Here is a 72,089-nt window from a genome sequence, read left to right on the forward strand (position 1 = left end):
CTAAAAAAATTTTAATCCTTAGGTCGGGTCCGAGTGATCAACTACAAAAATATCACATTTTTATTCAAGTATAATTACCGTGTAATAGAAGACAATGAAATAACCGTCAGTTCATCTTCTGCTGTTGACGATATTGTTGTTTCGGAGTTTGAAGCAAATCCTTACGTGTTTACACGAGCGAGTAATAAGAGTCTTTATATAGCATCTTTGCCAATTGATGATGCAAGTGTTGCTCATAGATCAACTTGAAAATTAATACTGTTTTACGAAATCAATTTGATGTCAATTATGCAAACAATTTGACGTCAATTTATTTAAAGAATTTGATGCCAATTTATGTAAACAATTTGATGTTAATTTATTAAACTGATTTGATGTCAATTTTTAATGCAAGAACCGTTGCATGTTTAAGTTAGTTGCAGACTGATGTCAATTTATACAAACTGCTTTTATATTTAAATTAACTGTCAATTTTCTGTTACACTGATAAGAAATATGTAAATTCAAAAGTCAATTTGTAAAATTGACTACAAAGTTTGAAAGTTCAAGATTTATAATCATAATTTAAGTGACTTTTAATTGACACCAATTGATAAATATCAATTTTTAGGAAGTAACTTTATCATCTAATAATTGATGTCAATTTGATGTCAATCTTACTGCAAACTTTAGCCTTCTAAACTACGCTGTCATAATCATAATTTGCACTTAATTTATGACTTTTATTGCCATTTTTTCATCAATATGTACTATATTTGCCATCAAAATCACTTATATTCTAAAAAATCATTAAAAAACTTATATTAAGTAACTTCTAATTGACATCAATCGATAGATATCAATTTTTAGGAAGTAACTTTATCATCTAATAATTGATGTCAATTTGATGTCAAGCTTACTGCAAACTTTAGCTTTCTAAACTTGGCTGTTATAATCATAATTTGTATTTGATACATGACTTTTACTGCTATTTTTACATCAATATGTTTGCTATGTTTGCCATCAAAATTACTGACCAAATTGACATCAATCTGATGACTAAAATTTTTTTCTTGTAAAAAATCATTGAAAAACTTCTGATAAGAAATTAATTTTTCCAAATTGACATCAATTTTTCGATATCACTTTCCATCAATCGATAATCAAGATTTTTGAGTAACTTTAATTTAAATATCAGATAAGAGAACTTACTTTTAGAATCTTTTAATCAAAGAAAATTTTCATTAAAAAGCATCAAATAAATTGATTTCTAAAAATCATCAATTATATAATATAAAATTGTTGTGCAAATTGACATCATTTTGACATCAAAAATTAAATTAAAAAACAATTTTTCAAATTTGATTAAAAATTTTATTCAATATAAAAAAGTAATAAATAATTTTGTCAATTAAATACAATAAATAAATGAAACATAAATAATACTGTATAAATATACCATTTGTCTTTAAAATTAATGAATAAATAACCTAATAATAATCACTGATTTTTTTTTTAGAGCTATTTGGCACAAATTACACATATTTTATCACCCAAGAAATTAATTCCCTATCTAATGAAATTTAAATTACACGTTTAAACACAATAAGTATATTTGAGTTACGAGATTAGCTGCGGTATTCCCTGTCTATACATAGCGATGGCGCTAATCGTCTTATCTTTAATAGTCAATGACTTCATGTATATTTTCTCACTGTTTGCGATATCAATTAATAAAAACTCTTAAGCATAAGATATTTAAATCCAAAAATTCATAACAAATTTTTTTTTATCAAAAATAGAGAGACAAAATTTACGATTTTAAAAAAGAGCCTAACTTAATGATCAAAAACATGCTTCCAAGCGTGTAAATAATTTTTGTATTTGAGCATGACTCCCCAATCTCTGACGAGACGTATCGTCTCGTCATTAGGAGCTCTTTCTTCTGGGGACATAATGTCTCTGCTTATTCTCTCGGGAATTTCTAAATCTCCAAAATTAGCAATGCTGCTTTCAATTTCGCACAGCATCATTTGAAGGTAAATTTTGGTTTTCTTCAAGGCTGCTCCGATTCTGACCGTAGGCTCGTCTTGCAGCATCTGGTCAATGGCCACGGAAAATTTCTGCAAGTCAACGTGCAGTTTTGGCAAGTGGCTGATAATCTGCAACAAAAAGATCAATTTTATCTATATTATTAAAAGAGAATAAACAAATTTTTGTGGCCAGTGTATTGATATGATAAAATGGGTTTTAATGGTTAAATTTTGTATTGTTGGAAAAATCTTGACCTGGAGTTATGTTATGAAACCTTTTCAAGGTTTCATATCATTCTCACCGATAGTCAATTTATTATGATAAGTATTTAGGCTGCATTCGAAAATGCTCTATATGATTTCTAGATACATAATTAAGGAGTGACATTGTATCTTGTGAAATATTTACATTTTTAAAGATATAAGCTCATCTTGATGCTATACTCATCGAGAGCTTTCATTTGAGTACCCACATCATTTTTTCATATATTTATATATATTATAAATATATATGTATATATGAAAAATATATCAAAATGCATGTGGGTACTCAAATGAAAGCTCTTGATGAGAATAATATAAGGATGAGCTTATATCTTTAAAAATGTCAATAATTAAGAAATTAGACTGTATTTAGTCAAGTGATGATATTTGTAGAGATATAAGCTCATCTCGATATTATACTCGTCGAGACCTTTCATTTGAGTACCCACATCAATTTTTCATATATTTATATATATTATATATTATATATGTATACATGAAAAATATATCAAAATGCATGTGGGTACTCAAATGAAAGCTCTTGATGAGTGTAACATCGAGATGAGCTTATATCTTTAGAAATGTCAGTAGTTGACAAGATACAAGGTCATTTCTTAATTATTGACATTTTTAAAGAAATAAGCTCATCCCGATGTTACACTCATCAAGACCTTTCATTTGAGTACCTACATCATTTTTTCATATAATTATATGGGTGATTCTCTGTAAGGATGTTTTTTGCTGTTCCAGGCATTTTTTTATTAGAAAAATTGTTATTTTGTTACTAAAAAAAATTTATTACGAATGTAAAAAAACATTTCTATTTGGAGCATTGAAAACTAAAATGAAATAAATTTAGGTTTTTTTGGTATAAATTGGTAAACCACCGAAATAACAGTCCCCTGGGCTGTCCCATTCCCAAAATTAAAACTTTAAGATTCAATTTTAAGTTATTCGTCAATAATATATAATTTGGTCCATAATGTTTATAAACTTAATTAGTTAACTAACAATCTTCTTCAATAAAAAGTACCGAAAATTAATTTGTTTCATTAAATTCATTTAACCAAAATTTGTCCCAGGCATTTTAAGAACAGTCCCCTGCCAGAAGTTCAAAGCCAAAAAAAAATCCAACGTGTTATTTTACCTTTTGTAAGGTTTATAAGGATCTAACTAGCCTTGAGTTAATAACCATAGGGCTGTTAGTGCTTTATCGGCATTTTACTTAGTGTCTAAGCACCGTTTGTGCTGGAAATATGTGTCTGGGCCACTTCAAAACTCAGTTCCCTGGCAACTATTTTTATTTATAATTTATTTATAAAATTGGATCCATAAGTCTTAATATTATTCTAATTAAAGTAAACATTCATTGAGAACATGAAAAGTTGAATGCATTGAAATAGTTTGCTTGATTTTTCTCAATTTGATAAAAAAAAAAACAGTCCCCTGGCAAACAGTCCCCTGTGATGTTATATAGCAAAACATACACAAATATCGAAAAAGCAAAAATTAATTCGGCTGTTTATTCATTATGATTAAGCTGATAGTGTTGTTAATTTTGTTTTGTAGCCCTTGTTAATTTTTTTTTCTAATAAAATCAAAAATAATTTGGTCGGAAAATTTTGTACAGATTTAAGACGTCCTTACAGAGAATTACTCATATATATATATATTATATATATATATATATATATATATATATATATATATATATATATATATATTTATATATATACATATATATATATATATATATTATATATATATATATATATATATATATATATTTATATATATATATATATATATATATATATATATATATATATATATATATATATATCAAAATGCATGTGGGTACTCAAATGAAAGCTCTTGATGAGTGTAATGTCGGGATGAGCTTATTTCTTTAAAAATGTCAATAATTAAGAAATGACTTTGTATCTTGTGAACTATTTATATTTTTATATATATAAGCTCACCCCGAGATTACACTTATCAAGACCTTTCATTTGAGTACCCACATCAATTTTTCATATATTTATATATATTATATATGTATATATGAAAAATATATCAAAAATGCATGTGGGTACTTCAATGAAAGCTCTTAATGAGTGTAACGTCAAGATGGGCTTATATCTTTAAAAACATCAATAGTTAAAAAAGTACAGTGCAATTTAACAAAATTCATTATTTAATAAAGTAAAATTTTATTTATTTATATTTCACAACTCACGGCAGACACATATTGACTGCAAGGTTGCTAGTTTATATTAATCAGCGTTATCGGTAAAAAAAAGTTTTGACAAGCTCATGATTGCACAGTCATACGACCCGGCGAGTATGAGTTATTCAACTTAACCGTCTGGTATACTACGCTCAGAATGAGTCGTCTCCGCGTATCAAGCTAGCTATGGAACGACCACCCGGCTCCTGCTTGCCTGGTACGTTATAATAATTACTGTCTCATTAAATTTTGTTATTTAACATTAATCGATTGTCAATTTGAGTAGCTGATTCAACCGGTTATTATATTTTAATTTTCATCATTTTTAGTGTAATTTTATATTCTCACACCTTTTTTTATCCATTAATATTATTATTATTATTACTTGATCACACTACCCATTCATTAGTGATGTTATTATGATTGTTAGTGTTATTATTATTGTCAGTGGAGGAATATTCATGAATCATCGCTATGTTCATTCACGAAGGGAGTTTGTTTACTTTGTACTCCGCTAATTAAGTGATTATAGTGATCTGTTAATTTGTAAACACTTGTGTTAATGATTTTATGTCTATTTGTGGATTAAAAAAATTCAGGAAGATTTTTTTGTATAAAAATTTAATTAAAAATTCACGAAAAACTTACTTTATTTACGTAAAAAAAATTAATTTGAATTTTATAAGCTAGAATTTTTTTTACAAAAATAATTTTTTTAGATTTTTAATATCTAAAACTTTTTTTCTAATTAATTAATTAATTCTAATTGATCGATTTTTTAATAACATTTTTGAAATACATTTTTTTTCATTTATAAAATTTAATAATTCAAATTTGAATAATTAAATAAATTTTTTCAAAATTATTACAGGGGTATTTTTTAATTTTTTATTTAAAAAAAAATTGTCTAACTTTTTTAGGAATAAATTTTGTAAAAATTTAATTAAAATTTTGATAAATTAATACTATTAAGAGAATAAGCAAAATTTTGTAGCCAGTGTATTTATCTCTAGATACATAATTAAGAAATGACCCTGTATCTTGTGAACGATTGACATTTTTAAAAATATAAGGTCATCCTGATGTTACATTCATCAAGACCTTTCATTTGAGTACCCACATCAATTTTTCATATATTTTATATATTTATATATATTATGTATATGTGTATATGAAAAATATATCAAAAATCCATGTGGGTACTCAAATGAAAGCTCTTGATGAGTTTAACATCAAAATGATCATATATCTTTAAAAATATCAATAATTAAGAAATGACCGTGTATCTTGTGAACTACTGACATTTTTTAAGATATAAGCTCATCCTGATGTTGCACTCATCAAGACCTTTCATTTGAGTACCTACATCAATTTTTTATATATTTATATATATTACATATATGTATATATGAAATATATATATCAAAAATGCATGTGGGTACTCTAATGAAAGCTCTTGATAAGCATATCATCAGGATGAGCTTACATCTTTAAAAAGATCATTAATTAAGAAATGACCTTGTGTCTCATCAACTACTGACATTTTTAAAGATATAAGCTCATTTCGATGTTACCCTCATCGAGACCGTTCATTTGAGTACCCACATCAATTTTTCATATATTTCATATATTTATATATATTATATATATGTATATATAAAAAATGCATGTGGGTACTCAAATAAAAGCTTTTAATGAGTGTAACATCAAACTGCGCTTATATCTTTAAAATATATACTATATATGTATATATAAAAAATCTATCAAAAATGCACGTGGGTACTCAAATGAAAGCTCTTGAATCGTATAACATCAAGATGAGCTTATATCTTTAAAAACTTCACTATTTAAAAAAGTATTATTTAATAATTATTAATTATTAATTACCGTTTGAGAAGATCCATCAGTCAGCCTCTTAACAATCCTAACCTCTTTTTTCCCCGGAACCCAATTAGGAATAAACTGATGTTCCTTCGGTCCAACTTTGACATTTTCATACAAATACTCATAATCATGATGCAGATAATCCGAGAGTGCATTCTGATGTTGATTTTTAATTCTCTCCAAGCTAGCCTCAATCTCTTGTTCACTTACACCGGTTATCACATTATCAGTCACGGGTTCGCCACAGGGCACATACCAAAAGGGTAATTGTAAGTGGTGATAGTGCCTTTTAAAGCGCAGCGGTACTGCACATATCCCCCCAAAGCATATAAAAAAGATAAACACTTTTCCATTTAACATTTTAATGTTTACAATTACAACAGCACAACAACAACAACAACAACAATAACAATTAAATAACCAAACAATTACTACTCAACGGCGATCGTATACTGAGATTGTCGCACCCTTGTGCTTCCTCATTTATATATGCGATAGAGTAAACAATATCATGCGTACGTACACGTTCATCGACGTCTCGTCATGAATGCTACTACAGGGGAGGGAGTTAGACGTGTTTTAGCGTTAATAAAATGGGCCACGTCATACCAAACTATTTTTTTTTTCGAGATATTTAATGTAGATTAGAATTATCTATTTTAATCGTATTTCGTAGCAATCGATATTTATTTCCCATTATAAGATCGCTAAAAATCCGGTTTTATGTTTGAACACTGCTTCTGTCAACGGGATGTACTACGTCACGCTTTATCAATCTTATCAAACCGCACTCGATGATATTATCGACTTGAATGAAATCAGTCATTGCCTAAAATGCATCAAGACTCTTTATAATAATTACAGATTGATTTATTTAAATAATTGTAACGATGACGTGTGTAGCTGTGAATATTGTCTTGAGAATGCCAGGTTGTATAGTAGTACTATTCCGTATTAGCTAATGTTTTGTAATACCGCTTTGATTGTAATCATTAATGATTAGATGCTTGTTATCACTGTCGGAGATTTTTTTTTTAAGATCTTATTGCAATTTTTTCGAAATAGTACCAGAGAGGGGATGTTTATTCAATGATTCAGCTGGAAATACCTTACCATTTACTATCTTTAGATCGATGATCCAAATCTGTGGATATAGAATTTTTATCGATTCGTTACATTAATTTTTTAGGATTTAGGGAAGGGGCGATTTAACTGCAATTTTTATCGGTGACTAACAGATCGAGATTTTGATTTTTATTATTGATAGTCATCATTTAATTTTTCGGATATTGGTAAGTAATTCTTATTTGATTGATTTAATTTTTATAGAAAAATAATAGATAGATTTTTTTTATTTATTTTTTAAATATAGATTTTTTTTTATTAGAATAATAAAAATATAAATATTACAATAATAAAAATTATTATTATAATAAAAAAAATTATTATTACAATAATAATAATAATAATAATAATAATAATAATAATAATAATAATAATAATAATAATAATAATAATATTTATTATTATAATAAAAATTATTATTATTCTAATAAAAATTATTATTAGAATAATAAAAATTATTATTACAATAATAATAATAATAATAATAATTTTTATACAATATATTTTCTGTAGACAATGACAAATTTATATACGAATTTTAAAATCGTTTATGCCTGTAGGAAATACAGGCGAATGATATTATAACTTAATAGATAAATAATTAGTTAAAAAAAAAAAATTCGTGGAATAGATTGGACAGCCAATAAAAAAATTCAGATTAATAATAATAATATTTATAATTATAATTTCAGAAAAAAAAAATTACTCAGAATAAAAATTATTTTCATAAAAAATTTATATATTTATATATTTTTGGGTTTATTATTAATAAAAAATACAGTCAAAAATTTTGCGTCAATGTGTTAAAAAAATTTTTGTTTAAAATTTTTATGTTAAATATTTAACACTTTTTTGGATTAATGTTAAATTTAGACATAAAAGTGTTAAACATTCAACACAAAAATTTTTTGACGCAAAATTTTTTACTACGGAAAATAAAATTGGAGGAAAAATTAGAATTTTTAGATTGTAATTCGAGATTTTTATTTTATTTATTTATTTTATAATTTTAAATTTATGATATTACATCGTAAAAGAAGTCAATTTCAATTTTTAGAATGGAAATTTTTAAATGTAATATTATTAAAATTATTGTAGAGTTAATATACGAGCTTAAATGATTGGTAAGTCATGAAATAATTATTTTTGGAGTTAATTTAGTATTAAATGCGCTAAATATAATTGATTATTGAAAAAAAAAAATTTTTTTTAGCCGTAACAGAAAGAAAAATTAATTTGAATCAAGAGAAAAAAATCTTGAGAAAAAATTTTTTTAATCAAATTAAAATAAAATTCTATGGAAATTAGCTGACATCTGGAAAATTTTTTTAATTTTTTTATTAAAATAAATTATTAGAAAGAAATTTAACAAAAATTTTCAATGCAATTTATAAAAAGTATTTTTTTAATTTTTGTTGATTCAAAAATCAAAAATTGTCAAATGTCTAATTTTAGTATTAAAATTTTTCAAAATTAATTACTTAACCTTAATAAATTTTTTTTTCTGTGTAATAAATAATTTACATACTTAAAAAACTAAGAAAATTTTTTTAATATGAATAAAAAAATATTTTTTGAGTTAAATTTAGTTTTTAAAATAATCTATGACATTAAAGTCAGCTATTACTTGATAATTTATAAATTTTTATTAGCAACTAAATTTGTTCGAAAAAATTATTTTTAAAAAATTGCATTTTTAATTTTTTAAAATTTTTACATGTCAATTTTTTTTTCCTAATTTTTTTTTGCAATAATTCATTTTTCACCAAAATTCTTAAAATTATTAAATATCTGCTAACTTAATTTCATAAAAATCTTGTCCAAAATGAGGTTCAAATTTTGTTTATTTATTTATTTAGCCTTTGTAAATATCAATGTAACTAATTGTCAAATATTAATCTATTTAATAAATGAAATAAGGAACATATTTTGACATAAAAATAAATTAATTACAAGCTAATTTAAAAACTTCCAAGTTTTTTTTTTTAATTTTTAAAAATTCTCTCAAGAATTGATAATTTTTTTTTATTGAAAATTTTCTAATTACCTAAGATAAAAAAAAATATATTAATATTAATCCATAAAAATTTGTAGTCATTGCATCATAACTCATTACGTTAATTACGATAAAATTCTACAATATCAAAAAAAAAAGGCGATAAAAATAAAATATCAATTTTTTTGACGATTACTAATTTGAATATAATTAATTAATCATGACTCTTGATAACCGTAATTCATTTATCTACCAATTAGTCAAATCTAAACTTGCTCATGCCATGTAATCAAACTTTGTATGTTGACTTGTACAACTGATAAGAGTTCAAATTTCTTATCGAATTCCACTATAAAAAGAATGTAATTATCAAGCGTAATTTCACCCTTTGCTTCATTGAAAATAAAAGTCTTTTAAATCCACGACTCACTATAATTTTTTTCATAATATTGAAATTTTAAAAGTGCAAAAAAAAATATATATATATTTGACGAAAATGAGAGTTAACAAATAACGATATTTAATTGCATGTACCAGGCACCTATAAAGCGGCAAGTGGTTTCAATATATGTTTCTTTACTTTGTCAATATCACACCAATTAGGAGTCAGAGACCTGCGCGATATATGACGAGCTAATACTATAGTAAAATTTATCTTAAATTGGTAATTGTAGTATTTTTCCATAAAATTGATATTTTCGGAGAAAATTGAAAAAATTAAATTTTTTCCATTTGTATGTGGGTGATTCTCTGTAAGGGTGTTTTTTAATGTCCCAGGCATTTCTTTATTAGAAAAATTGTTATTTTGTTACTAAAAAAAATTTATTACCAAAGTAAAAAAACATTTCTATTTGGAGCATTGAAAACTAAAATGAAATAAATTTTGGTTTTTTTGGTATAAATTGGTAAACCACCTTAATAACAGTCCCCTGGGCTGTCCCATTCCCAAAATTAAAACTTTAAGATTCAATTTTAAGTTATTCGTCCATAATTTATAATTTGGTCCATAATGTTTATAAACTTAATTAGTTAACTTACAATCTTCTTCAATCAAAAGTACCGAAAATTAATTTGTTTAATTAAATTCATTAAACCAAAGTTTGTCCCAGGCATTTTAAGAACAGTCCCCTGCCAGAAGTTCAAAGCCAAAAAAAAAATCCAGCGTGTTATTTTACCTTTTGTAAGGTTTATAAGGATCTAACTAGCCTTGAGTTAATAACCATAGGGCTGTTAGCGCTTTATCGGCATTTTATTTAGTGTCAAAGCACCGTTTGTGCTGGAAATATGTGCCTGGGCCACTTAAAAACTCAGTTCCCTGGCAACTATTTTTATTTATAATTTATTTATAAAATTCGATCCATAAGTCTTAATATTATTCTAATTAATGTAAACATTGATTGATAACTTGAAAAATTGAATGCATTGAAATAGTTTGCTTGATTTTTCTCAATTTGATAAAAAAAAAACAGTCCCCTGGCAAACAGTCCCCTGTGATGTTATATGGCAAAAGATACACAAATATCGAAAAAGCAAAAATTAATTCGGCTGTTTATTTATTATGATTAAGCTGATAGTTTTGTAGCCTTTGTTAATTTTTTTTCTAATAAAATCAAAAATAATTTGGTCGGACAATTTTGTACAGATTTAAGACGTTGTAACAGGGAAAATCGAACTTCCCGGGGTCATTATCGACCCCGATAATTGACGCACGGTAGGTAAGGGTTTTCCCTTACTTTTCGATTTTTGACAAGAGTTTCGACTTGTCACCGGGCGTGCTAATCAAGATTCCCCACTACTGTTCCCGGAAAATGAAGCGGGGCGTAACAATAGGAAAGTTCGAGAGCCTGAGCTGAGGGTTATAAAAGAGCGAGCACGAAAAACATCGAGGCTTTTTCCCTTCTGGAAGCCAGTGGCCTTTTGCCTTTTGTGAATCAGTGACCTTGTTGAGATTAGATAAGTCAAGAGAGTGCAGTTTTGAACGCCGACGATAGAAAGCAACTACTGAGGAGTTTATTACGGTATTTGGAATTGGACAAGCCCTGACCGGAAGCTAACATAGTGGTTTGAGACGACAAGACGTCAAGCGGCGGAGCCAGCCAAGTTGGTCCGGAGTATCAGTCGTCGTTGGATAAAACAATAATTGAGTCTCTAGGTATTTTCGATTAATTTAGGCCAAAATTGATTATTAATTTAATTAAGAGGCTGAAATAATTTAAATTAATTTCTCGAGCGGTCATTTTTATATTAGCAAGTTTTGTACTTTAGAGATTCATGCGCCAAGGTCATTTAGCTAGTTTTGTTATTGGATATTTATTTTAAAAGAATGAGATTAATAGTTTATTTGTGAATTTACTGTAGATAATTTAATCAGTAATTTATTATAGGCCTGCTGGCTATAATAAATTAATTTAGTTAATAATTTTCGGGATATAAAGAAAAGTAAATTTGAATAAGAAATGAAAATGCGTAATTAAGTCAGTGAAGGTCATTCTAGAATGTATGTAGTTAAGAGTTGTATTGAGACGCTTAGGATTCGAATAGTTGATGTTTAGAATTTTGTCTAGGAAGATTAAATTTAGTAAATCCTGTAATGAGTTCAGTAGAATTTATTAATTGAAAATATTAGTAGAAAATTTAGTAAGTGAACTAGTACAGAAATTTAGTGATTATGTAATGTAGTAAGATTTATTTGCAGTAAACAAGTGTTGACGTAAAATTTAGTAGATTACGATAGTATAGTTAAGTAAGTTAAAAATGAATTTAGTTAAGTAGATGGATTAATGAATTAAAATTGAAGGTCGGAATTTTGTATTAAGAAATTGTTGGGCGTATTTAAGAAAATTTGAGAAATGAAGTTAACGTCCGGTGGATGATTTTATATGGAATTGAATAAGATTATATGGTATTCCGTCAGGTAGACGAGGTTGTTTATGTGAAATTAGTTCAGATAATTGAATAATTAAGAAGTTTTTATTGGGTAAAACATGTTGTTTGTTATTCCGTCAGTTGGACGAGGGTTTAAGAAATTAAGAATCTAGATGCGTAATGGTCTATGATTAAATTTAGAAATTAGGAATCTAGATGCGTAATGGTCTATGATTGAATTAGGAAATTAAGGATAGATGCGTAATGGTCTATGTAGAGTTAAGAAATTAAGAAGATAGATGCGTAATGATCTATAGTTGAAAGAATTTAAGGATATTTAGTTATAAGTTTTGGCAAGTGCCTGCGTAGGTGAGAGGTCCTCACAATTAAGTAATTGATAGGTTAATTTTAAGGGTAATATTATTAAGGAATTTTGTTAAAATAAAATTGTTTATATTGAATAAATAATTAAATTGTTAATAATTGTTTCTCAGTATTAATTTTTCAGCCTTTCTCAACTTCTCACGACCCGATCTTTCCTTCTCATGCTCCCCGGTTTCTGGGACACCGAGTATAAAATCCCAGTGGCGCCCTTTTCAAAGAGGAAAGGGGTGACCAATTGGACAGGGCTAACCACCCCGTTACAACGTCTTTACAGAGAATCACCCATGTGGGGCATTCCATAGTGACTGGTGGGACATTTGACTCTGAAATTTCATCAATTATATATAATTATGTGACTGAAACTTATACTACAGTAAAATTTATCTTATAATATAAAAGGATAACTAATAAACAAGATCCCTTTGTCAAAAACCTCCATTACTTTTTAAGTTTCTCGTAATTATCATTTGACTGAGTGTGACTGGTGGGACTAAGAACAAATCCTTCTCTCTTACCAAAGGTATATTTAAAGTCCAATTTCAGTTCGACCACTAAACTTTTAAAAAATACTTCCCTCTCAATACAAAATTAATCCTACAAACATTGAATATTATGAAGAATTAGACTGATTACCTACGTAGAAACAATTAAAAAAATTTGTTTTTATTGTGACTGGTGGGACAGGCATTTATGACTGGTGGGACAAGTACTAAATGTCTACATCAAGTTGTTTATTAAAAAGACTTTTATATTATTTCAACCATACAAACATTATTGTTTATATATTTAACTATTAATTATTTGGGATAATTAGAAAAAAAACTAATTAAAAAGCACAAATAAAGGATTTAGCATGCTGACAACACGATCTTGATAAACTTAGGTGTTAATTAATAACAAACATAAACAAAATTTGTTCTTAAAACTATAATAGTAAATATGTTAGTTAATAAAAACATAAAATGAATTTGTTCTTAAAACTATTAAAACAACACTTAACCCGGATACAAGTTAGTACGGCTGAAAAATTACTAGTCGAGAAAAATCCATTTTCTTATTGATTAAAAAAATTTTTTTTACAAATTAGTAAAATATAAACTTTTAATAATAAATTAGAAAAATTTTTAAATTTTACTAAGCAAAAATTTTTATAATAAAAAAATAATAAATTTTATTTTAAAAAATATTATTTAGTGATGCCATCTACCAATTTAATCCTCCGTAATAAAAATAAACTCTTGTGTACATAATAAATAAACCTAGAGTACATATTTATTCAAATAACAATGACAATTTTAATAGACATTATTTTATTAATTATATACTAGAGGAATTTATTAAAAAATATTTATATATTTTTTTTATCAAGTGTCAGTATACGCATTAATAATTATTGTTATTTAATAAATAAAATTGAAGAAAAAAAAAATGATATTTGTCACGTCTATTGACTCGCAAATCCCGTAAACAACACGTTCGTATACCAGGAGTCCACAACGAAATGCAGGTTTACGCTCTACTCTGGCTCTACAGTACTATACGTAGTTTATTGAATCGTCCATAGGTGGTAACCCCCTTCTGCGAATCGATTATCTACACGCATTTCAGAGTTGTAGGTGTGGAACGCAAATATCTGCTGGAGAAGATTTTTGAGACACTGCATCATCGGGTTTAAATTAATTTTATTTGAGTGTAAAAGTTTGTTAACTCTAACTATGACGTAGAAATTAGTATTGTAAAGAGAAACGAGTATTTGCAGTTCACGTTGGTCTATAGTAGGAAATTACGTCGGTTTTGAGGAACGATTTAGATGATATTGTTTCTAATTATAGATTTGTTAATCATTGATCGAATCTGTTTGGGGATAGATCACTTTATTTGGAATTATTGTAAGAGAAGATAGTTTTATTTTCTTATTTAAAATTTAGACTCCATTTTTTTCAATTGAAAAAAAATAATTTTAAATAGATAATTTACGAATTTTAATGAATCTTGTTAAATTGCACTGTACTTTTTTAACTATTGACTTTTTTAAAGATATAAGCTCACCTTGATGTTATATTCATCAAGAGCTTTCATTTGAGTACCCACATGCATTTTTGATATATTTTTCATATATACATATATATAATATATATTTTAAAGATATAAGCTCATTTCGATGTTACTCTCATCAAAAGCTTTCATTTGAGTACCTACATGCATTTTTGATATATTTTTCATATATACATAAATATAATATATATAAATATATGAAATATATGAAAAATTGATGTGGGTACTCAAATAAAAGGTCTCGATGAGCGTAACATCGGGATGAGCTTATATCATTAAAAATGGCGACAGTTGACAAAATACAAAGTCATTTCTTAATTATTGAGATTTTTTAAGATATAAACTCATTTCTATATTACACTCATCGAGACCTTTCATTTAAGTACCTACATCAATTTTTTATATATTTTTCATATATACATATTTATGATATATATATATATATATATATATATATGAAAAATTGATGTGGGTACTCAAATGAAAGATTTTGATGAGTGTAACATCGGGATGAGCTTATATCATTAAAAATGTCAAAAGTTTATAAGATACAATGTCATTTCTTAATTATTCATATTTTTAAAAATATAAGCTCATCCCAATGTTACACTGATCAAGAGCTTTCATTTGAGTACCCACTTGCATTTTTGACATATTTGTCATATATACATATATGTATTATATATAAATATATGAAAAATTGATGTGGGTACTCAAATGAAAGGTCTCGATGAGTGTTACATAGGGATGAGCTTATATCTTTAAAAATACCAATTATTCCCTAGTAGAAATGTAATCAAGTATCTGGCCAGTAACTGGCTAGTTCAACTAGACTTAAGCTAGGAACTGGCTAATATAATATCCAGTAACTGTCTAGTTACTAGCCAGTTTTACTAGACATCAAATAAAACATGGTGACATTTGTAGATGTTGAGGTTATTTAAAATTAACTATGGATAAAGTTGTTACAATTCAAAAGAGTAATTATATTAATAATAAAAATAGTAATAATTAATAAATGGAATAATTATAAAATTTATTTATGAATTTAACATTTAACTGGTATATAAAAGTTTCATTTATAAAAGTATTAAGAATTATGAAATATTGTTAATGAATAAAATAAAAAACATTCAAGTAAAATTAACACAAAAAAATTTATTTCATAAGATTATACATGTAAAAAGAGTATAAATTATTAACATACGTTGAAAGGTAACAAAATAGTACATCGTATTATTTAATTTAAGTACATATCAAAAATATACAGCGCAATCTAGGTGTCAAAGATGTAAAAGAATAAAATTGTGCTTACTGAAAATATATATCTATAAAAAAAAGCTCCAGTGAGCAGATCGTACTGCATAAAATTGATACTATTTATAAACTGACGATAATCATATGCCCGATGAGTATATGTAAACATTATCATAATAATTAAAATAGACAATAAATAGTAATATTTAATTTACAATAGCGTAAACTTAAAAATTTTAAATAAAAAATTAATTAATACAATTTTTTTTACAACTTATGAGATTCATTAAATTAATTATTTATAACTAGGCAATAATCGTGGAAATAAAATCATACAAAAGTTATTTTTAGTTATAAAATTTCTTATGATTTATCTTAAAAAATAATTTTATTTTATTTTAATAAAATTACTAATTACAAGTTATCGTAATTATTAAAAAAGTATTACTGTAGTAGTTCTTAATCTTACGTATCCTATAAATATCACAGGTAACAAGTTTTAGCCCACAATTATTTGTCGAGGAGCTGCTGATAAGTATTCTGAGTTAAATTGTTTCCAAAATTATCTAAAATTGGTAATTTTTAATTTTTTAATGGAAACTTATTGAGAAGTTATGAAAAAATTGTAATTTTTTTGTCATAGTTGCTCAAAAAGTTGAATTTTCGGAGCCTAGATGGCGCTAGAACAGCAACTGATAATATTAGATTCTACTTTACCGACATTTTTCCACCCTAGGTTACAAAATTTCATTTTACTGTACTAAATTCTGAAGAATTGTAAAGAAAAAACAATGACAGTTTATTAAACTGAGATTTTTATCTATTTTAAAGATTTGCGCTTTATTTTAAAAATTTGCTTTAATATGGCTCTTTACCGTAAGATGGACGGTGGCGTTGTTTGCTCGGTGGGTCTTATATACGTGACTGAATAAAGTAGTCAGTACTTGTCTCGGATAGCTTAACTGGTAGAGCCCTTGGCGCGTAACCGAGAGATCTGGGTTCGATTCCCAGTCTGGGCTGTCTGATTATTTTTTCAATTACGGAAAAATTCCCACTGAGTAGGTCCCCCCTTTCCCCTATCCGTTCTTTCCCAACTCCATAAAAAAAAAAAAAAAAAAAAAAAAAAATTTGCTTTAATATGGCTAATATGCTTTAAAGATAAAGCGGCTCTGTAATTTTTACAATTATTATGAAACCACACTGGTAGAAGAATTTGTATATATTTAATAAGCTTTATTAACTTATAAATGATTTTTTAATATGGGATTTAATAGATATTTATTAACAATAAATTATTTATTAAATACGATTTATTAAATGTTAATAAATATTTGTTAACAGTTAACAAATATTTATTAACAGTTAATAATTAATTTATTAAGTACAATTTATTAACTGTTAATAAATATTTATTAATGATTAATGAATATTTGTTAACTGTTAACAAATATTTATTTAAAATAAAAAGTAAAAATAGCAATTTTCTTTTGACTCTTTTTATAACTCTATAGCTGGAATACATCATAATAATTAAATTCACTAAATAAATTAACGTTTTTAATATTTAAAAATATAAAAGATAATTATTCCCTGTGATAGAATTTGCTATTTTACAATAAACGTTATTATAATGTGATATAATTAATGCAAATAATTTATAAAGATGATTTTTGTTTATAAGCAATCTTTATATCATATTTTATTGCAAGCCAAACAAATTCACTCAACAAAATATTTGTTAACTATTAATAAATATTTGTTAACTATTAATAAATACTTATTAACTATTAATAAATGTACTTTCCTCCCAAATAAATATTTATGGAATGTTAAAAAATATTTATTAAAATTTAATAAATTAAATAATTGTCTTCAAATAAATTAAATTATTAGAAGTTAATAAATCCTCCTATCAGTGCACACCATCTGTTTAAACTACAAGTTGATCAAAATAAAATTTTAATTTTTTCTAAATATTCGAAAATTTAACTTTAGTATAAATAAATATGGCTGTATTTGAATCTATTAACAAGGTACACAGAAAGAAAAATTTCTTGACAGGAGAACAAAATTTTTGGCCGAAGTTGAAATTTTTCTTTAAATTCAATTTTTGCTGAAAGTCATTTTTTCTTAATTCAAATTATCATAAGTAAGTACTTGATACAATAAATTTTTATATTTGATCAAGATTTTGTGATACTTCAGGGAAGCAGCGCCACCTACTTCAGCTGAGAAAAAAATTTTCTCACCTTGAGAAAATTTTTCTCGAAAATATTTGATACCCAATTTATATTATTTTACCGTACAATTATACATATTGAATAAAAAAAAATGATGAAATATTATTTGATCTTCCCAATTGACATGATAATCAATAAAAATATTAATGAAAATAAACTTCTATCTTTATATTTAATTTTTTGGATCAAGAGAGAAATTTTCTCTCGACAAGAAAATTAACTTCTATCAAGAACTTAATTTTTTGGAACTCGAGGCTGAATTTTCTCAAAACAACAAGATTTTAGTGACTTAAATAAATTTTCTTGGATCAAGATACGTATATCTTAAAGCAAGAGAATTAATTTTGTTGGAATAAGTGAAATTTCTTGTTAAAAAAAATTTTTTTCCGCTCAAGAAAATCATTAGAAAAAAAAATATTTTCTTGGCTCAAGTTAACCTTTTTTTCTGTGAATATAATTTTTTTTTTTTTTTTTTTTTTTTTTTTTTAATTAAATCACCACTAATGCTTACCTAATCAGTTACATTACTTAAATTTTTCTCCGAAATAAAATTTTTTGAGCAACAATGACTAAAAATTAGTACGGAACTCGGTCGCAAGGCAATTATTAAATTTCCACTCGTTGTTTTAAAATAATACTGCTTAAATAATTATCAAGTAATTTTTATAATACTGCTTTCTTATTTAATTATTAATTTTTAAAAGTAATTAATTCTAAATTAACAAATAGGTGTGATAAGTTTAAATTAATCAGCGGTTATTCAAAAAAATTAATAAATGACAATGAAATAAATAAATAATGAATAATTCGCGGTTCTATTAAAAAAAGTTAATGTCTAGTTTTTTTTCGTCTATTTTTAGCCATTCGTTGTCTAACGCCTCGTCTACGAGAATGAATAACTTTGCCATTAACTCCCACGACTATTTCATTATTCCTAACTACACCACTTCTATTGTTACTAGTGTTATTATTATTATTATTATTATTATTATTATTATTAATAGTAGTATTAAAATTATTATTGTCATCATTAATATTAATATTACTTTTAATATTCTGTTTTTTCTTGTTCGGGTCCAGCTTTTTGGGCTTCAATCGTCGCTTCTTCTTCGGGTTCTTCTGCTTCGCTCGGTAGAAAATAGGCTTCGTTGCATTAGGGTCGCAAGTTCCGGGCCCGATAGCCGTTGCGTTGCGGAATGCTCTAGTCCAATCGTTCAAGAATGCTTGGTATAGTCGGAGGACACCCCAATCTTGGATTAACATCAATGTTAGGTCGCCTTCCATAGCCCAATCTGAATTTGATGTTACTATTATTGCTTTGTGAGATTGTGGGAGTTGCAAGCCTAAGTTTAAGATCGCAGTTTCTACTTCACAGAGCATCTGTAATTTAAAAAATAATAATTATTTTGATTAATGTTGATAATTAAGAAATGACATTGTATCTTGTTAACTATTGATATTTTTTAAGATATAAGCTCATTACGATGTTACACTCATCGAGACCTTTCATTTGAGTACCCACATCAATTTTTCATATATTTATATATATTGTATATATTATATATATGTATATATGAAAAATATATCAAAAATGCATGTAGGTACTCAAATGAAAGCTCTTGATGAGTGTAACATCAGGATGACCTTATATCTTTAAGAATGTCAATAATTAAAAAATTACCTAGTATCTTGTAAACTATTAACATTTTTAAAGATATAAGCTCATCCCGCCATTACACTCATTAAAACCTTTCATTTGAATACCCACATTAATTTTTCATATATTTCATATATTTATATTCATATATTTATATTCATATACACGGGAAAAAATTTCTGGCAAAATTTACGATACAACTATTGTAAAGCTGGACTATACTTTTATTACTATTAATTGTCAAATATTTTAGAAGAAAAAATACTATTTATTCATGATAAAATACGATATTACTATTGTAAAAAGTAAGAGATGAAAATTTCCAGTGCTGCCTCTGTATCTTTCCAATAGAACTATAGTAAATTTTACAATAGTTGAATTGGAATGTTTCTCAATTAGTGTGAGTGATGGCCGTGCACAGCGCTAGACTTCGAGTTTATGTAAATGTTAAAGGATATGCGTCTTAGTTTACCTCGGATAGCGTAGAGGGAGAGTCTCTGGCTGCCAACACAGAGTTCTGGGTTCGATTCCTAGATAGCACGAAAATGTCGGATTCTTTTTTCGATTACTGTACAGGTACCAAATTAGTCCAACCTTCTATCTCTCTCCCTCCCTAATATTTCTTTTAAAAAAACCAACTGTGAATTTTTACAATATTTGAATTGTAAAGTTCACAAACACATATTGTATAATTTGCTCTATAGTATTCGACTTTTTACGACTCTTGCTAGTCTTATTTGTTGGATAAAATTTACAATAGTAGATCGTAGAAATTACTAAATGAGAAGTATAGTCCACCGTTACTATTTTATTTAGTAAAAATTACAATAGTAAAATAGTAAAAACTCCTTCAATTTTCTTTCCGTGTATAAATATATTTCATATATTTATATATATTATATGGGTAATTCTCTGTAAGGATGTTTTTTGCTGTTCCAGGCATTTTTTTATTAGAAAAATTGTTATTTTGTTACTAAAAAAAATTTATTACGAAAGTAAAAAAACATTTCTATTTGGAGCATTGAAAACTAAAATGAAATAAATTTTCGTTTTTTTGGTTTTAATTGGTAAACCACCGAAATAACAGTCCCCTGGGCTGTCCCATTTCCAAAATTAAAACTTTAAGATTAAATTTTAAGTTATTCGTCCATAATATATAATTTGGTCCGTAATGTTTATAAACTTAATTAGTTAACTAACAATCTTCTTCAATAAAAAGTACCGAAAATTAATTTGTTTAATTAAATTCATTAAACCAAAGTTTGTCCCAGGCATTTTAAGAACAGTCCCCTGCCAGAAGTTCAAAGCCAAAAAAAAATCCAGCGTGTTATTTTACCTTTTGTAAGGTTTATAAGGATCTAACTAGCCTTGAGTTTATAACCATAGGGCTGTTAGCACTTTATCGGCATTTTATTTAGTGTCAAAGCACCGTTTGTGCTGGAAATATGTGTCTGGGCCACTTCAAAACTCAGTCCCTTGGCAACTATTTTTATTTATAATTTATTTATAAAATTCGATCCATAAGTCTTAATATTATTCTAATTAATGTAAACATTGATTGATAACTTGAAAAGTTGAATGCATTGAAATAGTTTGCTTGATTTTTCTCAATTTGATAAAAAAAAACAGTCCCCTGTGATGTTATATGGCAAAAGATACACAAATATCGAAAAAGCAAAAATTAAATCGGCTGTTTAATTATTATGATTAAGCTGATAGTTTTGTAGCCCTTGTTAATTTTTTTTCTAATAAAATCAAAACTAATTTGGTTGGACTATTTTGTACAGATTTAAGACGCCCTTACAGAGAATCACCCATATATATGTATATATGAAAAATATATCAAAAATGCATTTGGGTACTCAAATGAAAGCTCTTAATGAGTGTAACATCGAAATGAGCTTATATCTTTAAAAACGTCAATATTTAAGAAAGTACAGTGCAATCTAACAAAAGTTATTGTTTATTATCTCTCAAACATTGAATGAATAAAAAATGACAGAGTTTTCATTAAAAAAATTTCGCTTTTGTTAAATAAAAATAATTGTATAGAATAATTTAATGATAGTGTTTTAAATTTAAAGATAAATAATATCCGGTTTCACAATAAATCAAAAGCGCTGAATGAGATTTAAATTTGAGGCTATAAATAATAAAGTACTGCTACGTTTATCAACATAGATAATCCTTTTATGATCCGTCTTTTATAAAATAACTTTACGATATAATTTAAAAATTCTTCTATCTAAATATTTTCAAAAAAATAACTCACTCTATGAACTTCATTCTGCATTCCTGCCATGATATCATTCCGTTTGTTCATTGTATACTCGACGTTGATATTCGAGTTCAGCCGAAATCGTTTTAGTAGATGAAAAGTTATTGCAAATCTTTGAAGCGCATCGTGAAGTTTTGGAAGCGCGTATTCTGCTTTTTTGCTCTTTTCTTTACACCAAACTTCGTTGTAGTACCACTCGAGTTGATTTTTTGGCAACCAACTTTGATGATATTGCCCTCTTAAAACTTTGTACACCTAAAAAAAATTTTTTTTTTTTTTAAATTATTAATTTAAAATTAAAAAAAAAAATTTTTTTTCAAAAAATTATTTTTTTAAAATTGTAAAAAAAATTTTTTTCAAAAAATTATTAATTTAAAATTAAAAAAATTTTTTTTTTCAAAAAATTATTGATTTAACATTAAAAAAAAATTTTTTTTTTTCAAAAAATTATCAATCAAAAATTCAAAAAAAAATTTTTTTTCTAAAAATTATTAATTTAAAATTAAAATTAAAATTTTTTAAAAAAAAATTTTTAATTTAAAATTAAAAAAAAAATTTTTTTTCAAAAAATTATTAGTTTAAAATTCAAAGAAAAATTATTTTAATTTAAAAATTTTTTACAATTTCTTTATTGTAATTTTATTAAGGATTATTATTATTTATTTTTTTTTTTTATTAAGCGACAAAGTGTGTTTATATTATCGTCAGGTGTGGAGCTAAGCTTATATTAAATAAACAGTAACAGATACGCGTGGAAAATAATGTGGCAAAGCAAAAAACCAGAGAATTATACAATTATAAGTGCTTATGAGAGTGATAATTTAAAAATATAAATTATAGACATAACAATCTCCACTGTCATTATATTCTAATTCCGACACACAAATGCTTTATATATATACGACTCTCTCGATGTATGTATTTAAATAAACTTGATCTATAATTTTACTTATAAGATAGAGAATACTTTTGCAACTTTCTATAAAAAGTTTGGAAAATCCAAATGAGCATGCCTTAAGCGCTCATGTCATACATAAATTATTTAGATCATAACATAAATTATTCGTTTTTAATTTGAATTTTCCCGCGAGTAGTATTATTCCCTCTGTAGGTCGAGCTAAAGAAAAATTTTAACAGATGATAAAACAGTTAGTAATTATACCATCATGTATGTATAGTTTCTGCTTGTTTATAGTTATTTCAATTCTGTTTATGAAAAATAATATATATGGCTGCCGAAATCGCAGAAAAAGTCACCGAACTGACAATCGAAAAAAATTAACTGTATCGAAACGGAATTATTTTGACACGCAATTTTCTCAAGGGTTTTGATAAACTTCCTCAGGAATAAAACAAAAAAAAAATTAAATCGTAAAAGTGATTTTTGACAAAGTTGTGGTGTTATCAAGCCCAGTGCTCCCGTGAATACCACGCTCTTATTCATTTAATTCATCAGAAAAACGAGTTTTTTCTGAGAAATCTTATTTAATCGATAAGAAAATTTTTTTAACGTGTTCTGTATTTACTATTATTTATTTCAATATGCTTTTTATCCCTAATTTTTTTCGTTTAAATTATGAAAATCACGTTTTAATCGAAATCACGATTTTTAGGCGAGAGTAGAGCATACCTGCGCGCTTCGCGCTTAAGGGGTTATACGCAGTTGCAAAGCTAAAAAAAAAACATTTTTTTATGAATTTTTTCTAGCCACAATTTTTAATTATCAATTACAAGTGATAATTATTTAAATAGAGCCTACTTTAAAGTAATACTAAGAAAAATTTTGATTTTTGACAAAATGGCGTCTATTTGTAAAAAATTTTTCGTTTTTGTTAAAAAACAATTTTCCAAATTGTTAAAAAAAAAATAGTAATAATTTTTTTGAATCTTATCCCTTCGTCCAATACCTGCATTAATCTATCCTGTAAAAGAATTCACCATATTTTTTGATTTCAGATAATCCAAACCACCGAAATGGAGATCACCGCCAAGCGCCTTTTTTTTAGAGGTCGTTCAGAACGTCTTCTACAGGAGCGGTGCACATTTATATTTTTACATGATTGACGCGCTATTGTATTCTTTAAAGTAGGCTCTATTTAAATAACCATCACTTGTAATTGATAATTAAAAACTGTGGCTAGAAAAAATTCATAAAAAAATGTTGTTTTTTTAGCTTTGCAACTGCGTATAACCCCTTAAGGCATGTAATATAGAAAAATTTTTTTAAATATTCCCGTATAAAAAAAATCGTCCTAAAAATGTCGTCTGTTTAAGATCTTGAACGTAACACAAACAAAGACTCTTTTAAGACGCAAAAAAAAAAATTTCGAGATTTTGAGATAATTTCAAAGAGACAGATCTTCGGAAAACTACTATGGAGCGTCTTAAAATAGTCTGAAAACAATCAATAAAATTTTTTAAGACTATTTTAAGATGAGCTCACAGCAACAGAGCTCAGGAACATTAAAAAGGAGCGTCTTAAAATTATCGGATAATAATTTTTCAATTTCAAATTCAATTTGGCTGCCCAATTTAAAAAAATTTGCAAAATTTTTATACCTGATTTTTTTTTTAGTATTGCTGCATTTTTTATAACTTTTAAACCATAATTTCAAGTATTTTTTCTTAAAAATATTTATATTCAAGTATTTTTTATTCATAAATTAAATTTTTTATCAATTTGGCGGGAAAACTATTTTTTAATAAGAAAACTTTTAAATTGTTAGTTACTGTGTTTTAAAATTGAGCAGTTGAATTTGAAAAGAGCGTACTTACAACTGTTGCGGTTAAAAACTCGCAAAATTATTTAAAAAATGTCTAATAATTAATTTTCATAACAAATTCGAGAACCAAATTTTAAAAATCTGCTCATGGAATTTTTTTTCTCGAGTCTTGGTTTGAGATTTTTTAAATAAATCACATTTTTAAGACGATTTTTTTTTACACGGGTTTATCAGATCTATAAATTTATTATACAAATTTTCCCTTTCCTCATTTTGAACTTAAATTGTTAAAAAGCTGTTGGGAATTTAATAGCATTATAAATCACTAAATTTGGAAATTTTTGTTAGTAAATTGTTTAAAATTAATGATTGCAATTTTTAAAAATTTAAAATCAAATTATTTTAATGTTCAAAAAATAAAAATTAATATTAAAAAAAATTTTATCATTGCAATTTTTGTAAAATTAAAAAAAATACATAAAATTTCCATAGAATTGATTTTTAAAAAGATTCTAAAAATAAATCACTGTTTGGAAATTTTTGTTAGTGAATTGTTCAAAATTAATAATTGAAATTTTTAAAAATTTTAAATCAAATTATTTTAATGTTCAAAAAATAAAAATTAATATTCAAAAAAAATTTAATCATTGCAATTTTGGTAAAATTAAAAAATATACATAAAATTTCGATAAAATTGACTTTTAAAAAAATTTTTATAAAATAAATCCTGAAATAATATCAAAGTTAATTTTTTTTAATAGATAAAAATTCATTAGTCTGAACGAAAAATAAAAAAAAAAAATTCTAAAGTGCCTCGTAAATAAAATAATATATTCCGTATTGTAATTACCTTTGAATAAAGTTCGTGTACAACTTTGAGGTCTTTACGAAAATGATTTTGAGCAACACGCAGTTGTATTCTTACTCTTTTAAGAGCACGATGAACACTATGCCTTTGTGGTGATCGTTTTAAAGATGCAGCCAGTGGTGTACCGCAAGGTTGCTCCCACGTCTCCATAATATTTATATTAGACTCTGAAAGAACGCCGAGATTGTAAGAAGGTGCCGCTGTCACTATTGGCGTCAAACTTGAGCTCAAAAATATCGCTAGACTTGTAAGTGTCGCCGTTTGTGCGAGTGAATCTGTAAATCAACAATTTTTATTAATTTATTATTACTATTATTATTTTTATTATTACTAAGTATATCCGTAAACAGAGAAAGCACGATAATATTGATGATGATGATTTTTCATGATTATTCAAATAGACTCTTCCGACTTTCACACCAAAGCACAACAACAAATAGACAGGTTACATATCTTGGTAAGTTGTGAGTGCACCCACGCAGTAACCACCAACACTTATCACTATATGATACTACTCTACGCTGGTTGGTTTTGTATGAGTATGTATACACAGTATATATACGGTGTTTAATGTGTTCGCCCGCCAACGCAGTAGGAAATAGGTTGCAAATCGAAGAATCACGATTTATTGTACAATTAAATTTCTCACTAACGCGACTTCTTCCTATCATCATTTTTTATCCGTCTTATAGATATTTATAACATTTAATTTATCGTTTTTTTATTTATTTAATACTCTAATTATAAATATATGGGTTTCTGTATTAAAGATGTTTTTCGCTGTCCCAAAGCATTTTTTTATGAGAAAAATTGTTATTTTGTTACTAAAAAAAATTTATTACGAAAGTAAAAAAACATTTCTATTTGGAGCATTGAAAACTAAAATGAAATAAATTTTCGTTTTTTTGGTTTTAATTGGTAAACCACCGAAATAACAGTCCCCTTGGCTGTCCCATTCCCAAAATTAAAACTTTAACATTAAATTTTAAGTTATTCGTCCTTAATATATAATTTGGTCTATAATGTTTATAAACTTAATTAGTTAACTAACAATTTTCTTCAATAAAAAGTACCGAAAATTAATTTGTTTCATTAAATTCATTAAACCAAAGTTTGTCCCAGGCATTTTAAGAACAGTCCCCTGCCAGAAGTTCAAAGCCAAAAAAAAAATCCAGCGTGTTATTTTACCTTTTGTAAGGTTTATAAGGATCTAACTAGCCTTGAGTTAATAACCATAGGGCTGTTAGCGCTTTATCGGCATTTTATTTAGTGTCAAAGCACCGTTTGTGCTGGAAATATGTGTCTGGGCCACTTCAAAACTCAGTCCCCTGGCAACTATTTTTATTTATAATTTATTTATAAAATTCGATCCATAAGTCTTAATATTATTCTAATTAATGTAAACATTGATTGATAACTTGAAAAGTTGAATGCATTGAAATAGTTTGCTTGATTTTTCTCAATTAAAGGCAAAAGATACACAAATATCGAAAAAACAAAAATTAATTTGGCTATTTATTTATTATCATTAAGCTGATAGTTAATTTTTTTTCTAATAAAATCAAAAATAATTTGGTCGGACAATTTTGTACAGTTAGGACATCCTTACAGAGAATCACCCATATAATATATATTTTTAAAATATAAGCTCATCCCGATGTTACACTCATCAAGAGCTTTTATTTGAGTACCCACTTGCATTTTTGATATATTTTTCATATTTACATATATTTACTATATATAATGTATATAAATATATAAAATGTATGAAAAATTGATGAGGGTACTCAAATGGAAGGTTTTGATGAGTGTAACATCAAAATGAGCTTATATCTTTAAAAATGTCAATATTTCAAAAGTTACAAGGTCATTTTTTAAATGTTGACATTTTTAAGGATATAAACTCATCCTGAAGTTACATTCATCGAGAGCTTTCATTTGAGTACCCACATGCATTTTTATATATTTTTCATATATACATATATCTAATGTATATAAATATATAAAATATATGAAAAATTGATGTGGGTACTCAAATGAATAGTCTCGATGAGTGTAATAACTGGGTGAGCTTGTATCTTTAAAAATGTCACTTGTTCACAAAATAGAAGGTCATTTCTTAATTATTGATATTTTTAAAAATATAAGCTCATTTTGATGTTACCCTGTTTAAGAGCTTTCATTTAAGTACCCACATGTATTTTGATATATTTTTCATATATACATATATATATATATATATATATATATATATATATATATATATATATATATATATATATATATATATATATATATAAATATATAAAATATATGAAAAATTGATGTGGGTACTCAAAGAAAAGGTCTTGATGAGTGTAACATCGGGATGAGCTTATATCTTCAAAAATGTCAATATTTAACAAGATACAAGGTAATTTCTTAATTCAACTTTTTAAAATTAAAATTTTTATTATTTATTTTAAAGAAAAATTTTGCAAATGTCTATTATTTTTCACATTAAATTAAATAATCAATTCTAACAATTCCATAAAAAATTTTTTTATACATCGTGCAACATAAATTTAAAATAAAATCATAAAACTTCCTTGAATAATAAATTGAATAACCTTAAAAACAACCTGATTTTTGATAGCCTCCAGGCTTGCCATTTCCCTCCATTCTATCCTACAATGATTTAATAGAATAATAATAGCGAAGTTACATATTATCAACGTGAGAAACATGCAATTTATAGCGGATGATTTATTAAGATCTGAATGCTGCTGTGAGATATAACAAGCGACATAAAAGCATGTCCTTGTGAAGATATACAATGTTTAGCATATATATTGAAGATAGATCTTTAAAATATTCCAGTACTCATCTTGGATAACTTGCAATTGCAATATCTGCTGATAGAAACAAACTTTTGCAATGATAAGTGAATCATACGTTAATATACAAATAAAGAGGGAATAGAGAGTAGTAAACGCCTTTGCTAAATCGGACAGTAGCTAATAGTTACACGGAGCAGTAAACAGTAATCCTAGATACCTTCCACACCAAGTAGAATATTGTCGATGCATTTTTATACTCTCTCTAAGAAATACTAGAAGACATATCTTTTTTATCCGTAGGAAAAATTCAAAGGTAAAACGAGTGACTGCCAGGTTGTCTAGACTCAAGAGATCCATGCTGTGCAACGCTAACCGGTGACTTTAACGAGCAGTCAAGATCTGTGTATGTCGCCAATTGGATATGATTATGAATTATTTTATGTGGATATAATAGAGTAGACAAATTGGAGTTGTAAATTTTAATGTTACACTGATAGGATTTATTAACTATTGACAATTTAATTTATTAAATTTTAATAAATATTTTTTAAGTCAATAAATATTTATTTGAGAGGAAAGTACATTTATTAATAGTTAATAAGTATTTATTAATAGTTAACAAATATTTATTAACAGTTAATAAATATTTTGTTGAGTGAATTTGTTTGGCTTGCAATAAAATATGATATAAAGATTGCTTATAAACAAAAATCATTTTTATAAATTATTTGCATTAATTATATTACATTATAATAACGTTTATTGTAAAATGGCAAATTCTATCACAGTGAATAATTATTTTTTATATTTTTAAATATTAAAAACGTTAATTTATTTAGTGAATTTAATTATTATCATGTATTTCAGCTATAGGGTTATAAAAAGTGTCAAAAGAAAATTGCTATTTGTTGCTTTTTATTTTAAATAAATATTTGTTAACACTTAAAAAATATTCATTAACCATTAATAAATATTTGTTAACACTTAAAAAATATTCATTAACCATTAATAAATATTTATTAACAGTTAATAAATTGTACTTAATAAATTACTTATTAACTGTTAATTAACTGTTAACTGTTAACAAATATTTATTAATATTTAATAAATCGTATTTAATAAATAATTTATTAAATGTTAATAAATATTTATTAAATCCTATGATGTTAAAAAATCATTTATTAACATTTAATAAAGCTTATTAAATATAAACAAATCCTTCTATCAGTGTACATTACTTACTTCAATAAAGCAATTTATTTTTTTGAATTACGCCTGATTTATGACACTTGATGGTAAATAGTTCGGCAGCGGCCGCTAGATGGCGAGTGGCCTTAATTTTTCTTGCTTGCAGAGTTACAGATCAAGTTATTAAGTACCGTTCAAATTTCATTTTTGATGTCCTAATTATTCAATATATTTCTCAATATTTTTTAGGTATTTTTGATAATAAAGTTTAATTAAATTTATTTTATCTGAATTTTTTTATTGGCTGTCCAGTCTATTGCACGAATTTTTTTTTATAACTAATTATTTATCTAATAATTTATAATATCGTTCGCCTGTATTCCCTACAGGCATAAACGACTTTAAAATTCGTATATAAATTTGTCATTAAAGGTAAATTTGACTGAAAAAATAATTCGGACGGCCCAGACCAGGAATCGAACCTGGATCTTTTGGTATCGCGCCAACTGCTCTTCCCTTAAGCTATCGGAGACACTGTCCAGAATTACCATTCAGTCACCTCTTAATGACGAACTACGAACTTTAATTCTATTTACTTGACTCCTGTCAATACATCTTTAACGATATTATAAATTATTAGATAAATAATTAGTTATAAAAAAAAATTCCTGCAATAGACTGGACAGCCAATTAAAAAATTCAGATTTATTGTATTAACCAGTCTACAGAAAATATATTGTATAAATTTATTTTAATTACTTCTAACAATAATAATACGTTTCAATTGTATGAAACTTGGGAATTTACTCTGAAATTACTGGATCAATCTTGAATATTGTTTCTCGATATCAACATTTACTTTGAAAACTTCAGTGGTGAAATTTAGAAAATGATTTTTTTTTTTTTTTTTTTCACAAAAATGATTTTGTATGAAATTTATCATTATTTTGACAATTATTTTAACCTTCAAGCAATTTGCTGAACTTGTTAGTTTGGGTCTTTTATCGAAACAAATATAATAATTTTCGTTTATTTGTAAGACTTAGACACAAATTTATATTATGAAATAAATATTGCTGGTTATTAAAGCCAAAATTGTTTGAAAATCTTATTTAATATTTTTAAGAAAAAATCATAGCAACGTCCTTATTTACCGTCATCAATAATTCAGGATTGTGTTCTTGATATTTCAAGAAATTTTTTTGCCGTTTACTATTTTATTAATTCATATTTCTAATGCCTGCTTGCATCTTGATAATTTTCATTTTAGAAATGTTTCATTGTCCTTTTGAAAATTAACAATTTCCTTTTCACATTTCCAATTTTACTTTTAATTTCAATCTGAATTAAAATTATAATTTCATACAAAATTAATGAAATAAAGATTTCATACTTTGCAAACATATGCAGAAGTCGAAACAAAATTTTTTTCATGTTTCTTCCATCCAGAAATTATGTGAGCGGTGTTGGACAATCTGATTTAATTTTAACTTTGTTTTATTTTTTCTAACTTTTTTTTTCAATCATTATTATCATGGATTCAGACTTACGTCATTTATTATTTTACGCTTCGCCATTTTGGAATTATCTAATAATTAAATTCCAATTTTAAAGTCTATAAATTAAGCTTTAATAATTTAATTATGAGGAAAAAAATAATGCTATTTTATTTCGAAAAAATTTAATGTTCAACTTCAACGTAAGAACTATTAATTTCTAATTTTATGGTTTAGTATATTTTATTATTTTTTATTGCGTATTTAAGACAAGATTAATTTATAATATCTTCTAGTACCTGTTTATTGACTAATAATACAAGCACTTATGACTTATAAAAAATTATGTAAACGATAGTTCTTCGGTGGCCGATAGATGGCGAGTGGTCTTAATATTTTCCGCTTACAGAGTGGCAGATCGAGTTATTAAGTACAATTTAAATATTATTTTTGATATCTTTTTTATTAAATGCATTTCTCAATATTTCTTAGGTATATTTTATACAAAAGTTTAAGTAACTCTAATAATTTAATTGCTTCTAACAGTAATAATAGGTTTTATTTGTATAAAACTTGGGAATTTGTTTTGGAGTAATTACTAAATTTTGGACATTGTTTTTCAATATAAACATTCAATTTTAAAACTTTTGTAGTGAAATTTGAGCAAATTATTTTTTCCAAGTTATCAAATGGTATTGTATGGAATTTTTTTCTTCCGTAGACAATAAGTTTACTTGAAGTAAATTGCTAGACTTGTTGTTATGGTCTTTCATAAAAAAATAAAAATTTCCTTTTTTTTGTGTGATAGGCATGAATCAAAATTATGTTAAAAATATTTATTTTAAAGTCAAAATTATTCAAAAGTCTTATCTATTAATTTTAAGAAAAAACCATTACGATTAATTCTAATTAGAGGTCAATATTTAATGATTTCTGCCACAGGGGTTTTTTTTTGTCATACATTAATTTAATAATTAATATTACGAGATAATGTTTCGTTTATTCATAATTTTTTTCTACAGGGACATGTGCTCGGTAAAAATTAACAATTGTTCAAATTTTTCATCCAACTTCTAATTTCAATTTGAATTATAAAACTAATTCCATTTCAATTTCATCCAAAAATGCTGAAGTCACTATTTTGTTTTTTCTTTTAAAAAAAAAATAGTAGCCGAAAAATATTTCTTTTCTGCTTTTTCAAAAATTTATTTTTACAATTTAAAAATATTTTATTCTTAGGAATAATTCAGTGTTGCTTTGCTTTTTAATCATTTTCAGTCTTTTCGATTTTTTTGTGAATTCACAGGCGTAAATCTTTTCGTTTATTCACATTTTAATCATCTAGTAATTAAATTCAATTTTACGTAATTTATATTACATGATAAATATTTATTCTTAAAGCCAAAATTATTCCGAAAATTTTATTTTGTACTTTCAATAAAAAACCATTAACATCAAAATCTACTGCCTGAAAATATTTTTGGTACGATTTTCGGTGGTGTCAAATTTTTTTGCCGTATAATAATTTATTAATTTATATTAGGTGTTCCTATTTCGATTCTTGATAATTTTATTAAGTCGATTTTTTTCATCATCTTCAAAAATTAACAATTTAGTTTTTATTTCAACTGTTCTTTTCAATCATTGCGATGGCGTTCCAATATTTTCTCGAACTTTAATGCATAAGTATTTTTTTGTTAACCCAATTTTGAGTTATCTAATAATTAAATTCAAAACTTAAAGTCTGTAAACTAAGCTTTAATAATTTAGTGGTGTAGGAAAAATATTGTCATTCTATTTCAAACAAATTTAATTGTTCATAGTTAATAGAATTTCATAGTTTAGTGTATTTTCTACTTTTTATTGCGTACTTAAGATAAGATTAATTTATAATATCTTCTATTACCTGTTAATTGACTAATAATACAAGCACTTATGACTTATAAAAAACGTGAGTAACATGCAAAACTACAAAATAGTAAAAAAAAAAAAAAAAGGATAGTGTAACAAAATGACAATGAAATTGATAATTCAAAGGAATGTTTCGGCAAATTAGATTATTTAAGCGATAGTTCCTCGGCGGCCGATAGATGGCAAGTAGTCTTAATATTTTTCACTTGCAGAGTGGCAAATCGAGTTATTAACTACCATTTAAATATTATTTTTGATATCTTTTTTATTTAATACATCTCTCAATATTTTTTAGGTATATTTTATATAAAAGTTCAATTAAGTTTAATTTAATTGCTTCTAAGAATAATAATATATTTTTATTGTATGAGATTTTGGAATTTATGTTAGGTTAATTTGACGAATTTTGGATAATATTATTCGGTATGAACATTCTGTTTTAAAACTATTGTGATGAAATTTTACCAAATTATTTTGTTCGAGCCGTACTTATCCTTCCAAAATTTTTGATATCTTCGTCGATAAATGGTTACCCGAAGTAACTTTCAAAACTTGTTGTAATTAAAACAAGCATAAAAATTTTCTTTTGTTTATATGACTTAAACACAAATTTGTTTTACGTGAAAAATGATCTATTTTTAAAGCCAAAATTACTACAAAATTTTGTCAGTTCTTTCAAGAAAAAAAACTGATATCAAGAAATTTTTTTATAGCATAATATTTTATTAGTTCATATAACGAGTTAATGCTTTAGTTTTTGATCTTTTTGTTCCTGAAGCTCTGATTTTCTGCTTCGAAAATTAACAATTACCTTTTAACATTTTTCATTTTACTTCTAATTTCAATCTCAATTAGAATTATTCATTTCATTTTTAATTTCATCCAAAATTACTGAAATCAAACACTGTTTTTCTTCTAAAAAAAAAAACAGTAGCCGAAAAATTTTGATTTCTCAATATTATTTTTTTATTTCAGCAATATTGGACAAATAAATTTCCTTTTTTGAAATTATTATCGTTATTATCTTTCTTTCGCTTGCAATCATTATGTCGGTCTATTCGAACTTTAATATAAGAGCAACTTTGTAATTATTACTTTTTAATCATCTAATAATTAAGTTCAAATTTTAAAGTCTATAAACTAAGCTAGAATAATTTCATTCTGTTGGGTATATATTTATTTTCTATTTCGAACAAATTTAATGATTTACTTCAACGTAAGAATTATTAATTTCTAATTTTATGGCTTAGTATATTTTATGATTTTTTATTGCGTACTTAAGACAAGATTAATTTATAATATCTTCTATTACCTGTTTATTGACTAATAATACAAGCACTTATGACTTATAAAAAGCGTGAGTAACATGCAAAACTACAAAATAGTAAAAAAAAAGGATAGTGTAACAAAATGAACGATGAAATTGATAATTCAAAGGAATGTGTGTCGGTAAATTAAATTATGTACAAGCTTGAGAAGTATTGTTTGTACTTCACCACAAAATCAGGATCATAAGTTTATAATAGCATAATAAATTTAAAAAAGTAGCTTGTGGATATAATATGCTGCTATACATTACATCTCGCATATTCAATATGGCATTGAACGAGTTAGCGGTTGCGCTTGTACATATAAATACATTCTACTGATTATACGATGATAGTGTCGTTGCCGATACATTCATAGTATTAAATCTTACGCGTACCCGCTTTATAATGTAATTAAAATAGATATGTACGAGCACTAAGGTGTCCTATTGACGATGAAAAATTCCTTTGATGACGTCAGTATTTAATGACATCATTGATCAATGTATTATTGGTTATTATACAATTTGTTTTCTTAATTGTGCATAAGAAAATTTTTAAGTGTATTTTTTGTACACTGATAAAAAAAAAATATCTTTATTAAAGAAAAATATTCTTCCAAGAAAATTATTTTCAAGAGAACTAGCTGTCTTATTTCAAGAAATTCTTGTCTTGATTTAATGTTTCTTGGAGTGAGAGATCTAATCACTCCGATCGATAAAATTTTTACGACGTTCAAGACTATATTAACTTCGATCGATACAAGTGAATTCTTTATTCAAAAATGATTCTCTCCAATGAAGAATAATTTTATTTCATTTAAAGAATTATTGATTGTTGATTAAAGAACAAATTTTGCATACCTTAAGCGCGAAGCGCGCAGGTATGCTCTACTCTCGCCTAAAAATCGTGATTTCGATTAAAACGTGATTTTCATAATTTAAACGGAAAATAATTATGGATAAAAAGCATATTGAAATAAATAATAGTAACTACAGAATACGTTAAAAAAATTTTCTTATCGATTAAATAAGATTTCTCAGAAAAAACTCGTTTTTCTGATGAATTAAATGAATAAGAGCGTGGTATTCACGAGAGCACTGGGCTTGATAACACCACAACTTTGTCAAAAATCACTTTCACGATTTAATTTTTTTTTTGTTTTATTCCTGAGGAAGTTTGTCAAAACCTTTGTGAAAATTGCGTGTCAAAATAATTCCGTTTCGATACAGTTAATTTTTTTCGATTGTCAGTTCGGTGACTTTTTCTGCGATTTCGGCAGCCATATATACTATTTTTCATAAATAGAATTGAAATAACTATAAACAAGCAGAAACTATACATACATGATATATAATTACTAACTGTTTTATCATCTGTTAAAATTTTTTTTTTAGCTCGACCTACAGAGGGGATAATACTACTCGCGGAAAAATTCAAATTAAAAACGAATAATTTTTGTCATGATTTAAATAATTTATGTATGACATGACCGCTTAAGGCATGCTCATTTGGATTTTCCAAATTTTTTATTTTGATCAATAACAAAAAACGTAAGAATTAAAATTCTATTTTAAAAAAACACTTCTGAATTTTTGGACAACTTTTTTCATTATTTAATTTTTGCACGCCTCACAGCGCGAAGCGCGTGAGGTTGTGCTTTATACTCGACTCGTCAAGGTCAAGCAATTTTGTGATCTTTAAATGTCTCTATCACAACCATATTACACTTATACAATAATATAAGTAGATGTACACGGAGAAAACACTTAAATTAAACCATCTTTTACTTTCTAAAATCATTTCATGTAGCTATTTTGAAAAAAAAAAACGTTTTGAAAAAAATTTTACGTGGACGTCCGGATGTCACTCCATTTTGGATGTACCAATGATTACTCCCGAACAAATTGATTTTTCAAGACCGGACCTTTTTTATTAGTTTACGAATGCGATGAACTGGGTCCGTATTTCATATCAGTAGCCTAGTTTACGTATTTTTTTTTAAATTAAATTTTTATTAAAATTTATTACGATATAACCGTACAAAGACAAACGAATTTTTCTTATTTGTCACGTGAAAACTATGGCGCCACTTGATAAAGCTAGATTTTTTTAGACTGCGTGGGCATATAACAAGAAAAACGGGCACTGATATTTAAAAAAAAAAAAATACTCTGTAAGAAATTACTTAATTATAATTTTCTTTTTTTTTATCAGTTTCACAATTTATTTTTTCTTAAAAAATGAATGAGTGTTATGAGGCGTGCACTTTTGGATTTTCCAAACTTTTTAATTTCACTCTCTTCTACATTCAGTCCTATATTAATTTAAAATTCTTTATGAAAATTTTTAATGCGTAGAATCACCTGGATGATCATTTAATTCAAGTCAGACCTAATAGCGCTCTTGTAATATCGAATACTATGATAGTATACAGTTATTATATGAGTAAGATCATGAATCGAGTAGCCTCGAAATCGTGCCTGACCACCGATAACTTTGATTCACCGTGATTGTTGTTGTACCCACGCCAGATCATTGATCCGTGTTTAAACATTGACGTCATATCATAAGAAGACACGGATTTTGACATTTTAGTAAAGTTCGTTGATCGAAGTTTTGATATTCCAAGTGAAAAGTCGATAAAAATGAGTCAATTCCGAGATCAGTCATAACACGATGCGACGACAGGTAATCTTGAGAATTTAACCGCTGGGAGTTAACTTTTTTATAGACGTTATATCCATTAAAAAGTTGTTCATAATATATAATCTCGAGATAGAGAAAGGGGCAACGTGTTAAAAATCATAAAACGGACAATTGCCTAAAGCCATTAAGGTAGCTTGATGATATTCGTTCACAACATCTCACTCATCTATATACAAAGCTAGTGAAATTATATGCATGACGAATGTCTCTTCTGTAGTTAATAGCCCACTCACCACTTCTTCAACTTATTCAACTTGGCTTATTGACTTAATCGTTTTTTAGTCTTCCACTATGGACTTCCATAACAACAAATTTTATTTGTTTACTGTGACTTATAATTTCAAATGAATTTTTATAGTGTATAATAACTCGTGGAGAGATAAGTATTTTTTTCTGCCAATCGTTATGTGCAAAAAAAATCTTTTACTTACAAATTTTCTGCAAAATTAAGAATTAATTTAAGGAGATCCACGCGAAGTAGTAAAATTTTTAAAACTTCAATCCTATAATTTTAATGAAATATTTTCCTATACCATTTTAAGAGCGATTACTTAAATTATGGGAATTGTACCCATAATTTTTGGGAAATGTTACCATAATTATGGGAATGGTTCCTATGATTATAGGAACAATACCTACAATTATAACTGTAATATCGGCATGATTCCCATAATATATAGGAATGGTTCCCATAATATATAGGAATAGTTTCTATAATATTATAGGAACCTTCCTGTAATATTATAGGAACCATTCCCATAATATTATAGTGATGATGCCTAATAATATTGAGATATTGATCATTACATCTTAAGTTATTTGTGACTTTGATGACCACTTTGAAGCATTTGAAATTATTAGTAATTTCGATAATTTTACTTGCTTCCCAATAACATCATTTTAAATATGTAAAATAAGTAATATTGTTCATATAAATAATAAAAGTTACATACCCAAAAGATGGATTTAATAAATATTCAACGTATGTATTGTAAATAAATAATTTGTTTTCAAAAAAAAATGAAATTGTAAAAATAAACAATGAATTTCCATATCTATTTTGCTCCTCTAATTGTATAGTGAGAAAATATCCCTTTTATTAGAGAAACTTTAGAATTGCTACAATATTTTTCAATATTATCTAACACTATGTTAACTGAGTTGGAATAAACAATTTAAGATTAAGTACACACGTGAATAAAAATTATGAAAAAGAAATTTTTTCACTCTCGTGAAAGATCAATTTTTATTTACAAAAAAAAATTTATTAGCAAAAAAATAAATAATAATTACTTGATATTTTTGAAGTGATTGCTTCATTATTATGAACATAAACATTTTTCTATTATTATGTGCGACATTTCCATAATATTATAAGAACCATTCGTTTAATGGTATAGGAACCATTCCTATAATATTCTAAGAACCATTCCCATGTCATTATTGTATAGGAACGTATCCAATAAACTATGGGTATGGTTCCCATAATGAAACATAGGATTGATACCTACAATGTATAATGATCATATTATCATAGGAACCATTCCCATAATTTTTGGAAAGGTTCCTATAAATTTCTCTCCGTGTAATAATTAATAAAAAAATTAAAAAACAGAAGGTTTCCGGGATATTTAATCAAATAATTAGATTTGAAAATTGTAATTTTTACATGTAAATTGGAGATTCCACCAGCCGTGTATTTGATTAAGAATTTAATGCAATGAACGATTTAAAAAAAATTTTATTTTCATTGAATATGATTGAAAAAATAATAAGCTAAAGATTAAAACAATAAAAAAAGTAGCTTTCCGAACGTATTACTTACTGCAAGGTTGCTAGTATTATATTGAGTATATTGTGTGAATGAATGAGATTTTTAGATGTTTAGAGGTTGGTGCAACGAGCGAAGAGTGTGTGCCAAAACTCGAGCAGAAAAAAATAAGCGAGACATTTGTAGCACCAAATTTTTCAGAAAAAAAACATAAAATATATAAAAAAAAAAACTAATTAAGCGATAGATCTTAATCTTCCTTATCATGATTCGTAAAAAATTATTCAAAAAATTGAATTCCAAGTGTGTTGACAAGGAATTTGAGGAGGAGTGAGATGAGATAATATCCATGTGTATGTTTATGTAGTGCCACAGGCATAGTATAATTACTACACGGTAGAAAATGTGAGTAGAATAACTGACGATGACCAGGACAACAAATGAGCCGAGTGAACGATCGTAAAGCTCATGTATATGGCCTTACTATGAGCCGTGTAATTTAAACATTGCCTCACTTTCTACTCACATACAGCTTATTATTACCACCCGCACTGCTTAATGTATATACTTTAAGAGTTTAAGTTTATATTACGGTATTTTGTCAAAGTTGTCGTCGGACAAATATATCATTAACTCATACCTCCTCTTGGAGTCCTCTTGGAGTCATTTGTCTCTCTTTTTTACGATATGTCTGTCATAGTCTACAGATAAACTAGACTTGTCGCGTTCCAGCAAGATTTAGAGGAATTATTTCTTAGATCATGATCCGGTATCACTATGCAATAGCGCCTGGAGTACTAAGCAAATTAGCGGAGAATTTATAGATGGACGATGATATAAAAGCGAATAAAAGCGAGGGTGGTTAGTGGTTACTATATCATTGATTACGATATTATACCTTATAATCAGTCATTGGAACATATAATATAAAACATATGTCGTTAGGCGATTAAAAGTGTGCCCTGACTCATGTAGAATGTGGGTTACGCCTCCTGGACCCGAAGGACAAGATGTGTGGGCTAATATAGATACAGTGTCATCTTTTCCCGTCATTCTTTTGCTTAGCCATTCATAATAATTATTTTATCGGGTAGGATTGTTATTATTGTCATAATGATTTGTTTTTTTATTTGGTTGTAATTCTATTAAGAGGCTGAGGTGATATATGTATGCATCCAAGAGTGTTTTCGTTCTATGGAGAGTAGGTGGGTGTCTCTAAACAAAGGATAGGACTAAAGACCTGAGAATATATGCGAATATATCATTTTTTGTTAAGGTATTTTAATTAAGAAGCTGACGAATTTGATTGTCAGCTAGTTTTTTTATTAATTTTTTTTTTTTTGGAACAAACTGGTTGTCATTTTTCTAATGAATATTCATTATCATCTTCTAAATATTAAAATATTTATGTAGAAGATTTGATTTTATTTTTTAGATAGAAATTTAGCTGTCTGAACTATTTGCAATTGTAAAAAATTTATTATTAAAAGTTTATATTTTACTAATTTAAAAAAAAAATTTTTTTTAATCAATAAGAAAATGGATATTTCTCTCCTAGTAATTAATTAATTAATTAATTCAAATTTTTGAATTAATTTATTAAAATTATTAAAAAATTGGAATTAATTTATGAATTAATTCAAATTTTTTAATTAATTTATAAATTCATTCAAATTTTTTAATTAATTTATAAATTCATTCAAATTTTTGAATTAATTTATTAATTTTTTTAAAATAATTCAATTAATTTTTTAAATTTATTGATAAATAGGAATTAATTTATTGATTAATTCAAATTTTTCAATTAATCTAATAATTAATTCAAATTTTCGAATTAATTTATTAAAATTATTGAAAAATTGGAATTAATTTATTAATTAATTCAAACTTTTGAATTATAATTTAATAATTAATTCAAATTTTTGAATGAATTAATTTATTAATTAATTCAAATTTTTGAATTAATTCGTAAATTAATTCAAATTTTTGAATTAATTTATAAGTTCATTCAAATTTTTGAATTAATTTATTAATTCATTCAAATTATTCAATTAATTTATTAAAGTTATTGAAAAATTGGAATTAATTTATTGATTAATTCAAATTTTTGAATTAATCTAATAATTAATTCAATTTTTTGAATGATTTTATTTATTAATCAATTAAAATTTTTGAATTAATTCATTAGTTAATTAAAATATTTAAATTAATTTATTAATTTTTTTAATCAATAAGAAAATCGATTTTTTTCTTCTAGTAACTTCTCAGCCGTACTAACTTGTATCCGGGTCAAATGTTGTTTTAATAGTTTTAACAACAAATTCATTTTATGTTTGTTATTAACTAACATATTTATTATTATAGTTTTAAGAAAAAATTTTGTTTATGTTCGTTATTAATTAACACCTAAGTTTATCAAGATCGTGTTGTCAGCATGCTAAATCCTTTATTTGTGTTTTTTAATTAGTTTTTTTTCTAATTATCCTAAATAATTAATAGTTAAATATATAAACAATAATGTTTGTAAGGTTGAAATAATATAAAAGTCTTTTTAATAAACAACTTGATGTAGACATTTAGTACTTGTCCCACCAGTCACAAATGCCTGTCCCACCAGTCACAATAAAAACAAATTTTTTTAATTGTTTCTACGTAGGTAATCAGTCTAATTCTTCAGAATATTCAATGTTTGTAGGATTAATTTTGTATTGAGAGGGAATTTCTTTTTTAAAAGTTTAGTGGACGAACTGAAATTGGACTTTAAGTATACCTTTGGTAAGAGAGAAGGATTTGTTCTTAGTCCCACCAGTCAAACTCAGTCAAATGATAATTACGAGAAACTTAAAAAGTAATGGAGGTTTTTGATAAAGGGATCTTGTTAATTAGTTATTCTTCTAGATTATAAGATAAATGTTACTATAGTATAAGTTTCAGTCACATAATTATATATAATTGATGGAATTATAGAGTCAAATATCCCACCAGTCACTATGGAATCCCCCATAAGTTAAAAATTTATTTAAAAAAAATTTCTATTGATTATTTGATCTAGGAGCTGAAATTTTAAATAGTTACAAAAATTTAATAAATTTAACAGAGTTTTAATATATAAAGTACAAAAATATATAAAGTATTTCGAAATTCAAAATTCAATAGGTTAAAGCAGCTCATCATTGCTCCATTTTTATCTATAGTAATATTGAAGTATTATGAGAGGTTTCTCAGTTGATGCGTGCAAATGATACTAGGGTGTAAAGCGAGAAGATTTTTGCCTTAGAGCTGTCCGACTCCTCCCTCACGCTCTTTTTTTAGTGGTTCTTCACATCTCCTGCTGGGTTATAGGAGTCACGGTCAAACTTTACTTTTTCTTAAAATTTACAATTTTTTATTCTATTATTATTTTTTATCTTTGTGTTTTTATTATTTTTTGGGTTTATGCTTAAAAGTAGTTTTTTTTTTTTCTACTAAACCAAAATCATACCCAGATCATGTTGTATACTAACAAGAATATAAGCACGCACTTAGAAAATTTAGAAAATTATTTTTGGCAGGATTAATCTCAAAAAAATCAAAAGAAAAAATCAATTAACTTAATTTTTACTAATTAGTTGGAACACTAGTTTTATACAATATAAATCTTTCGATTCTAAAACTATTAAAAATTCTTCAAAAATATCATTGCGATGCAGCGTTATTATATTTTATTTTAATCTAAACATTCTTCCACCTGAAAAAACCCGAAATGAATATTTTTCTTTAAAATCCTTGTGTCCAAAGATAAAATCAATATTTTGATATGTTTCTGGGTGAATTTCGGATTAGTTCCTCAGCAAGTACCACCAAATTTAGCATAAAATATTTAGTTTTACAAAAATTTAATCAGCCACGCAAAACGTTTTTAACTTAATTATAAATGTACATGCCATAGTCAAACTAATTTTTTTTACCTATGACAAAAGACTATAAGAAAAAGAATTCCTCACTAATATGATCGAAAACTTAAAAATGTTGGGGTAAAAAGCCAAGAAATCCAAAAATATATTAATAAGCTTCCTGACAAATTTGCAATCATCCAAATATTCAAACTCTATACTTAAAATAATTTTTATTTTAACAATAGTTATTATTATTAATCTTTAAATATCAAAATCTTTTACATTAAATTGACCCGTAATTTATTTAAAGATGTACCAAGTATAAAAATAATCAAAAATAAATTTTAAATGGTACTTAATTACTCGATCTACCGCTCCGCAAGCGAGAAGCTCTTCGAGCTTCTCGCCACCTATCGGCCGTCGCGGAACTAATTACTGTAAAAAAATTAAATTCACTTGAATAAAGAAGATATAAAATAAAAATTATATTTCTCAAGAAAATTTTTCTATTTATAAATCCTAAAATTAATTTTTTATTTAATTCAATTTTTCTTAACTTTTTTTTGCAGGCTATGTTGCTTGTTTATTGAAAAAATAATTTAAAAATTCATAAAAAAATTCAAATATAGTCATAAATAAATTTTTTAAGTACTTAAAATAATGTTAAAGTAAAATTAAATAAATCTATATCGCAAAAAAATGTAAATTATAAATGTACAAAATACAGTTGAAATAATTTTTTTACAGACAAAATAGAATATAAAATAATGGATTGCTATGCAAACGATCATGGAATAGATTTAACGCTAAAAATTAACATCGATCGAGTATTAATCAGTTTTCTTACAAACTTGCAAACATCCAAATATTTAACCTCTAAACTTTTAGTAATTTATTATCACTAAAAATCTTCCACTTCAAAATATCGATTTTTTTGATTAAATTGACACATAATTTGTTTTAAAGATGTACCAAGTATGAAAATGATCAAAAATAACTTTTAAATGGTACTTAATTCCTCAAACTATCATTACGCAAGCGAGAAGCTCTTGGAGCTTCTCGCCACCTATCGGCCGTCGCGGAACTAGTTATTATAAAAAAATTAAATTCACTTCAATAAAGATAATTTAAAATAAAAATTATCTTTTTCAAGAAAATTTTTTTTTTTAAATCCTAAAATTGCTCTTTTTTCAGTAAAATTTTTCTGTTAATTTTTTATTAAAAAAATTATTTAAAATTGAAAAAAATAATTAAATATTCACTTATAATTTTATTAAGTGCACTGATAGAAGAATTTATTAACTATTAATAATTTAATTTATTTGAAGACAATTATTTAATTTATTAAATTTTAATAAATATTTTTTAACAAATAAATATTTATTTGGGAGAAAAGTACATTTATTAATAGCTAATAAGTAGTTATTAATAGTTAACAAATATTTATTAACAGTTAATGAATATTTTATTGAGTGAATTTGTTTGGCTTTTAATGTCATTTGATAAAAAGATTGCTTATAAACAAAAATCATCTTTACTAATTTATTTGCATTAATTATATTACATTATAATAAAGTTTATTGTAAAATACAAAATTCTATCACAGCTCATAATTATCTTTTATATTTTTAAATATTAAAAACGTTAATTTATTAAGTGAATTTAATTATTATAATGTATTCCAGCTATAGGGTTATAAAAAGTGTCAAAAGAAAATTGATATTTTTGCTTTTTATTTTAAATAAATATTTTTTAACAGTTAATAAATTGTACTTAATAAATTACTTATTAACTGTTAACAAATATTTATTAACATTTAATAAATAATATATTGTTAGTAAATATCTATTAAATCCCATATTAAAAAATCATTTATTAGTTAATAAAGCTTATTAAATATAAACAAATTCTTTTATCAGTGTGCTTAAATTAATATTAAAATAAAATAAATTTATTAAAATTTTATTTAATGTCCAACTGATATTTTTATGCTGATTTCTTAACTAACCACAGGATAAAATCGTCGTTAAAAAAATTAATAAAATCAAGCGCGAAAGTGACGAGACGGTATAATGATTAAGAAAAAAAAAATACACTTTTTGTTTGCCATGCAGTTGAACTTGGGATATGGATTTGATAATCTGATCGAGACCCATTGTCAGGAATATACATATATCTGACTTGGCATTGTATAAATTGTATAAATCAACTATATATATATATATATATATATACTTTTATTTCACTTTCATCCCAGACGAATTAAATGATAGGCGAGTAACATGAGATGGCTCGAATTGTTGAAAACTATTTTATTTTGATTAAGAAAACTTCGAATTTCGTTCAATGATGTAATCGCATTATACCGAACTATATATAATATATAATATATAATATATACAGTTATAATATGTCAATCGCGGATGCACAGACCACCGGCGGTTGTTTTAGTTGATCATTTTGTACGGGTCTACTCGGATTACTGGCATATACAGTAGGAAACTTTTATAACAACAAAAATATTCTTAAATTATTTTTTTTTTTTTTTTTGTAATAATCGTATTTAATTTCATATATTGTATTTGTATAGTATCTAAATTTAGGCTTTACTTTATTTGATCTCCTATATTTATATTTTTTAATCGCTACACTAAAAACATTCTTCAAGAATTAAAGATATCTTATCGGATATATATATTTTTTTTTTTTTTTTTTTTATAATGAGTAATAAGTTAATGAACAATAAATTATGTGCAGAAAAAATTTATTTTTATTTATTGTTATTTTTTAGGCGCTGAATATTTTGTATTGGATTATTGAGAGGATTATTTTTGTAATTTATTAGAGCTTTAATGAGCGTATAAATCAATATTTTGTCGATTTTTTTACAAAAATCGTGTTTTATTATTTTTTTTAATGAAGAGATTAAAAATTATAATCTATATTATTAAGAGAATAAGAAAAATTTTGAGTCCAGGATAGTTACATAGTAAAATAGGTTTTTTTAGTGAAATTTACTCATTGTAAAAAACTTATTTTACCATATAACTATCCTGGACACAAAATTTTTTTACAAAATTTTTCATAATAAATTAACTATCAGTAAATAGTATATTACACACCTGTGGCAAGAAAATGAGAAATGTCTCAGAACACATATATGTTGCCCGAGGCGAAGCCGAGGTCGACATATATGTGATCTGAGATATTTATTATTTTCCTGCCATAGGTTTGTATACTATTTTTCTGTCCGACAAAGGCGGAAAGCGGCAATTTCGTTTAGCGCAGCGGGCCGAAAGTTGCCACTTTCCGCCTGGAGGGCAGAAAAATTATATAAAATCTTTAAAAGTCACAAATTCAAATCAAGACCTTTACAATGACAGTAGATTTGAATTTGTGACTTTTAAAGATTTTATATAATTTTCACTGATAGTTAATTTATTATGATAAGTATTTAAGCTGCATTTAAAAATGCTCTATTTCTAGATACATAATTAAGAAATTACCTTGTATCTTGTGAACTATTGACATTTTTAAAGATATAAACTCATCATGATGTTACACTCATCGAGACCTTTCCTTTGAGTACCCACATCGGTTTTTCATATATTTTATATATTTATATATATCATATATGTGTATATATGAAAAATATATGAAAATGCATGTGGGTACTCAAATGGAAGCTCTTGATGAGAGTACCATCAGGATGAGCTTACATCTTTAAAAATGTCAATAATTAAGAAATGACCTTCTATTTTGTGAACAAGTGACATTTTGAAAGATATAAGCTCATTCCGATATTATACTCATCAAGACCTTTCATTTGAGTACCCACATCAATTTTTCATATATTTATATATTTTATATATATGTATATATGAAAATATATCAAAAATGCATGTGGGTACTCAAATGAAAGCTCTTGATGAGTGTAACATCAGGATGACCTTATATCTTTAAAAATGTCAATAATTAAGAAATTACCTTGTATCTTGTGAACTATTGACATTTTTAAAGATATAAGCTCATTCCGATATTATAGTCATCAAAACCTTTCATTTGAGTACCCACATCAATTTTTCATATATTTATATATTTTATATATATGTATATATGAAAAATATATCGAAAATGCATGTGGGTGCTCAAATGAAAGCTCTTGATGAGAGTAACATCAGGATGAGCTTATATCTTTAAAAACGACAATATTTAAGAAAGTAGACGGCTGCCCAATTTTAAAACACAGTAACTGCAATATTTTTATACCTGATTTTTTCTAGTATTGCTGCATTTTTTATAACTTTTAGACCTTAATTTCAAGTATTTTTTCTTGAAAATATTTATATTCAAGTATTTTCTATTCACAAATCAAATTTTTCATCAATTTGGCGGGTAAACTTTTTTTTAATAAGAAAAATTGAAAAAAATTTTTAAATGTTAGTTACTGTGTTTTGAAATTGGGCAGCCGTAGAGTGCAATTTAACAAAAGTCATTTTTTAATAAAGTTAAATTTTATTTATTTATAGTTCACAATTTTGTTTAATTAAAGTAAATTATTCAAAGAAAAATGATCAATTTTATTTATCAAGTAATGAATATTTAACATAAGAAATTTTAAAATTCAATCAAGTAAAATGACTTATTTTGAATTTCTATGTGTATAATTAATTAAAAAAAATTTTTTCCAACTAAAAATACAAAAAAAAATATTAAAAAAAATTATCTAGATTTTTTTCAAATTAAATTATTTAAATTTTTGATAAAAAAATTGAAAAATTTTATAAAATAAAAAAATTAAACTCCGACAGCGCTAAAAATCAGACTATTTGTATTTTTCGTCTCTTAAAAATTTTTTAAAGGTTGCGCAAGAATTTTTACTTCTAAAACACTTAAAAAAATTATTTTTTTTCAAAATGATTAACAAATAAAATTTTTCTTTGAAATTTTCTGTACGTAAATTTTTTAACTTAAAAATCTTCAAAAAAAATTTTTTTTGGACCGCAATTCAAAATTTATTTTAATTAAAAAAAATCAATTTTTCTAATTAATAAAAACTAACATTAAGCTTAATAAATATTTTTTTTTCAAAACTAAAAAATTCAAATTTTTCTAAATTATCATCGCGCAAAAATGAATACCTAAAACAAATTTATCTTATTCACTTAACAAGTAAATCCTGAACAGTTTGACAACTACAATGTACACTTGGGATAATACAACCCACGAAGGACCCTCGTGGCATGCTTATGCAACAAATATGTATCCAAAACCAACAACTTACAACTTGTCACTCTAAAGCGCGCACCTTAAGCCTATCCAAACAAAAAAAAACCATTCAATCCCTTTTTTCCTTTATTTAAAAAATAATTCGCCCAAAAAAATTAATCGAAGCCCGATTAACAAATAAGATAAAGCAAGCTTGCTTTGTTTCCGCTATTTGCTGAGTATTAATCGCTTAAAGATTAGTGATATCTCACCGGCGGTAGAGGTAAGGCACACGAATCGATAATTTGAATAAACAAAAAGTGTACGATAATATTTAACGTCGATAGATCTATAGCAAATATTTGCCCGCTAATAAATAAATAGAAAGTGGTGTTTTTTCTGAGATAATAAAATAAAATGAAATATATTATTTAAAGTAAATAAAATATAATATATAATTTAATAATGTACACACACCGACTTAATGTGGCGAGGGTGATTGCACCGGCCACTAGCAGCCCGCGGATCATCTCTTCCTCTTTCTCCTACAGGAGAGGAATTGTCTTCTTCTATTTACCATCCACTCACTCACTTTTCTTCGTAATTTTAAATTACAACTTGCAATTAAAAAGTTAAGTTCACTAAAAATTAGTTCAAAATTAATTTTAGTCCTCGGGAAAATTTTTAAAAAAATTGACCACCTTATTGTCGATTAAAAAAATTTCCATGGTATTAAATATTTAAAAGATAAATTTGTTAAAAAAGCACTTGGAAGTCTGTGCGACTTGGCGATCTTATAGTGACTGAGTTGTGAGTTGTCCCGTGGTGCAACTCGAAGTTACTCACTTTGCGGACTCACTACTCACTCACTCACAGATGCCTGGGTCCCACCTCTACTCTTCTTTCTCTCCATCTTACCTCTTCTCGCTATATAATACTGGGTACAACCGATACAACCACAATAGTGGGCATGCTATGTAGAATACTATAGCATACCACCATACCACGGCAACACACGCTAGCTAGTCACCTTTTCCCTCTCCATCGGGCTACGACCACCCTCGCTCTTCTGGGGGATTGCTCCGAGCCCTGGGCCCCAGCTATTTTATTACGCATAATATTATGTGGGCTAGAGTTGCAAATTGAGTTCCCCATTAGACGGAAAAAAGAATTTTTTTTTTAGAAGGAATTTCACGTATTCAAACAAAATTAATTCTCTTGATTTAAGAGTATCTTGATCTAAGGAAATTTATTTAAGTCAAGAAAATCTTGCACGGAAAAAACTAAACTGTAATATTCAATCAGATTCCGGTTAATTTTTATAGTTTCAAACAGTAAAGCCGACATCGGGGTGCCAAAAATATAAATATTACGGAACTTAATGTAGAAAGTATAAAAGCCACAATTTATAATTTAATATCCAAAATAAGTGATTAGTAGCTGTCACTATAGTAAATAACGACTCTTTCATCTTAAAAAATTACAGTTTCAAACAGTAAAAATTGCCATTTCAATATACAGTCAATATTATGAGAAGGGGAACTCAGATGAAAGAGAAGGGGGTCGCACTCTGGGAGAATTTAACATTTGAAACAGTCAAAATTATACTTTTAAAATATACATTTTACCAGCCCAAGCAAGTCAATAATTACAGTTTGATTTTTAGCGTTGCGTTTAAAATTTACCATTTTACTTTGTAAATATTGACGTTGCTTGTATTAGAAATTTACTAACTTTATTTTATACTTTTTACATATTATAAGATCATTTTAAACTTCCCGCTAAGAAAATCGAAGATTTTCAAAAATCGGGAAGTTATTGTTTTCACCCCGTTTTGCAAAAATCGAGTTTTCATCAGATCTCGACATTTGAAAGTCACAGGAAGCTTCCCTGACTATCCCCGCAAGGTTGGCACGGTGTCTGTATGCATGTGTGTGTGTGTGTGTATGTGTGTGTGTGTGTGTGTGTGTGTGTGTGTGTGTGTGTGTGTGTGTGTGTGTGTGTGTGTGAAAGTATGTGAACCGCTTATAACTTTTGAACGGCTTGACCGATTTCATCGCGGTTGGTGCCATTCGAAAGGGCTTGACCAAACTTAGATTTCGAAAACTATTTGGACCGATTCAGATCAATAGATTTTGAGAAATCTTAGAAAACTGAAAAAAAAAATTTTTTCAAATGTGGTTTTTTTGGAATAACTTTTAAACGGCTTAATAGTTCAATTCCAAAAACTAATCAGCTCTTAACCTCAAAAAACCACGTCGATCGCCACCAGTCCAGTCAAAATCGGTTGATTCATTCGAGAGATATCGTAAACGAAAGAAAACCGAAAAAAGTGTTTTTTCGGAATAACTCCAAAATTCCTAGCGCGATCAATTCAAAATTTGAGATTCTTTGTGAGGCTTGAAAAACTGCGTCGAATGCTTTTAACCGCGTAAAAATCGGTTTATTCATTCAAAAGTTATTGTGGTTTAAAAATTCAAAAAATAGTGTCTTATCAAATCTCTATCAGACTTTTGAGCTCGAAGAGCTTTAAAGGATAGGAAAGCAATCTCTATGAGCTCGGAGAGCTCAAAATAACCCATAAATTGTATTTTTGAGCTCGAAGAGCTCAAAAACGTCATTGGTGCAATTTTAAGCGCCTAAGTATGAAATTAGAGGGAAGTTGCAGGGATGGCCTTCAGGGTCAACCGTTTTCCTAATTTTTTTTGGATCGATTTATGTATTATTTTGAGCTCTCCGAGCTTGGAGAGATAGCTTTTCTATGCTTCTTCGAGCTCAAATGTCTAAAAATTATACTATCTCATCAAAAACGATCCGAAAAGAAATGTTATGTGAACTTATGCAAAATTATGTAAAGTTATGTGAAGTTATGTGGAAAAAACATTTGAACGAATTGATTGAAATTATGTGAAATTATGTGAAATTATGTGAAGTTATGTGCAGAATACACTTTTCGGTTTTCTTTCGTTCATGATATCTCTTAAACGAACTGGCTGAAATTATGTGAAATTATGTGAAATTATGTGAAGTTATGTGCAGGAAAAAGTTATTGCGGTTTAAAAATTAAAAAAATTGTGTCTTATCAAATCTCTATCAGACTTTTGAGCTCGAAGAGCTTTAAAGGATAGGAAAGCAATCTCTTTGAGCTCGGAGAGCTCAAAATAACCCATAAATTGTATTTTTGAGCTCGAAGAGCTCAAAAACGTCATTGGTACAATTTTAAGCGCCTAAGTATGGAATTAGCGGGAAGTTGCAGGGATGGCCTTCAGGGTCAACCGTTTTCCTAATTTTTTAGGTACGAAATGATAAATATCAAAGTCTGAATTCTTAATTATTATACTTTAACATTTTAGACATTTACATAGCGAATATTACTGTTTGAAATAGTATTTTCTTCCGTGTAAAGAGTAAATTGTAACGCTTAAATGGTAAATATTATATAGTGAATAGTAAAATCACGATTTTATTGTTTGAAATGGTAATTTTTAGCAGTTGATCATTACTTATTATAAATCGACTGTTATTTATTAAAGTTTACTTTTTTCCGTGTTGTTTTGACAAAATTCAGCCTCGAGCTCCAAAAAATTTAGTTGATAGAAGTTAATTTTCTTATCGAGAGAAAATTTCTCTCGTCCAAAAAATTAAATTTAAAGATAGAAGTTAATTTTCATTAATATTTTTAGTGATTAACTTGTCAATTGGGAAGATCAAATAATATTTCATCATTTTTTTTTTCATTCAATATGTATAATTGCACGGTAAAATAATATAAAATGGGTATCAAATATTCGAGAGAAAAATTTTCTCAAGGTGAGAAAATTTTTTTCTCAGCTAAAGTAGGTGGCGCTGCTTCCCTAAAGTATCTAAAAATCTTGATCAAATATAAAAATTTATTGTATCAAGTAGTTATGATAATTTGAATTAAGAAAAAATGACTTTCACCAAGAATAGAATTTAAAGTAAAATTTTAACTTCGGCCAACATAACTTCGGTCTTCCTTCAGGCACCCGACAAATTTTCTTGACACTAGAATTTTGATCTCCAGTCAAGAAATTTTTCTTTCTGTGTAGATTGTTTTTGAGGTTTTATTTAATCATTTGGAAAAGATTTTTTTTTTATGAAATAATAAAGCTTCATATTTAAGTTTATTTTTTAATGGACAATTTTCTTTATAAATTTAATGATTTTTTAATTGGAAAAAATTATTTTATTAAACGAGAGGAAATATTTAAGAAAAATAAAAAAATTTGTAACGATAATTTTTATTGTATTTTCAGTATTGGTTTAAATTCTCTAAATTTTGATAGAATTAATTTTTTTTTTTAGTAAATAGTTCCGCGGAAGCCGATAGATGGTGAGTCACTGCAAAAGTTTCTCGCTTGCAGAGTGTTAGATTGAGGTATTAAGTGCCATTTAAAAATTATATTTGATGTATTTTTTTAAACGTATTCAACTATTCAACAAATTGAACTTATGATAAAAATCAATTAATCTTATAATTCCTTTCAATTTTGAGAGAATAAAATTAGAATATTCGTGTGATTTGTTGAAAAAATTTTTATTTTGCCTGTAACGTCAAAGTCAAATCATTTGAAATTGACTACGAATAAAAGTTCTTGAAAAATTCACAAAAGTTAGAACTTTTCTCGACAATAATTCGTTCTTTTTGCGATTGAATAATGGATTTATCTTGTTATTTCTTAATAAGATTTTGTATTACTTCAAAATACATTTGATAATTCAAATTTTTACATTGATTGTTACTACTTTTCGGGTGAGTTCACTCACGGAGAAATCTAATAATATTTTTTTATTGTAAAATAACAAATGGTAACAGTGTAAATGTGGCAGCTTCTCTTAGTTCTTCATTAATTTGCAGAATGTTCCGTTTTTCACAATATTATTGTGTTGCAAATTTGGATAGATAAAATTTTGTATATTCAGTATCATCTATTTTTTCAAATAAATTTATTATTCGATGTTAATAACACAATCGTGTTATTCAGTAAATGTTTTAGTTTCCTTGCAATTGAATATTTTATTCGAATATTGTCTAAGGTACTTAACTTAAAACAAATATTTTCTTTACCATGAAAAGATATAAGCAAGAAAAATACTTTTTTTTTATGGAATAACAATCCTTCATTTTTTAGCTTATTTTTTTATAGAAATTTTCTTAACAAATTTATTAATTTTTCAATTGTAAAAAATTATTTGATTAAATGAGAGGAAATATTGAAGAAAAATAAAAAAAATAGATTTAAAAAAATTTGTAATGATAATTTTTATTGTATTTTCAGTATTGGTTCAAACTTGATGAATTATGATGGAATTAATTTTTTTTTAGAAAATAGTTCCGAGGAGGCCGATAGATGGCGAGTCGGTGCAAAAGTTTCTCACTTGCAGAGTGTTAGATTGAGTAATTAAGTACCATTTAATTGTTATATTATATGTATTTTCTTTTAAAACGTATTTAAGTATTCAACAAATTGAATTAATGATAAAAATTCATTCACCTTTTAATTACTTTCAATTTTTGTAGAATAAAATTAAAATATTCGAGTGACTATTTGAAAAAATTTTTATATAAGAAGTGTGAAAATATAAAATTTTGTAACTTTGTCACTATGGAAAATAAATTCTTGAAAAATTTAGATTAATTCAAGAAATTTCTATGAACATTTACTTTTCCTAGTTGTGCGATTGTACGGGGGATTTTTTTGCAATTTTCATGTGTGCATTTTGTATTTCTTCAAAACACATTTAGTAATTCAAACATTTCTGTTCCCATTTGGAATCCGATAAACTTGATTATTGTAGAATTAAATTCGTCACGGAGAGATCTAGAGTAATTATCCTGATTTATGACAATAAATTGTAAAGATAAATTTTACAAAAGTAATTATCAAGTTCTCAAAATCAATAATTACATTTTCAGTCTTCAAGTTTTCCAGAATTTATAAATTCATTCATTTTTATCTCTGCTATTTATTGCTGCGAGCCCTGAGCTTACGTATTTTATAACGCATAACATTATGAGATAAGTTCGGCCTAGAGTTGCCGAATTTGCAAATTAAGTTCTCCATGATTAGATTATTTTTGAGGTTTTATTTAATGATCTGGAGAAAATTCTTTTTTTAGAATATTAAAGCTTCATTTTTTAGCGTAAATATTTTTTAATGGAAAGTTTCTTTACAAATTTAATAATTTTTTAATTGTAAAAAATTATGTGATTAAATAAGAGGAAATATTTGAGAAAAATAAAAAAATTTATAATGATAATTTTTTTTGTATTTTTACTGTTGGTTCAAATTTTATAAATTTTGATGGAATTAATATTTTTTTAGTAAATAGTTCCGCGACGACCGATAGATGGCGAGTCGGCGCAAAAGTTTCTCACTTGTAGAGTGTTAGATTGAGTAATTAAGTACCGTTTAAGAATTGTATTTGATGTAACTTTTTATAAAACGTATTAAAGCATTTAACAAATTGAATTAGGGATAAAAATTAATTAATCTTGCAATTCCTTTCAATTTTGGTAGAATAAAATTAAAATATTGGAGTAATTTTTTTGAAAGCATTTTTATATGGGAAGGATGAAATTATAAAATCATGTGACTTTATTACTATGAAAAAAAAAATTTTCATGAGCTGCAGTATTTCTGATTTGTTTTTTAATTTTTCAAGTAGATTTTATCTTTCTTCAAGAGACATTTGATAATTCAAATTTCCGCATTCTCAATCAAACCCGATGAACTTTAGCAACTTTTGTCCTTCAGATGGTAAGATCTAATAATATTTTATATTGTAAAACAGTAATTCGTAAAAATTAATTTTAAGAGACATTCTCATTGTATCCAATAAATTGTAACGTCGTTGCGCCTTCCATTTTTCGCAATACTATTAAGTTGTAAATTTTGATGCATAAAAATTTTGTTCTAATTTAATTCATTGATCATCTATTCCTTCAAATACATTTAAGATTTTCTATTGTTTTTATTGATAAAAATTGTTATATTCCGTCTACTAGGAATTTGAAATTAAATAAGTTATAATTTCTTTAAAAATAAATATTTTTATATAGGTCACACCTGGAAATTGAAAGCATTTGAGACCGAAATTATCGCACACTAGATCTCTCTATTTTTAATACACATATAAAGTACGGTATTTGATTTCTGTGCATTTCATGAAGTCTCGAGTTCAATTTCGAGCAACTGCAAGTTGAATTATTAATAGTATTCTGACATTTTTTAATGTACCAAAATAGTAATTACCAGTATCTCAAATCAATAATGACATTTTTAGTAAATTTCCTTGAATTTATAAATTCATATTTCTTGATGGATTTTTTTATTCGAAAAATTATTTGATTAAATGCGAGGAAATATTTAAGAAAGATAAAAAAAATAGATTTAAAAAAATTTGTAATGATAATTTTTATTGTATTTTCAGTATTGGTTTAAATTTTATGAATTTTAATGAAATTAATTCTTTTTTTAGTAAATAGTTCCGCGACGGCCGATAGATGGCGAGTCGGTGCAAAAGTTTCTCACTTCCAGAGCGTTAGATTGAGTAATTAAGTGCCATTCAAAAATTATATTTGATGTATTTTCTTTTCAAATATATTTTAAGTATTTAATTAGTATAATTAATGATAAATTTTAATTAGTCTTTCAATTTTAACAAATTGAAATTAAAATATTCAAGTGATTCCTTTGAAAATATTTTTTTAAAGATATGTAGTATTGAAAAGTCAAATCATTTGAAAATGTCACTATGAAAAAAAATTCTTGAAAAATTCCTTTGTGATTCTCGAGCTTGTGGGACAATTACTTCATCTAGTTGTCCGTTTATAAGACATATTTTTCATGAATTGGAAAGTTTCTGAAAAATTTTGTATTTATTTAAATTTCAATGATAATTTAAATTTTTGTACTCCCAATCGAACACGATGAACTTAATTCTCTTCGAGATGCTTTTCCTTATGGAAAGATTATGATAATAATATTTTTGTATTGCAAAACAATAATTTATAATAATCTTGTTGAATATTATTACTCATTATTTTTAATTAACTATCAAATTTATCCCGTTTTTTTTTTTTTCAATATAATCATATCACAAGATTGGATACACAAAATTTTTGTTTTGATCAAATTTGGATGATTAACTATTCCACCTTTTATTATTATCAGGATCTATTACTCCAAATAAATTTTAAATTTCATAGTTTTCGGAGATAAAAATTGTTATTATCTGTCTACTTGAGGACTAAAATTAAGTTTTTAATTTTCTTACAAATATACATTTTATTTGAATACAGTCCAAAGGATTTAAAATAAATTTTGAATGAATAAGTTGTTGGGGATTAAAAAAATATGAGTAAGAAAAATACTCACAAAATGTCTTACTCCCAGAAAATATTAATTCAATTTTAACTTTGTACTGCAATAGTAATAACCAGTTTTTAAAATCAAGTAATTACATTTTTAGTAAAATTTCTAGAACGAATGAATTCTATTTTTCTACCAGAGATTCCTTTATTTCTTTAAGCATATTAGTTTAAATTATAATTGCAATATCCGATTCAGAATATAATGACAAAATCATTGCAAAAATTTTTCAGATTTATAAAAATTTCATTCCACTAGTTCAATTAAACGTCAAAAGATCTTAAAATGCAAAGTAGACGTCAGGTTGCAACCCAGAGGTGGAGCCTCGGTGAATGATTAGGAGGAAGGGGAGAGCTACTGACGATGGAATAGATTAATTTTTTTTACGCTGCACGAAAATAAGAAATAAAACGGTGAAATTAATTAAAATTTAGCGGAGTGAATTAACAAGACAGATTCTATAAGCGTCGGGTAACTTTGATGAATTCATGTTATTTAGCTCAAAACCGTGAATTAAAAATTAGCAAATTCCAATCAGATACTTTCTTTTAATTTTTCACAAATTTATCGAATCCATTTAATTCTTTAAAATGCACGAGTTGAAAAAAAAAATACAAAGCTTTTTTTTTATGAAAGGGGCATTCTATAGTGACGGGTAGGACATTTGACTCTGGAATTCCATTAATTATATATAATTATGTGACTGAAATTTATACTATAGTAAAATTTATCTTATAATATAAAAGAATAACTAATAAACAAGATCCCTTTGTCAAAAACCTCCATTACTTTTTAAGTTTCTCGTAATTATCATTTGATTGAGTGTGACTGGTGGGACTAAGAACAAATCCTTCTCTCTTACCAAAGGTATACTTAAAGTCCAATTTCAGTTCGTCCACTAAACTTTTAAAAAATACTCCCCTCGAAAATACAAAATTAATCCTACAAACATTAAAAAAAAAAAAGTTTGGAAAATCCAAAAGTGCACGACTCATAATGCTTATTTAATTATGAAATATAAAAAAAAAAAAAAAAAAAAAACTTAAGTTGGACGGTATTATATACGAGCATATTACGGCAAGCATTTTTACAAATATAAATAATGCTGTGAAGCGGGAAAGAATAGGAGTTACGGTAATTATTACGTGAAGCGTTCCACATTCACGTAACAGGATATTGGTAGGAAAGGATTGAGAAAGGAATGTGAAGAGGATCATCTTAATGTGAGTTTATAGAATATGCGAGAAAAAATTATTAGATAGCTCGGACTGGGATTCGAACCCAGAACCTTCCGAAGACATGTCGGCTACTCTACCATTTGAGCTATCCGGTCTATACTAAATTTCCTTTCGATTATTCTATATACATTAAGCCACACCGTCGTTCAAAATTAATTGCTGAAAAAACAGCTGTAGTAGGAAGGTACTGCACAACCGCCCCTGGTGGAATAAAATGTACATAATATCTATAGATATAGATATATCACCATCCATGTTAATTTTACATGGATATATATATAGATATACAGTCTTGTAGTTTTCGTTTTTTATTAATTGTATTTAAACGACACTGAATTAATTAACCATTCGCATTCAGTGACCTACAATCGTCGATTAGAATTTAAAAAAAAAAAAAATTTAACTCAAATAATTGATTTTTTCACAAGTTACAGTGTTTCCGGGGTTTCATACATGACGGACAGGAAAATTTTTTGACCTATTTTGATGTTTTTTTCCGTTTCTATTGCAGTAAATCAATTTTTAGAAAGTATGGAATTAATCTCCATTAAATTATCTCGACAATAGTATGCAAAATATCTTGATTCCGTGAACTAACAAGGCTATAATACTAAAAATAGTTGCTAAAATGAGGCGAAAAAAATTTTTCGATCGTAAAGCACTCTCTGATGCTTCGCATCATGAGTCGTGCAATATTATGAAGAATTAGACTGATTACCTACGTAGAAACAATTAAAAAAATTTGTTTTTATTGTGACTGGTGGGACAGGCATTTGTGACTGGTGGGACAAATACTAAATGTCTACATCAAATTGTTTATTAAAAAGACTTTTATATTATTTCAACCTTACAAACATTATTGTTTATATATTTAACTATAAATTATTTAGGATAATTAGAAAAAAACTAATTAAAAAACACAAATAAAGGATTTAGCATGCCGACAACACGATCTTGATAAACTTAGGTGTTAATTAATAACAAACATAAACAAAATTTGTTCTTAAAACTATAATAATAAATATGTTAGTTAATAACAAACATAAAATGAATTTGTTGTTAAAACTATTAAAACAACATTTGATCCGGAACCAAGTTAGTACGGCTGAAAAGTTACTAGGAGAGAAAAATTGATTTTCTTATTGATTAAAAAAATTTTCTTTACAAATTAGTAAAATATAGACTTTTAGTAATAAATTAGGTTTAAATTATAATGAATTAGAGAAATTTTTAATGGGATTTAATAGATATTTATTAACAATAAATTATTTATTAAATACGATTTAATAAATGTTAATAAATATTTGTTAACAGTTAACAAATATTTATTAACAATTAATTAGTAATTTATTAAGTAAAATTCATTAATTGTTAATAAATGTACTTTCCTCCAGAATAAATATTTATTGAATATTAAAAAATATTTATTAAAATTTCATAAATTAAATTGTCTTCAAATAAATTAAATTATTAATAGTTAATAAATCCTTCTATCAGTGAACACTAATAGAAGGATTTGTTTATATTAAATTAGCTTTATTAACTGCTAATAAATGACTTTTTAAAATCATAGAATTTAATAAATATTTACTAACAGTTAATAAATTATTTATTAAATACGATTTATTAAATGTTAATAAATATTTGTTAACAGTTAACAAATATTTATTAACAGTTAATAAGTAATTTATTAAGTACAATTTATTAACTGTTAATAAATATTTATTAATGGTTAATGAATATTTGTTAACTGTTAACAAATATTTATTTAAAATAAAAAGCAACAAATATCAATTTTCTTTTGACACTTTTTATAACCCTACAGCTGGAATACATGATAATAATTAAATTCCCTAAATAAATTAACGTTTTTAATATTTAAAAACATAAAAGATAATTATTCACTGTAATAGAATTTACTATTTTACAATAAACGTTATTATAATGTAATATAATTAATGCAAATAATTTATAAAGATGATTTTTGTTTATACCCGTGAAAAAATATTCTGATCAGGCTTGATATGAGCTGATAAGGCCATATAAAAATTTTTTTTTGCCCTCCGGGCGGAAAGTGGCAACTTTCGTCCCGCTGCGCTAAACTAAGTTGCCGCTTTCCGCCTTCGTCGGACAAAATAGTATATTACACATCTAGGGCAGTAAAATAAGAAATGTCTCAGATCACATGTAATTGTTGTCCGAGGCGAAGCCGAGGTCAATAAACATGTGATCTGAGGCTTTCTTATTTACTGCCCGTGGTGTGTATTCTATTTTTCTCCTCGACGGAGGCGGAAAGCGGCATTTTCGTTTAGCGCAGCGGGAGGAAAATTGACGCTTTCTGCCCGGAGGTGAGAAAAAATAGTATACACTCCTCGGGAAGTAAATAAGAAAGCCTCAGATCACATGTTTGTTGACCTCGGCTTCGCCTCGGCCAACAATTACATGTGATCTGAGACATTTCTTACTTTACTTCCCTAGGTGTGTAATATACTATTTATATGTTTATATCTGGCCTGATATGATCTGATATGTCCATATTTAATTTTTGATATGTCCTGATAGTCTATATCAGACTTGATATAGCTTGATATGCTCATATCTAATTTTACATTATTTTTTAATAGGTCCTGATATGCCCTGATATAACCTTATAAAGTTATATATACTTTGATAAACTTGAAAAAAAAAATCCCTGATCAGGGTTGATATAACTTGATATGGATTCATATAGTCTGATATACTCATACTCTTACCAGCACATAAGAAGTCTTATATACTCATATAAAGGCATACCTAAGTAAAAAAAACTGTATATCATTATATATGATTCATATCTAATTATATAGAAGCATATGTAATTTATTTATAATTATATAGATGTATATATAATTCATATACAATTATATATGAGTCATATAGAATTCTATATAATTTTTTTTACTCCAGTGGGTATTTTGCGATTACCATAAAACATTCTCTTTTTCTATCTAAGAGTTTATTACTCCAATGATTAACAATCTTTTAATATATAGTATTTTTCGGATGAAATAATAGGAACTTAAAAAAAATTTAATTTCACAAAAATTATTAGTTTTGTCAAGTTCAAAAATTGTTAGGGAGGCCCTCCAGCAATATACAGTTCCATATACTAAACAAATAATTCCATCAAAATTTAAGCTTTTAATTCTGATTTTACCTCGATTATTTTTTTTAATTTCAAAGAAATTATAAATTCTAAAGCAACGAAGTACCTTAACAATTTATCGTAGAATCATTTTCGCGATTTCATGTATACATAGATAATTTTATAAATCTACATATAGATACCATTATTATATATAAATATTGACAGTTAATAATTAATAAATTTGATAAAAAATTTTGTTCACTATGAATCGATCATGTATACGATTTGCATTACTTGTAGTTATAATAAACTTTGTTCTCCACGTATAAGTCTCTTAGGTAAACGGGTAGTGAATTAGTCTTTCAAGCGGTAGGACCACGGTTCGATTCCCACTCGCGCCGATTTTTTTTTCCTATGGAAATAATTATACCTAATTATACATAATTATATAGGGCCATTTTTCATTTATAATTATGTGATATAATGATATATAATTTTTTTTACCGGGGCGGGTACATAGTCTGATATACTTATATCAAGGCCTGATATAGTCTGATCAGAAAATTTTTTCACGGGTAAGCAATCTTTATATCATATAACATTGCAAGCCAAACAAATTCACTCAACAAAATATTTATTAACTGCTAATAAATATTTGTTAACTATTAATAAATGTACTTTCCTCCCAAATAAATATTTATTTGTTATAAAATATTTAATAAATTAATTTGTCTTCAAATAATTAATAGTTAATAAATCCTTCTATCAGTTACTTAATTTTAAGCCTTAAAATTTTTTACCTTTTTCCATTTTTTTTTCTTTAGCAAAAATACAATTAATACTTCTTGCACTCAATTATTCACTAATTATTTCACACTAAATTTTTAATAAATTTAAAGATTTAATCACAATAATCCCGCACAGTTACAAAATTATTACCATTACTGTCGACACTGCAACTAATAATAACATAAATAAATTTTATTTTATATTTGATAAAAACTCGAGTACTTATTAAAAAATAATAAAAAAATCAGTCTAGAGTCTAATCAGGCTACGATATAATATAATATAATATAATACGATATGACAAGATGCGTAAGAATAGCCGGGTGACTAACCGGAAAAACTATGAATGGGCTAGTACTAGTACTAGGTAAGAAACGTTCTACTACACCGTATATACACAATATATACATCGACAACAGTTAGAGTATATAATAGTAAAGTTAGAGTGTAATCTAATAAAACTATAAAATAAAATGAAAACCGTACGGCACGTGGGCGATCACCAACCAGGTAAGTTAAGTTGGTTAATCGCTGAAGTATGAAGCGTGGATACATTAACACATGCAGGCGTCGCATACAGATTGTACTCGTCATAGATATCACATACCTTCTTTTGCCAATATTATATCAGACTTAATTATTCATCTTCCCATAATGTACGGAATATTGTCAATTGTCAATTTAATGTCGGTATATATATGACTCTACGATAATATATATTGATTTATATTATACTATGACGAGTATTTTATCGGAATGATAAACGAGGTCATACTGCTGGCGGTTTTTAGGCGTGAAGTTGTGTTAATAGTCGAGGAAGTAAATTTTTACGAATCATTAGGTGGCCCTTGATGATATGTTTCTCTTCGGCGTTATAAAAGTAATATAAAAAATTTTTATGGATTATTATTGCAAGTTTAGTCATATTTGATGGATAACTTGGCCAAGATTTGAATCTAATCATCATTTCATGATGATTAAGGTGATTTAAAAATATAATTTGCAAGATTTAATATGATTATCAATGAGAAATCAAGATCTTAACTTCTTGAGACATTAAATCAAATTTTAGGGTGATAATCTATAAATATATGACACAGAAAAAAAGAAAAATGAATGAGAAGAGCTAATAATTATTTTTCGATCAATTAATTGATATTTTTTACTTAACAAAGTAGTTTTAATAGCTTACAATATGGATTTTTGGAGTTCTTATGAGGTAATTTAAAAAAAATAATCTATTTTTGATTATCCAAATTTTATCAAAAAAATTGTAGAATTAAAATTGTTACTTTAATATTGTTTTTATAATTATAATTAATTTTTTTCGGCTATTTAATGATTGATAAATAAATAAAATTTTGCTTTATTAAATAATGACTTTTGTTAAATTGCACTGTACTTTCTTAAATATTGACGATTTTAAAGATATAAGCTCATCTCGATGTTACAGTCATCAAGAATTTTTATTTGAGTACCCACTTGCATTTTTGATATATTTTATATATATATATATATATATATATATATATATATATATATATATATATATATATATATATATATATATAATAGATAAAATATATGAAAAATTGATGTAGGTACTCAAATAAAAGGTCTCGATGAGTGTAACATCGGGATGAGTTTATATCTTTAAAAATGTCAATAGGTGACAAAATACAAGGTCATTTCTTAATTATTGATATTTTTAAAAATATAAGCTCATCCTGATGTTATATTCATCGAGAGCTTTCATTTGAGTATCCACTTGCATTTTTGATATATTTTTCATATATTCATATATATGATTTATAATATATATAAAATATATGAAAAATTGATTTGGGTATTCAAATAAAAGGTCTTGATGAGTGTAACGTCGGGATGAGCTTATATCTTTAAAAATGTCAATAGGTGACAAAATACAAGGTCATTGTTTAATTATTGACATTTTTAAAGATATAAGCTCATCCTTATTTTACGCTCATCAAGAGCTTTCATTTGAGTACCCACTTGTATTTTTGATATATTTTTCATATGTACATATATATAATATATATAAATATATGAAAAATTGATGTGGGTACTCAAATTAAAGGTCTCGATGAGTGTAACGTCGGGATGAGCTTATATCTTGAAAAATGTTAATAGACAAAATACAAGATCATTTTTTAATTATTGACATTTTTATAGATATAAGATCATCCTGATATTACATTCATTAAAAGCTTTCATTTGAGTACTCATATGCATTTTTCATATATTTTTCATATATATATATAAATATATATATATATATATATATATATATATATATATATATATATATATATATATATATATATAATATATATAAATATATGAAAAATTGATGTGGGTACTCAAATGAAAGGTCTCGACGAGTGTAACATCAGAATGAGCTTATATCTTTAAAAATGTCAATAGTTCACAAGATACAAGGTCATTTCTTAATTAAGTATTTAGAGACAGAATATTTTCGAATGCAGCCTAAATACTTATCATAAATTGACTATTGGTGAGAATCATATTAAACCTTGAAAAGGCATAACTCCAGATCAAGACCTTTTTAATGACACCAAATATAACCAAAAAACTTAAAATAATTTTATTTTTAAATAATTATAAAAATGAATTTCGAAGTTTGTATAGAATAATTTTAAAAGTTGATGAAGAGAAAATCGTGCGAAAGTCGTGTCTAAAAATGCAACCAGGGCGTCGGTTTATTCTCAAATAAAACGTGTCTCTTATCTGATGGCGGTGAAAAAGAGCCATGAAAGAATATGGGTAGATGAAAAAAGAGAATGAGAAATCTTAAATAAAAATAAGTAAAGAAAATAAAGAGGAGAGAAAGTAGAAGTAGAAAAATCGAATAGAAGCGGACATATATGCTGATGTTGGGTTGTTGTGTGCGACGCCGTCGGCGCGATAGCGTTGTCAAACTCTATCCCGAGCTAGCAAATCCCCTGTTGAGTATCCCGCGGCGCCGATGAGACCCCCGCTATTGTAAAAAGTTAACTACAGCACACTGTCGATACGTTCTTAGGAAATTATTGGGAACCAATCTTTTTGGTCATAACATAACTTATTGATATATTTATTACGAAAGTAACCTCTTCTATTGTGTGCATACTGATAAGATTTAGTACGGAGTAATAAACTGATTTAGCAACAAAATTTTTAGTCATTTATTTGGGAGAAAAAAATATTTTTTACCCATCAATATTATTTGTTACAGTTTAATAAATCATTTTTTTATTTTGAATAAATTATATTAATATAAACAAAGCCTTATTATATCAAAATAAATATTTGTTTCCGCCAAATAATATTTAGTAGTAGTTACTAAATATTTGTTTGGTAAGTATTGTCGGTAGATGGCGTTGCTTTAATTCCAATGTCATACATAACCTATTAACTGACTTAGATTATTTTATTGAGCTCGATTTTGGGAGATTTATCTTCCCTTTGGAAAGACACATACGTCCCAAATGGCTTATATGTAATTTCTCAGTGGAGTTTAGTTTAAATTTTTCAATTAGTCTATTATTGATATGTTAAAAACTTGTTTAATTTTAAATTTTATAAATGTCTCAAATAAAAAATTATAATTTAATGAGATTATTTTCTTTATAATACCTTATATTTTTACTTAAATTTATTTATTTTGATTTATTTTGAGTAAAAAAGTAAGGTTATACGGTAAAACTAGTTAAATAGTATATTACACACCTAGGGAAGTAAAGTAAGAAATGTCTCAGATCACATGTAATTGTCGGCCGAGGCGAAGCCTTATTTACTTCCCGTGGAGTGTATACTATTTTGCTCGGCGAAGGCAGGAAGCGGCACTTTCGTTTAGCGCAGCGGGCCGAAAGTTGACGCTTTCTGCCCGTCGAGCAAAAAATTAATTTCTTTTTCATATAACCTGCATTGAAAATGTGAGTTTCAATGCCTGTTGAGCCAACCAAAACTAGACAATTTCAGACCAATGCGACTGTGCCGGGCACGTATCAATTATTTCTTCCCGGCGGACAGAAAATGACGATTTTCTGTCCGCGAGGTGAAGTTGCAGCTTTATTTTCAATCCTATCAATTGTTTGTTTATTTTATACCTTTATAATTGTCATTCTAACCGTTAAACTGTACTGACATATTATAATTCTGTTATTAAGCATAAATAAGAATGATAAAAGAAAACTTGTCAATTTACGAATAATGTTTGGTAAAAAATAAACTATTACTTTCTATTTTATTACACTGATAGAAGGATTTATTTGTATTAAATAATATTTTTTAATAGTTAACAAATCATTTATTAGAGACCACTTTTTAGTATTAAACAAATATTTCTTAGTATTTAAAATGATTTGTTTGTATTTAATAAATCTGATATTCATTTATTAAATATTAATAAATCTTTTTAAATGCTAAGAAATATTTGTTAAGGACTAAAAAGTGATCACTAATAAATGATTTGTTAAATATTAACAAATATTTTTAACTATAAACAAATCCTTCTATCAGTGTATAAGTTTCATAATAAAATGGTATTTTCGCTGTTCGTCTGAAACTATCTAGTTCTGGTTGGCTCCAGACATTGAAACTAGCATTTTTAATGCAACTTATATGAAAAATATAATGTGTGACGCGGGATGAAACACGATTTCAGACCGAGTGATGCCAGCCCTCGCTTCGCTCGGGCAGGCAACTTCACTCTGGTCTGAAATCGTTTTGTTTCATCCCTAGTCACACAATATACTATAATACCAACAAACGATTTATTGCGTAGCAATATAGTATATTACATACCTAGGGAAGTAAAGTAAGAAATGTCTCAGATCACATGTAATTGTTGGCCGAGGCGAAGCCGAGGTCAACAAACATGTGATCTGAGGCTTTCTTATTTACTTCCCGTGGAGTGTATACTATTTTTTTGTCCGACGAAGGCGGAAAGCGGCAACTTAGTTTAGCGCAGCGGGACGAAAGTTGCCACTTTCCGTCCGGAGGACAAAAAAATAATTTGTTAAATACTGCTGAATATTTATTTGGTGGAAATAAATGGGCTTTAATAAATTATTTAGTAACTATTACTAAATATTTAGTAATCAAGGGCTTGTTTTTAAATCATTTGTTAATACTAAATATTTATTTGGTGGAAATAAATGGGCTTTAATAAATCATTAAGTCACTCTTACTAAATATTTGGCAATTAAAGGTTTGTTACTAAATAATTTAGTAACTATTACTAAATCTTATGAAATTTAACAAAATTCTCTACAAAAGCTCGGTATTAATTTTATCCAGCAATAAATTAAAAACCTACCATAAAAATTCAAAAAATTCGGTCTGATTGGACATTGTTAACTGAATCAACATTCCATAGACCGCATCCGGAAGTTCATTCCGACACAGTCCGTGCCCGATTGTCTCCATTGAAGAGATTCTCGGAAGAAAATTCCAGGCGATAGTTTTATTTCATTGAGACCTTGATCCTTAAGTTCATTGACAAAAAGAAAGAAAGAAAGAAATAACAAACTTATTAACTCATAGATAAATTCTCTATCTCAGGTGTGTCCGTGGTCCCGGTGGTAACTGTGCGACACTTAAATAAATACATCTTTCTTCGAATAATAGAACCTTTCTCTGGTCTTTAAAGGATCGGCCGCAAGACCGGATCCTCTTTTGTTACTGCTCTTTTCCTTTCCCTTGTAATGCTGGAGCCTTACTCCAGGGTCACTCATGGTTGTTCCCACGGGAGAGCAGCGCGGAAATTAGGATGGCCTTCGGGGGTTTGTATTTAGCGTACTTTAATATATTTATTATTTAAAAGACTATTTTTCCTTTAAGAACATGTAGGACAGGGAATATTTAAATTTTGAACGAAATGATACACTTGACCAAGTAATTATTGAATAAAAAATCATTAAACTTGTGACGAGTACGTCAATAATAGCCCTTCATAAATTGATTCTATTTTTAAATTTAATCATTGAAAAAAAATAACTAATTGATAAATAAATAGTTAGTGTTCGCGCATAAAACTGCCTTATCTCAGGACCCATCACATATTCAACTAAATAAACTTTACTATAAAGAAATGACTAATAATCGTACAACCAATATAATCGGAGAGATTGATTTAATTTTTTTGTTATTCTTTATTTTAGTTTAGATTACTTATAAGCCAGAATTATTAAAATCCAGCTAGGTTACGGTAGAAAACTAATTTTCAACAAAAAATTTCATTTACTATACTTTGATGTAGGCCTTAAGAGAGTGCCAAAAGTAAATTATCTAGTTTAATTTTTTTAACCAGTGTTTAGAGTATTTGCAGTCAGTCTGATAACCTCCTTCAGTGCATTTTACATGTGTTTCAAATAAACAAACCGATATATTCAATCGGCATTTGTTGTCACTGGTCCAGACTGAATTACCAACATCAGACTGTCCTATATGTTTATAATATCAATATTGAGGGCTCAAATTTTTACAATAACTTTTTTTTTATCAAAAATTTGGTCAAATTTTTTGGTCCAATCAAATTTTGACCATAATTTTTTCAATAATTTATTTTTTATCAAAAATTTGGTCAAATTTTGACGATAATTTTTGCAATAATTTATTTTTTATCAAAAATTCGGTCAAATTTTTTGGTCCAGTCAAATTTTGACCATAATTTTTTAAATAATTTATTTTTTATCAAAAATTTGGTCAAATTTTTCGGTCCAGTCAAATTTTGACCATAATTTTTTCGATAATTTATTTTTTATCAAAAATTTGGTCAAATTTTTCGGTCCAATTAAATTTTGACCATAATTTTTTTAATAATTTATTTTTTATCAAAAATTTGGTCAAATTTTTCGGTCCAATTAAATTTTGACCATAATTTTTTTAATAATTTATTTTTTATCAAAAATTTGGTCAAATTTTGACAATAACTTTTGCAATAATTTATTTTTTATCAAAAATTTGGTCAAATTTTTCGGTCTAACCAAATTTTGACAATAATTTTTACAATATTTTATTTTTTATCAAAAATTTGGTCAAATTATTTGGTCGAGTCAAATTTTGACGGATTAAAAGCCGAAAATAAATTATTTAAGGCAGTTTGCATCTATTAAAAATTTTGCGAAATGTTATATCGACTTTTAAAAATTAAATTTGAATACATAAATTTAATTCCGGAAAATAAATTTTAACAAACTCTTAAAAATTTTTTTATTAAGCTAATCTTAAGTATATTGGAATAAAAAATTCTAATATTAAAAATAATTATTTTTTTACCTAAATTAAGTATAAAAAAAAGTTTTTCTGTTTTAAATAAAATTTTGAACAGATCAAAGTAAAAAAGAAAATTTATTTCTTTGAACTGCTACATTATTTTATTTAAAAAAATAAATAAAAAAGCAACAGATGTTACGTATATAACGGATTGTACTGAACATGTAATGGAAACAAGAACGGAGGATTTCGCAGAAGGACCAATGAATTTCGCGAAAATTACCAGGTTCAGTGGTGTGACGCCATTCTCACCGCCATTATCCTATAGTATGCCAATAGTATGCTCAGAACAGAGTGTAATATTGCAAAAATACCCATACGAGTGTGTATTGGTTAAGATGTCGTGCAAGAACGAGACAGATTGACAGGAGCTGAACCAATTACGCAGATATTATCTGTCGGACGGTTGCACTCCCTGCAATCACAGTGATTAGTGCTCGCTGGCACACTCAACGATACACGCCACACCAGCCACCGCTAATTTGTTAACGTTCACACGTGTATATACTTCAATTATATAAGACGACCGTCATGAGGATAATTAACCTGTACTTATGGAGTAAAATTATTTTCCTTTTTTCAATCAACGGTAATTTACTCTTGCTGAGATTTTAATTATTTTTAGAGCTTTTCAGTCGTTAAAACACAAAATTTGCCGCACTTTTGACCCCAAAAGTGAGGCTTTTAATGAGAATAAGTAAAGAAGAGGCATTACTTGGAATTAACTGAGTATTTATTGTCACCTTTAACGAGGCTAAGGCAAAAAATAGTTAACTGTTCGCATCACAGCTAAGAATGTTGGCAAGTTATGAAAGCATCAATTACCTTTTACTACGTCCGGTTCCGTAATGAGGGGAATACGTCCCATAAAAATTTAATTTCTATTATTATAGTAGACGGACTATTTTTTTTTTCTAGATCGATAATAAACAATAATTAAATTGGAAAGGTAATGAGAAGAACGGGAGTGTTGGTTTAAGGAGATCTACAGAAAAAAATATTTTTCTTCCTAATTATTTTCTTGAGCGAAAAATAAATTTTTTTTGACAAGAAATTTCACTTATTCCAAGAAAATTAATTTTTTGCTTTGAGAGTATCTTGATCCAAGAAAATTTATTTAAGTCAAGAAAATCTTGTTGTGAAGAGAAAATTCAACCTCGAGCTCCAAAAAATTTAGTTCTTGATAGAAGTTAATTTTCTTGTCGAGAGAAAATTTCTCTCGCCCAAAAAATTAAATACAAAGATAGAAGTTAATTTTCATTAATATTTTTATTGATTAACATGTCAATTGGCAAGATCAAATAATATTTCATCATTTTTTTTCATTCAATATGTATAATTGCATGGTAAAATAATATAAAATCCCGAGAAAAAATATTTATATATAATTATATATATTTATATTTATATTATATATAAATTGGTTATACATGATTATATATGAAAAATGGTCAAATATAATCATATATAATTATATATATTTACTTATATTTAATTATATATTTATTACATCTAATTAATTATTGGGTTAATTTTATGGATAGAATATTTAATGTGGCCCTACGCAATTCTGTGTAACCAATTAAAATGCAAAAGAAAATATCTAGATATAATTTTATAGCAATAACACCAGCGGTCACCCATCCAACTATTAACCCTGCTCAATGCTGCTTAACTTTGGTGATCTCCGTGCGTCTTGAAGTTTCTGTCTGCTGTGCTGCTGTCTTAGATGATAATGATTCTATGATCTACATAATGTATCAGATGATTTTATCATAAATGGAATATAAAAATTGATTTTAATATATATTTCGATAGTCATTATTCATAATTTATTTATTTTACCAAATTTCATTATAATATAACACTTATTTAAATAATAAAATAAATAATGATTTTACTATTAGGTAGTAGCAGAGCAGACCAAAACATCTCATAGGAAATGTGACAAATTTTGTATTTCAGAATTATTTAAACGTAATTATAAACATCATTTTACACTTTTTGTGATAACCAAAAAAAATTTTTTTTCAAAGAAAAAATTTTTATGTCTGTTAATTATATATAAGCATATATAGTTATATATACTTATATATAATTATATATGGGACTATATACAATCTTGCATGGCTGTATATTGCTCCATATATAGTCATATATAATTATATATAACCTCATATACAATTCCATATATAATCATGTATGATTATATATAATTATGGATGATCATATATAATTGTATATGTGATTCCATATATAATCATATATGATTATATACAATTATATATAATTATATAGAAACATTTTTTCTCGGGATTGGTATCAAATATTCGAGAGAAAAATTTTCTCAAGGTGAGAAAATTTTTTTTTCAGCTAAAGTAGGTGGCGCTGCTTCCCTAAAGTATCTAAAAATCTTGATCAAATATAAAAATTTATTGTATCAAGTATTAATGATAGAATTAAGAAAAAATGACTCACCAAGAATCGAATTTAAAGAAAAATTTTAACTTCGGCCAACACAACTTCGGTCTTCCTTCAGGCACCCGACAAATTTTCTTGAGCCAAAAATTTTGTTCTCCAGTCAAGAAATTTTTCTTTCTGTGTAGTGTAAAGAATGTCTATAAAAAATTATGTAGAAATACTTTTGTTGTCTTAAAATTAATTTGTAAATTAATTAATAACATTTTTGAGAAAATTTCCGATAAATTTACTTATTAAATAATTGTTAACATTTAATTGACTAATAAGAAATAAAGCACTCAGCGGTTATTCAAAAAAATAAATGACAATGAAATAAATAAATAATGAATAATTCGCGGTTCTATTAAAGAAAGTTATTGTCTAGTTTTTTTTCGTTTATTTTTAGCTATTAATAGAAACGAATTCGTTGTATAACGCCTCGTCTACGAGAATGAATAACTTATCCATTGACTCCTGCGACTATTTCATTATTTCTAACTATCTCCAAATGCTCAATCTCTTAGATCAGAGCAACTTAAGGAAATCCACGCGAAGTAGTCAAAATTTTAAAACTTCCTGAAAATTTGTAAATTCAATCTACTTAAAATAATTAATAAAAAAATTATAACAGTAGATTTTCAGGGTTTAATCAAATAAT

The 72,089-nt window shown here is 26.3% G+C and overlaps 3 protein-coding genes across 4 annotated transcripts in view; 1 reads left to right on the top strand and 2 right to left on the bottom strand.

Annotated features, from left to right (window-relative positions):
• Positions 1 to 968, top strand: part of LOC123270751 — a 5,068-nt gene extending 4,100 nt beyond the window's left edge. Inside the window, exons 7-8 of the mRNA XM_044736894.1 lie at positions 23 to 283; positions 331 to 968. Coding sequence (XP_044592829.1) covers positions 23 to 249 — 227 coding nt within the window. The 3' untranslated portion in view covers positions 250 to 283; positions 331 to 968. The remainder of the gene's footprint in view (positions 1 to 22; positions 284 to 330) is intronic.
• Positions 969 to 1,817: 849 nt separating this feature from the next.
• Positions 1,818 to 6,769, bottom strand: LOC123270754. Its single transcript, XM_044736903.1, has 2 exons — positions 6,394 to 6,769; positions 1,818 to 2,141 (listed from the first exon to the last, which is right to left on the bottom strand). Exons 1-2 carry the CDS (start codon positions 6,748 to 6,750, stop codon positions 1,818 to 1,820), a joined length of 681 nt encoding a protein of 226 aa, XP_044592838.1. The 5' UTR covers positions 6,751 to 6,769.
• Positions 6,770 to 19,100: 12,331 nt separating this feature from the next.
• LOC123270753 (beclin-1-like protein A) lies at positions 19,101 to 49,083 on the bottom strand. Of its 2 annotated transcripts, none has more exons than XM_044736901.1 (4): positions 48,598 to 49,083; positions 25,821 to 26,113; positions 22,242 to 22,502; positions 19,101 to 19,692 (listed from the first exon to the last, which is right to left on the bottom strand). In XM_044736901.1, the coding sequence occupies exons 1-4, from the start codon at positions 48,650 to 48,652 to the stop codon at positions 19,141 to 19,143; spliced, it is 1,161 nt and encodes a 386-aa protein (XP_044592836.1). In that variant the 5' UTR covers positions 48,653 to 49,083; the 3' UTR covers positions 19,101 to 19,140. The 2 variants fall into 2 exon arrangements, with proteins under 2 accessions (XP_044592836.1, XP_044592837.1); XM_044736902.1 differs by lacking the exon at positions 48,598 to 49,083 and adding an exon at positions 26,170 to 26,313.
• Between the last annotated feature and the right edge of the window lie 23,006 nt (positions 49,084 to 72,089).

This window comes from Cotesia glomerata, linkage group LG8 (genome assembly GCF_020080835.1).
Source record: "Cotesia glomerata isolate CgM1 linkage group LG8, MPM_Cglom_v2.3, whole genome shotgun sequence".
Classification (NCBI taxonomy): domain Eukaryota; kingdom Metazoa; phylum Arthropoda; class Insecta; order Hymenoptera; family Braconidae; genus Cotesia; species Cotesia glomerata.

What these genes read in the sequence shown, in the direction of transcription:
- LOC123270754 (XM_044736903.1), bottom strand. Translation starts at nt 6,750, where the DNA reads ATGTTAAATGGAAAAGTGTTTATCTTTTTTATATGCTTTGGGGGGATA. An exon ending in CTGATGGATCTTCTCAAACG is followed by an intron (nt 2,142 to 6,393) that starts GTAATTAATAAT and finishes TTTTTGTTGCAG; the next exon opens with ATTATCAGCCACTTGCCAAA.
- LOC123270753 (XM_044736901.1), bottom strand. Translation starts at nt 48,652, where the DNA reads ATGATCCGCGGGCTGCTAGTGGCCGGTGCAATCACCCTCGCCACATTA. An exon ending in CCTCGCCACATTAAGTCGGT is followed by an intron (nt 26,114 to 48,597) that starts GTGTGTACATTA and finishes GTTGATTTACAG; the next exon opens with ATTCACTCGCACAAACGGCG. An exon ending in TACACGAACTTTATTCAAAG is followed by an intron (nt 22,503 to 25,820) that starts GTAATTACAATA and finishes AATTTTTTTTAG; the next exon opens with GTGTACAAAGTTTTAAGAGG.